The sequence below is a fragment of the Herpailurus yagouaroundi genome, unplaced genomic scaffold (genome assembly GCF_014898765.1).
Source record: "Herpailurus yagouaroundi ecotype Mexico unplaced genomic scaffold, PumYag 192, whole genome shotgun sequence".
In the NCBI taxonomy this organism is placed as follows: Eukaryota; Metazoa; Chordata; class Mammalia; order Carnivora; family Felidae; genus Herpailurus; species Herpailurus yagouaroundi.
The window spans coordinates 19,318,229-19,390,317 of record NW_024412423.1 but is presented as its reverse complement, the minus strand read 5'-3'; the positions used below and the strand labels follow the sequence as shown (position 1 = coordinate 19,390,317).

Below are 72,089 nucleotides of genomic sequence, written 5' to 3'. Positions count from 1 at the left end.
TCTGGGAAGATGAAGGTGTTGCTAGAACCAGAGAAACAGAGCCCACAGTGGGGGCCACCAATGGTATTGGAAGCAGCAAGGAGCTCCGGGTCAGGGCAGATCACTGGGCACAAGTGCCTTAGGAATGGCCCAGGCTGGGAGGGGATACAAGGGTGGGAGGTGGGGGAGGTCAGTCAGGCATTTTCCGTGTACAGACTGGGATTGTTCCCATCTGAGGATGGCCAGGATGTGGGTCTCCTGCAGGGCTACAGCTCTCAAGAGCCCTTGGCATGGAGCTGTCCTGATGAACCACACAGGTTAAAGCAGGGTTTAGAGAGGGGTAGTGCATGGGGAGATCCTTTCTTGGGTGGCTGACTGGCTGTAGAGCAGAGCCTTCAAGCAGTGCCACTCCTGCTCAGAGAAGGGTAATCTGCATGCTTGTGTCCTTTGTGACTGAGTTGCTCAGACAGCTTTGGGTATAGAGGCCAAGCTCTATGCCTTCTGTTCTCAGATGAGTGATGTGGAAGCTGGCGGTGCCACTGTTTTTCCTGATCTGGGGGCTGCCATTTGGCCTAAGAAGGTGAGTTCTAGTCCTTGTGGGTCACAGGTTGAAGCACAGCTCAGACCTTATTCCTTTCTCCTCTGAGTTCCATTCCCTGGCCTGCTTGACTCTTACTCTGAGGGGTCTTAGCCCCTTCCTGCCTGAACTCTGACCTTGGGGCCCCAGCTTCCACCTGGGGATATGGATAGGGAGGGAAGTCCCTTTGGGGGAAGGTGGGTTATCAAGCATCCACCCCCTCGTGAAGGGTGGATGCTTTCTGGGGTGCTTGCCTGTTGCTGGAATCTCAGAGCCCTGTCCCTTTGTATGCAGGAAAGTGAGGGTGTTTTTGCTGAGAGAGGGTCTGTGGTATTTGGGGTCAAGTCACTGAGCCCAGTATCTGTGGGTGTTGTGTGACAGGCTGCCTCCTTTTCCTAGGGCACAGCTGTATTCTGGTACAACCTCCTGCGGAGTGGGGAAGGTGACTATCGTACGAGACATGCTGCCTGTCCCGTGCTTGTGGGCTGCAAGTGGGGTGAGTGGCTTGGTGGCCTCAGCCTGGGCTCTTATGGTCAGCCTTAGACTCTGAGTTGGGAGATACCTGCTGCCATATGTTTACAACGCCAAGGCTATCTTCCTTTTTGAGTTTTTTTTTTCCCCCTGCTAAGTGGTTGTCTCATCCAGCCATGTAACTAACCACAATGCTGGTTATGTGTCAGGACAGGTGGTTGGGAATACTCTCAGAGATGCCCAGAGAACTGAAGAAGCCACAAGGAAGAATAGCTGCACAAGCATAGTAGGTCTAGGATGGCTCCCCAGAGGAATGGACTCTGGCAAGGGGTGAGGGAGCAGTGGGGGAGAACTGGAATCACAGAGGGGAAGGAGTGTCCTAAGCAAGCAAGGCTAAAACCACCATCATAGGTGTGGGGACCAGCCACCTTTGTCATTTGCATAAGGGGAGGCCTCTGGCACAGGGGCCAGGAGATGAGGCTCAAGGCTGGGACCACAGGCTAAAGCTTGAGCTTTGAGCTTTGTTCTGGAAATAGTTGTGGTGAGCCAGGGAGAGACTTGAGTGAGGATGACAGGAAGTGATTGCAAAGACGTGAGTTTATATTGTCCTGGAGAAGTTGGGGATATTAGTGGTAGGTTCGCAGAAAATTAAGCAATTAGAAAATAAATGGGGCAATTGCTGACTAAAAGGGCAAAGAAAATGTGCAACAAATGTCAGCATATACTGCTAGGTGGCTCAGGTGTAAGTGACACTTATATGACATAATGTAGGCACTGAATATTAATTTAGTTAAAATTTGTGACTTTATTGGGAAGATAAAAGACACTAAATATATGTGTTTTAGGGATAGAATGAAAGAATTCGAAAATTGAAAGACAAGAGATAGCACTATAAGCATGCTACTTAGAAATAAGTGGTAGAATATCAGAAGAAACAACTAAAGGAATTGAATGTCCTCTAGAAGTGGAGTTTGGCAGAGAGGGGATGGGTAGGAGATTGCTGTTTATCACTCTAAGCTTTATAGGCAATTTGCTTTTTTTCAACTAAGTATATCTTGTACTTAAATTCAAAAGCTCTCTGACTTCAGTAGTATGTGTTAAGGACACAGCTTTAGGTGCAGTTGGGACACAGCTCTAGGTGACAGGCAGTGTTAGCACCAGCTCTGCTACTCTGCTACCCACAGCACACAGATTGGATCTGCTGGCCCCCAGGTCCTGAGGTTGATGTCCAGGCACCCATAGTCCTGATGGTCTTCCTCATCCTTAGCTTCTGTATCTCAGTTCCATCCCAGTAATACCAAGCTGCTTGGGGTCCTTGACACCAAGGTGGTTCGTGCCTTGATGTTTTTCTTGTCCTGTTCCCCCTTCTTGGACCCTTTGATATAGGAGTCATCTGCTTGTCCATCATCTGCCCTGGATAACTCCTGTTCAGCTTCATGTCCCAGCCCTGGGTCTCCTCTTCCCTCACATGGTTAGATGGATAGCCTTTGGCTCAGTTTCCATGGCAGCATACACATACCCATCTTTTATCACTGGCAGACATTTGTACAATTAATCTTTTCCTATAGGTCTTCCTTACCAGCTCATGAACAACTCGAGTATGACAGCATGTCTTACTCATGTTTGATTATCAGGCCCCAGTCCTGGAGTCATCATGAAGGAGTCATTAATTTTGGATGTTAAACTAATCAACAGGATTGTTAACATAACTTTATTTCTGTTCACAGTCTCCAATAAGTGGTTCCATGAACGAGGACAGGAATTCTTGAGGCCGTGTGGATCAACAGAAGTTGACTGACTTCGTTTTCTGCCCTTCTCCTTCCTGGCCCCACAGCCTCTGTCATCCTCAAGTTCAACATGACAGACACCTTTGTATGTTCCAGGCCTTGTCACTTGGATCTTAGTTGGAGTGAATGTTTGTCTGGACCAAAGGGAGAGCCGACTGAGGAGGGTTCTGGGTGACCTGGGTCCCAACCTTTCTGGTTGGCCTGTGCCACCTCTGGCCACAGAGTTTGAGTCAGAGTGGCTACTGCAGAGTCAGGCTGTCTAGCACCTAGCAAGGTGCCTTTGTACCTCAGATGTTTTAGGTGTGAGGTGTTTTAGTGAACCAAAGTTTTGATACCTTGTTTACATACTTGTTTTTATGGCATTTCTATCAATGTGGCTTTAACCAAAAAATAAAATGTCCCTGCCAGAAGCCTTAAAGAGCCTTATTCTGAGTATTTTTTAAGGTGGGTGAGCTTATACCAAGTTCACTATTTCCTGTGCATCTCCTCTGTGTAGGTGGACTCTGGGTAGTGTATACTTGAATGGCAAAACCTTGACCACGGGTTCTAGATATGGTTTCAACACTTAGATTTCCAAGCTTCAGTATCCTTTTTGGAAAGTGAGGGAACATAATCTCTCCTTGACTCCCAGAGAACAGAGAAATCATGTGTGTTCATGACTGGCTGTTATAAATTGAAATTTCTTATTTAAAAATTTTGAGATAACATACACAGAATTGTTCACAAAACACAGATGTACAGTTTAAAAAATATGAAGGTGAGTGTGAGCACCCAGCTGACCACCACCTGGGTTAGAGAAGAGATCATTTTCAAATCTGCACCTCAGGAGCCCCTTGTGAGCCTGTTCTGGATCAAATCTCCTGTCCTGCTTTCAGTACCTTTGTGGTAACCATTGTCTTGTGGTTTATGGTACTTATTCCTTTGCTTGTCTTTGTAATTTTACTACCTATGTCTACATCCCTAAATAAGTAGTTATTTTTTTCCCCTGATTTTGTACTTTTTATAAATGGAATCCATGTATTTTTGGGGCTTTTGCCTTCTTTTGACAGTTGTTTTTAGTATTCATGCTGTTGTGTAGCTGTAGTTTGTTTTAATATGTAGAGTTGACTCAGTTTTTTAATGTATATTGTAGAACAGACAGTACATAATATAGCCAATATACTGTTGATAGATATTTGAGAAGGTTTCACTTTGTATACTACGAATAATACTGCCATTTGCATATTTATACATGATTCCTGGTACACATAAACACATTTGTGCATGCAGAATATGTATCTAGCAGTTGAAGTATGGAATCTTACTAGTTAGTCTTCAACTTTACCATATAATGTATTCCAGAGTGATTATGCACATTCTCATTAGGAGTGAATGAGAGTTCTTGTTATCTCAGCCTTCTCCGATACCTGGTAATGTCCTACTTGTGCATTTTAGGTAACTTGTTACATGCATAGTATTGTCTATTTTAGCATCATTAATGATATTGAACACTTTCTTGTTAGTCCTCATGTTTATGTTTTTTCAAGTCTTTTTCTTACTGATTCACTGGAATTTTTAGTATATTATAGACATAAGTTCTTTGATGCTTATACATTTTGCAAAATATCTTCCTTTTTCTAGTTTGTTGTTTCACTCTTAGTTTTGTCTTCTGATGAAGAGAAGTTCTCCATTTTTACACCACATTTATCAAGCTTTTACTTTTTGATTTATGCTTTTTATATCTTGTTTGAGAAGTTCTTTTGTTCCCCAAAATGATGAAGGTACTTCCTGTATTCTTTTCCAAAATCTTTTATAGCCTTGTCTTTTACATTTATGCCTCTCACATACTTACATTTTATTTTTGTTGGTGCAAGGGTCTTCTTAAAAAGATTCTTTTTTATATTTTGTTAGGATAGAATAGGCTTATGCTACCTACAGTAATAATATAACCTCTCAGTCTCAGTGGCTTAATATATAAAACTGTCTCTCATGCAAAAAAAAAATTGCTGGGTTTGGGCAATTGCTACTTATCTAGTGCCATTTAATCTTCTAGTACCTTCCATTGGCAGATCCTAACAGGATGCCAGCTGGTAAGGGAATATGGGAAATGGAATTTACGGAGTTGCAACTCCAATATAACAGCAGAGTATAGAAAGATTCACTTAGAGGGGCACCTGGGTGGCTCATTTGGTTGAACGTCTAGCTCTTGATCTCAGCTCAGGTCTTGATCTGTCGTCAGGTCATGAGTTCAAGCTTCACGTTGGGCTCCATGCTGGACATGGAGCCTACTTAAAAAAAAAAAAAGATTCCCTCAGTGCTGAGAACAGAAAAATTATTGTCATGCTAGGTGTGTTTTTTCCACTGCTTGACATTCTTTGAGCTTCTTGAATACTTGAATGTGTACAATATTATCTTCAATCAGTTTCAGAAAGTTATTAAACCATTTTCTCTTTCAATATTTTTTACGTTCCTTTCTGGAACTTGGATTAAAAGTAAATTAGATTATACCATACGTTTTTTTAGTTCTTAACCTGCTTTCATATATTTTTAAAACTATGCTGTATTTGGGGGTAAATTTTACAACTGTTTTCCAGTTTATTCTGTTTTCTGTTAAATTCATTTACGTGTTTTTCTTTAAACAGCTTAAAGATGTGATTCCATTATAGGCATGCTTACACCATTTCTGTTGAAAATTCAGCTGTCTTGTCCTTTTGATGCTCCTTTGAAGGTAATTTCTTCCTCATCCCCTCCCACCTGCTTTTAAAGAGTTTTCTTTGTTATGGTTTTCAGTAGTTTTACTATGACTTGCCTCGTGTGATTTCTTTTTGTTATTTTCTGGCTTAGAGTTTACAGAGTTTCTTGAATTTGTGGGTCATCTTTAGTTTTGGAAATTTCTCAGTTATTATTCAAGAATTATTTGTCTCATTTGTGTGTGTGTGTGTGTGTGTGTGTGTGTGTGTGTGTGTGTGTTTCCTCTGGGATTCCAATAATCTGAATGATAGAACTTTTCAGTTTAAGCTTTCATACCTCCCATCCTTTTCCCACTTGTGTTTCAGAGTAAATATTTTCTGTTGACCTGTCTTCCAATTCATTTATCTCTTCGGCTAACCTCATCTATTTAGTTAATTTTAGTTCTTAACATTTTTTCGTTCTAGGATGTGTATCCATTCAATTACTTTTAATAGATACTAATTCTCTGGGGAATTTGTCTTTTGTTTTACTCATTTTTTTTGGACTAATGAATCACTTACTTTAAAGTTCTTCTCTGTTAATTCCATGATATAAATTTTCTGTGGATCCTTTTCCTCCTCTTGGTTTCTTATCATTTAGTCCATTCTGTTGGTATGACTGATAATTTTGACTGGATGCTAGACAAATTATAGAGGCTCTGGATGGTGACAACCTGCTACATAATGGATTCATTGTTTTCCTTTTTCTAGGCAGAGTGGGGATTGATCATCTTAATCTAATCAGAGTCTGAGCCAACTTGATTAAGGCTAATTTGCATTTTTGTTTACCTCTGATATACCTTCATTTTCCCCTCTTATATATTAGTCTTCCAGGGGTTTTCCAATTGAGAGCCCAGAGTGTTCACTGGATCTGTCCCTCTGGCAGTTTTGAAGCTCAATCCTTGTATCTTTAGTATCTAGATATTGCTGCAAATTTTTTTCTTTTTAGAGGCTTTTTTGCTTCTTAACTTTCCATTCTGCACACCTTCAGAATTCAGAAAATGTCTTACTGAGTTAACAGGCTGAGTGGTTGACTAAACTCTTCATCTCTCCCTTCCATTCACTATTCCAACAAATTACAGTCTAGGTTTGCCTTTCAATACCCCTTAACACTGACAAGACCTCTGATGGTTTCTCTGCCTGTTAGCACCTGCCCATTACTTGGGTCGTCTATCTGTGTTCTCAGTCTTTGCCCCATGCCTACAATCAGAACATGATCTAAGGATAAAAGAGGCTATGGACTTTTGGCTCACCGACTTGAGATTCATTCTTCCCTGGGATCTTCATGCTCAAGTCTTTTTTGTTTCAGCAGTCCTTTGATGCCTTAAAACAGATTTTTAGGAGATTTTATCCAGTTTTCATTGTTACATTTGACATGAAAGTTGATCTACCAGATGCTACTCCATCTTAACTGGGAGTGGAAGTCTCTTGTTCTCTTGAGTTTTTAAAATTTGTTTCATGTGAAATAAAACATAGATACAGAAAAACTTGTCTTTGGTATCTTTCTTTGCTATATAGCATAACAAGATGTTCCACATTGCTTTTGAGCATTTCCTGCAGTGAGCATGAAATCAACCGTTAAGGAATCTGTTATGTGTTGGTGCCTACTATCAATCCCACTGTGGTCTTGGAAACAAATAAAGGATAACATTAGAGACAGGGAACTGTTTTCAGTAATTTTTATTAACCTACTTAGTTTAGCATTAACATGTTCACCATGGCACCAAAGAGTTGGGCGTTTTAGTATGCCCAACTGTTGGGATGTTATAGTCTGGTATTTCAAACTCACAACTTAAAAAAAATTTTTTTTTGTTTTAATGTTTTGTTTTTTTTTTTAGGCGGGGGGAGGGGCAGAGAGGAAGAGGGAGACACAGAATCCAAAGCAGGCTCCAGGCTTCGAACTGTCAGCACAGAGCCCAATGCGGGGCTCAGACTCATGAATCATGAGATCATGACCTAGGTGAAGTCGGATGCTTAACCAACTGAGCCACCCAGGTGCCACTAAACTCACAACTTTTAACTAACAAGCTGGAGGTCATAAAGGTTAGGTAAGACACCTGAGGTCCCATGAGATTTCACTGATGCTAAGTGAAAAGCCTGGGAATCAAATCCTGATCTGGTAGCTTCCCAAAGCCTTTACTCAAAGTAATTCATATTTTTCATCGATTCAACAGTTATTAAAGATCTGATATGGAAATAAAGATAAATACTGCTTTTAACTTTAAATAATTTGGAGTAATGGAAGGCATTCTTAAATAGATGTGTGAAATAGGAGAGGTATGATAACAGAACCAAGTGCTTGCGTAACAGAAGAGTGACTGTCTAATTTAACCAGGAAGCTGGCACTACAGTAGGCAACGTTAGATCTGGATCTTGAAGCACACTCAAAGTTTGCTTTCTCTGCCATCCCAGTTAAAAATACATGCATATGGCTTTAAAATTAAGGAACATGAGCTTACCATGAATAATTCTTCCCCACCCTACTGCTTTCTTCTTGTATCCTTCCTAGAGGAACCTCTATCCATAGTCTATTTTTAATTTTTCTGACTGTAAACCATATACTTACAAAGTACATGTCTCTTGATTTTAACACTTTGGAAATTTGAAAGATGATCATCTAGCTATATTCACTATCCTTCATTACATCTCACACTCCCTTTGCTACTTTTTGATAGTTCTATTATTTATAGCCCTCTCATTGCCTAGTAACATAAACCTCTTTTTTGTTGCGTAAGCCTAAGCTGTATGTCTGACAGTCTAATATGTGAGATAAAGATCTAGACTAGTGTTTGACCAAACAGCTGGTCACAATAACATGTCCTTTTACTTCCAGACTTCTGTCAGTTATACTTTAGACATTGTTTTAGTTTCCAGGTTAAACAGATACTAAATGTTGAAAAACCAATTACTATGTTTCTTAATTTAACTGAACTTATTATATGTGATGTAGCTATCCTAAAAGGGAATCTGTGCCTTATTTGTCTAATAAAATTCAATATAAATTTACAACTTGTATGTTTCCTAGGGCTGTCATAATAAAACATCACAGATTAAGTGGCTTAAAAAGTAGACATTTTCTCACATTTCTGGAAGCTAAAAGTCCAAGATCAAGGCGTGGGAAAGTTTGGTTACTTCTGAAGTTTCGCTATTTCACTTGCAAGTGGACACTTGCTTACTATGTCCTTATTCTGGACATCCCTTGGTCTGTGTGTTGTCTATGGCCTAAACTCTTAAAAGGACACTAGTCATGTTTAGGGCCCGCTGATAATGATCTCATATTACCTCTATTACCTCTTTAAGGCCCTAAGTCCAAATACAGTTGCACTGCATTCCAGAGTACTGGAGATTAGGACTTCAACATAGGAATTTTAGGGGAACATACAGTGTTACTAGGAAATCATGTTAGATTTGAAACACTATTGGGAATAAAGTGAGTGAAATACTTTAACTTATTCTTTGTATGCCAGATGTAGCCATCATGAACAAGTGTGCCAGATTTTTTTTTTAAGCTTATTTATTTATTTTAGGAGAGTGAGACAGAGTGTGTGTGTGCACGGGAGGGGGAGAGAGAGACAGAACATCCCAAGAAGGCCCCACACTGTCAACGCAAAGCCCAATGAGGGGCTCGATCTCAGCAACTGTGAGATCATGACCTGAGCCGAAATCAAGAGTCATTAAGTGTCTGACTCCACTCAGGTCATGATCTCATGGCTCATGGGTTTGAACCCCAGGTCAGGGTCTGCCCAGGGTCAGCTAGGAGCCTGGAGCCTGCTTCAGATTCTGTGTCTCCCCCACTCTCTCTGCCTCTCCCCCTGCTTGTGCTCTCTGTCTCTCTCTAAAAAATATATAAACATTAAAAAAAAAAAGTTGGATGCTTAACGTACTGAGCCTCCCAGGCACCCCAAGTATGTTATATTATTAAATACGTTTGCATTAAGAATGTCTTAACAATAGACGAAAGTTTTATTTTATTTTATTGAAGAGATAAAAGTATATAGGCTAGCTAATAAAATTCTTAAACTGGAAAAAGTATTGACAAAAAAAAAACCTTGGAAGCCAGGATCATGATAGTGGAACAAATATAGCGGGTGTCTATACAAGAGTATACAAGCCATTATTTGCCCAAATAATTATGCCAAATTTGTTCCTTGTTCACCTCATGAAATAATTTAATGTGAAAAAATGCTGTTTTCAAGGAATTCCAATATAACCAGTTTTAGTATTGGACAAAGGATATACATGTATTTTGTGACTTCAATGAGCAGGTAGAATATTATGCCTGTTCTAAAAACTACATTAAAACACTCACATGAATCCTAAGGGGCATCAAGGTCAAATGCAATCAAAGTACTTCACACAAATAACAGATACCTGTTAAAAGAACATTAAATGACAAAATATGCTGAAATAGAAAGCATCTTGATGTAAGAGATTACAAATTTTTATGCATTTTATCTGTATGTGATGATATTTAGAAAAAGTTAAAGGTTTACAATAAAAAAATCCATGACGATATACAACGCTGCATTGCTAGCTTAAGAGAAGGTCTATCCTTTTGTTTGTAACAAATAAGAGTAAGTAACTCTGAAAGTATGTTTGATTAATGTAAAATATTAGCAAGAGATAAGAATATATGTCCTGAACTTGAAAATGAAGAGACTGGAAATGTACAAACCACCTGATGAGTGTATCAACTACTATAGGAAATGTGTTTATCAAATAGAAATTAAAGAGATCATGGATGTTCTAAAAATGGAGACGTCTTCAAATATTTTAAATTGGGGAACTGTTATTTCTATGGAGAACAGTTATTTTCTATGAATACATCTGATTTACAAAACACAACCTCTTAAATAGTAGTCTGATTATTTAAATCCTGTGGAAATTTCCATCTGAAGTAGTTTTAGGCAGCAATTTTGTAATAAAAAATCAGGAGTGTATTTGGATCCTGTAAAACAGATTCACAAATCATTCTTGGTGGAATCCTATCCAAATATAGATGTGGTCTAGAGAAATTTTTTTAAAACACTACCATTCACAGTGGTGGCATCCTACAAAGTAAGTCTCAATAAACTAATGTTAATTAAAAATTATTTAGATTTGGACTTGGTCAAGAGAAGTAAATGTTAAAAAATTTATTTATGAGCTTCCATATATATATTTTTAAATGTTTATTTATTTTTGAGACAGAGAGAGACAGAGCATGAATGGGGGAGGGTCGAGAGAGAGGGAGACACAGGATTTGAAGCAGGCTCCAGGCTCTGAGCGGTCAGCACAGAGCCCGACGCGGGGCTCGAACTCATGGACTGTGAGATCATGACCTGGGTGAAGTCAGACGCTCAACCGACTGAGCCACCCAGGCGCCCCAAGCTTCCATATATTTTTAAACTTTGGGTATAAATAAAAATATTTAAAATAACATGAATTTTAATATACCAACTTCACAGTTCTTCAGTATTTAAAACTAATCTTTAAGAACAATAAACATTAACACACACGTATGTAAGAGGCAGATGTTTCTTTTGCCTCAGGCTCCAATGATTGGCGCGGTACTGTTCCTAAGTTTCCAAACCTCGCGTGTGAATTGTAGCGTTTCTGCTGCCAGCCTTAGCAAATAAAAATACAGGACACCCAGTTAAACTTTAATTTCAGGTAAACAACGAGTAATTTTGCCTGAGCTATACGCCACAAAATTATTCGTTGCCTGTTAGAACTTCAAATTTAACTGGGCATCCCATATATGATCTGGCACCCCTAAACATAATTACGTTATGTGGTTGACAGAGCTGCCTGTTTCTTGGTCCAATGTTACTGTTCCTCCAGCGCCCGACTTGTCACTCCGGCCGCTGGTTTTGCAGTGGTGACTCGGGATCACACACCGGCAGTCCAGTGTCATGATGAGCGCCGGTGGACACCTCCGATCCTTATCAGGTCCGGGAGAACCTGCCTTGGCATCCATCACCCTTCCTGATGCCTCTGCCCCAGCCACACTACCTTCTTCAGCGCTATTTTGTTTGCTAGTCCCTCCTCCTGGGATGTTCTCCTAGGTAGTTACTGCCCTCATTCCCTTCAGGCCGAACAAATACCACTTTATAGGAAAGGCCTTATCATTCAGGGGACTAATGACTACTAGGAAGGAATTTTTCACTCATCTCCCTTCTCTTTTCCCTGCTTTGTTTTTCTTTACAGCAGTTACCGGCGCCCGTTAAATAATATATTTACCTGCTTATAAGCTTAAGGCCAGTAACCCCCACCTGGAACAGAAGTTCCTGGAGGGCGCTTCCAGGAGCTCAGTACCCGGAAGGAAACTTGTGGGAGGTGCCAGGAGGGGGCGGGGCTTGTTGTGGCAGCTTCCGGAAGGGGCAGTGCCAGAGGATTCTGGAAAGGCTCTGGTATTCCCAGAGGTGAGGCAGAGCGGTGGTGTGGGGGAGTGGGCCGTGGATGAGACTGTCGTTGTAGCTGCTGTGGCTTAGGGCATGTGTCCGCCCCTCCCTTCAGGCCTGTCCAGTCTGAGCAGCCGCTCAGGACCCGCAAGGCTCGGCCGGGTGGGCCCCGTGGGGGCTGTATCCCGTCGAGGGGCTTTCTCATTGACAGGTGGAATAGAGGGTGCACCCTGAGGAGGGGTGTGGGGGTCCCCAGTGATGTCTTAGCCAGCATTTGCAAGGCTGAGGATGCTTTGTGGAGTTTTATTTAAATTTTGTACAGATTCTTTATGCTTTTGAAACCGGGAAAATAATTTTGTTGGAAAGCATTTGAGGGTTCAGAGAAGTGGTAGGAAAAGACCACGGGTATTGAGCAAAGCCAAAATTTTGTGTTTTGAGGGAACTTTTCAGTACCTTTCTGAAAATGCTTTTGTAATGTGGAAGATCCGCAAACCCCCAGGAGGTCTACCTTCTCTGATATTCCTCTCTGAAAAGTCCTTCTTTCCTTACCTCATGAATTAATGCCATCAAAACTTAACTAAAGTAATAACCAAACCCTCCCTTGTACGTTATGGGCTCAGAGCTGTCAATTTCTTTATCTTCTTGGTTTCACTGGCAAGCACGTCCCTTCATTTTTTGACACAGTGAGTCTACGCCACCTAACTCCCTGAAATTGTGTGGTCAAGTGGTCGGGGTCCTCCTAGTGGCCAAATCTAGGTATTTTTACCTTTTTTTTTTTTTTTTTTTTTTTTCTCCTGTTAACAGAAGCACAGTTAATGATTCTTGGTTCTTCCTTTTTTACCAACTTCGCTTTCTGGTTCTTCACCATTGGCCTACCTTTCTCCTGTATGTGTTTCCTGATGTAATTCCATTTTCCTTTTTAGAATACTATCCTGTAGGAGGATGCATCCTATCCGCTCCTGATACTTTTAACAACTGTTTATAGGCTTATGGTTTGTTAAACTATTTTGTTGGTTTGTTTTCAAATCTTTCTCTTAAGTTTATTCCTATAGCCTTATATCCATGTTCCTAGTGGATATATCTACCTGAACTTCCCACATGAATGTAAAGGATAGATGGGAATTATTAAATGAATGATTGGGGTGCCTGGGTGGCTCAGTTGGTTAACCGACCAACTCTTCATTTCTGCTCAAGTCATGATCTCATGGTTTGTGGGGTTGAGCCCCACATTGGGCTCTGTGCTGACGGTGTGGAGCCACCTTGGGAGTCAGTCTCTCTCTCTCTCTCTCTCTGCCCCTCCCTCACTCCAAATAAATTAACATAAAAAAATAAACGAATGATCATAAATAGCACTCTAGGGAGGAAAAAATGCACTTAAAATGACTGTTAACCCTTGGGTGACAGACCTTGAGAATGTTATGAAAATCAAGGACTTTCTCCTTAAAAAGCTGCACACTAATTTTTACCTATAGTTTCAGAACTTCCCAGACTTAGTGTAGTTCATGAACTCAGATCTGGATTAGGGCTTTCTGAAATAATGACAAAATGCAAAAGTGTGTTTTCACAGATAAAAATTAGATTTAGAAGCTTACAATAAAAATACATTGTAGTCTGAGCTTTATGGACCATTTACCTAATTTAGTACTTCAGACTCACTTATGGAAACTTAATCTTTGGAAGCAGCATCAAGAATGAAGAGTCTGGAGCCCAAGCATGAGAGTTTCTGATTAACTGTGGTTTGTGTGTTTCGTAGTCCAAAAGGGATCTACCTTACTTTGGTCAGAGGCCAGAGTGCTACAGACCTTTCAGAAAATGTTTGCTAGGGAGACTGTTGTCTGCTCCTCTCCTGAGGACCAAAGGACAGCTGAGGTTCTGAGGCCTACTGCTCTCTGAGTAGGCAAGAATGACAGAGGTACAAGAGACTTCTGCGGTTTTATTCTAGCACAGCCTTTGAAAGGAACAATCCAAATGACAGCCCTGCCTTAGTTTAAAGCTAGGTTCTCTTTTCTGCTTATTATGGATCTTTGATAAGAAATACAATTGCTGAGAAGTCTGTTTTGCTTGCTGTTTGCTACGAGCATTGTGAGGCCTTTCCTGAATGTAACCCGCTGTGTAGTAGAATGGGTTGTAAACCTTCCTAAATGTAGTCTGATATGTAATGGAATGAGTGATTGTACATAAACTAATCGGCATTTCTCGCTTCTGTAAACCTGCTTGCTTAGCACATTCCCCACCTACCCTACCCTCTTCCCCCTTCCCCCTTTTTCCTCCCGCCACAAGTAACGGACAAAGCCTTCCCGCCAAAGGACAGACAAAGGACGCCCAATCAGAGAACAACAAATGTCCTTACTTTAAAATCAACTAATCAAGCCCCTCATAATTTGAAACCTCCCCTGTGCTATTTGTCTCTGTCTATAAAAAACGCTGTACCAACCCTGATCGAGGCCTCTTGCGTCACCGGCAGAGGACCAGGTTCGAACCTGCAATAAACGACCCTTGCCGCTTGGCTTTGACTTACGACTCTGGTGGACTTTTGTGGGAGGTTTCGGAACTTCGGGCATTACACCTTCCTTTGATGACTGGTAGGACTAGTGATTTCTCAGTTCACAGTTATTCCTTTAATGGTGAGTGCTGCTTTGAGATTGACCTCACTCTTTACTAAATTAAATCTCTTTCATCTCTTCTTGTGCCAATAGGCTACTTAATATTTCTTTATTATATTTTGTAAAGATGAGATCTAAGGAGACTTTAGCCACTCTTTTTTTTTTTTTCAATTTTTATTTATTTTTGGGACAGAGAGAGACAGAGCATGAACGGGGGAGGGGCAGAGAGAGAGGGAGACACAGAATCGGAAACAGGCTCCAGGCTCCGAGCCATCAGCCCAGAGCCTGACGCGGGGCTTGAACCCACGGACCGCGAGATCGTGACCTGGCTGAAGTCGAACGCCTAACTGACTGCGCCACCCAGGCGCCCCATAGCCACTCTTTTTTTAAAGCCTTCTCTTGGCTTTCATGATCCCACTGTCTTCTGTTTTTTTGTTGTTGTTGTTTTGTTTTGTTTTTCTGTCTCTCTGGGTACAACTTCTCCGCTTTCCTGTGGTCCTCTTTCTCACTTCTCAGTTAGGGTCAGAGTTTCTTTGTAGCCATTTTGCTTTCCCTGAAGGCTCATCATTGCAAATACTACCTATGTATTGAGAACTCTTTAATTTTTAATTCTAATTTTTACCGTTTTCTGGCTAGAAGCTGCAGCTCAACTTAAATGGCCCACAAGTTCTTCCATCTTACAGTATCCCAAACCAGGCTCATTTTATGTCCCTTAAATGGTTCTTGCTTCTGTTTTACCTATTTTTGTGAATGGCAAAAATAACTTTCTCCTAGTTATAGATTTTTGTTCTAGATTCCATCTTATCCCTCCACTGCTCTTAGTAACTATTCATGTGAAATAACTTTCATTCTTTAACTTTAGCAAGAAATTGATTTGTTTCTATTTCGTTTTTAATATTCACAGTTTAAGAGTTTAGATGTATACTTCCCATTTTATCCATGAGGAAGTAGGCTTCCTTTTTAAATTATTAATTACAAAAAAAATTATTAATTACATAAAGAACATCTATGTACTTGATCCTTTTAAACAATTTAGACAAAACAGAAACAGAGAAAGATGTTACAATGACCTCTTCCTTCATTTTCTTCCTATCTCTACAGCAAGTGGTTTTCAATTGGGAATGATTTGCCCTCCAGGGAATATGTAGCAAGGTCTAAAGATAATTTTGACTGAAGGTAATTTGGTCATGACTGAGAGGGTATTATTAGCATCTGGAGGGTGGAGGGTAGGGGTGCTGCTAAATGTCTACAGTGTACAGAACAGCCCTGTGACAAAGTACCATCGGTCCCAAATGTGACTAGGGCCAAGGTGGGAAACCCTGTTCTAGAGGAAATCACTATATATCCATAATGTACTGTCTAATGCTGTAAACGCTAGCCACATGAGGCTGTTTAAATTGAAATTAATTCAAATTAAATAAAATATGCAATTCCTCAGTTAGATTCACTATGTTTTAAGTGTCCAGCAGTCATATGTGGCTACTGAATTGAATAGATTATAGAACCTTTCCATTATTAACAGTAGGTTTTATTAAATATTTTAGGCATATATTATACAAAGTATATTTTACATAAATAGAATCACATCATACATGTTATTCTACAGTTTACTTTTGTTAATAATATGTCTTGAAAATTTTTCTCTTTTCTGTTTTTAGTACATATAATTAAATTTAGTGGTCTTTTACCTCTCTGACCTCAGCCGCAGCAATATCTTACTTGACACATCCCCAAAGGCAAGGGAATTAAAAGCAAAAATGAACTATTGGGACCTCATGAAGATAAAAAGCTTCTGCACAGCAAAGGAAACAATCAACAAAACTAAAAGGCAACCAACAGAATGGGAAAAGATATTTGCAAATGACATATCGGACAAAGGGCTAGTATCCAAAATCTGTAAAGAGCTCACCAAATTCCACACCTGGAAAACAAATAATCCAGTGAAGAAATGGGCAGAAAACATGAATAGACACTTCTTTAAAGAAGACATCCAGATGGCCAACAGGCACGTGAAAAGATGCTCAACATCGCTCCTCATCAGGGAAATACAAATCAAAACCACACTCAGATATCACCTCACACCAGTCACAGTGGCCAAAATGAACAAATCAGGAGACTATAGATGCTGGAGAGGATGTGGAGAAACGGGAACCCTCTTGCACTGTTGGTGGGAATGCAAACTGGTGCAGCCGCTCTGGGAAACTGTGGAGGTTCCTCAAAAAATTAAAAATAGACCTACCCTATGACCCAGGAATGGCACTGCTAGGAATTTACCCAAGGGATAAGGGAGTGCTGATGCCTAGGGGCACTTGTACCCCGATGTTTATAGCAGCACTCTCAACAATAGCCAAATTATGGAAAGAGCCATTCATCAACTGATGAATGGATAAAGAAATTGTGGTTTATATACACAATGGAGTACTACGTGGCAATGAGAAAGAATGAACTATGGCCCTTTGTAGCAACGTGGATGGAACTGGAGAGTGTGATGCTAAGTGAAATAAGCCATACAGAGAAAGACAGATACCATACGTTTTCACTCTTACGTGGATCCTGAGAAACTTAACAGGAACCCATGGGGGAGGGGAAGGAAAAAAAAGATGTTAAAGTGGGAGAGAGAGCCAAAGCATAAGAGACTTTTAAAAACTGAGAACAAACTGAGGGTTGATGGGGGGTGGGAGGGAGGGGAGGGTAGGTGACGGGCATTGAAGAGGGCATCTTTTGGGATGAGCACTGGGTGTTGTATGGAAACTAATTTGACAATAAATTTCATATATAAAAAAACAACAAAAAAAATAAATTTAGTGGTCTTTTGAGATAATTCAGTTTTATAATTTAACAGTATGTAATTTTACTTTTTAAAAAGTTTTTGTGCTTGAATATGATATGCATTCTTTTTTGTCTAGTTTATTTTACTCAGTGTTATGTTTTTAAGATATACCCATGTTGTTTTTGTGTATCTGTAGTTCATTCCTTTTAAGTACTTTATAGTATTCCATTGGATGACTGTATCATAGTTTATTTATCCATTCTCTTGAGGGACCTAAGAATTTCTTCCACTTTGGGGATATAATGTACTCCGGTCTGAATATTCTTGTACTTGTTAACTGTACACACATCTCTATTCATTTCTTGCATAGGAATGGAGTGATAGTGTCATTGGAATTTACTAATTATGACACTTTCTCAAAACAGTTGTATCTTCCCTCTGACCAACTATGTGTGAGAGTTCCCATTGCACTGTCACCTTACCAGTATTTTGTGTTTGTCAAACTCTTATGTTTCAGACTTTCTGTTGGCGTGTGATTGTATCCTGTAGTTTTGTTTTACATTTCTCTGATTATGAATGATATTGAACATATTTCATATATGTATTGGCCACCTGGATATTCTTTTATGAGTTATTTTTGAGTCTCTGATGCATTTTTCTATTGATTTATTTTTTTACTAATTTGTAGGAATATTTGACATATTCTGGATACAAACTTTATACTGTTTATATATGTTGCAAAGATATTCTCTTGTTTTAATGGCTTGCCTTTTCTTTCTTGGTGGCATTTTTTTTTTGAAGAGAAAAAAAAGAAAAGCTTTCTTCCTAAGATCATTCCCCGATAGCAAAATAACACTACAAAAATGCTCTGTTTAAGTGGGCTTGGTTCTTCATTTCCAACATTTACAATCACTTCAATATAATCTGAAAAGAAAAAAAATTGTGTGAATCATTGTGTAAAATTAATTTTTTTTTCAATATATGAAATTTATTGTCAAATTGGTTTCCATACAACACCCAGTGCTCATCCCAAAAGGTGCCCTCCTCAATACCCATCACCCACCCTCCCCTCTCTCCCACCCCCCATCAACCCTCAGTTTGTTCTCAGTTTTTAAGAGTCTCTTATGCTTTGGCTCTCTCCCACTCTAACCTCTTTTTAAATTTTCTCTTTTTTCACATTGTATTCCAGTTTTGTTTTTTGTGTTTTTAAAAAATAATTTTTTTTACATTTATTTATTTTTGAGAAACAGAGTGAGACAAAGCATGAATGGGGGAGGGGCAGAGAGAGAAGGAGACACAGAATCCGAAGCAGGCCAGGCTATCAGCACAGAGCCTGATGTGGGGCACAAACCCACAAACTGTGAGATCTTGACCTGAGCCGAAGTTGGACACTCAACCTACTGAGCCACCCAGGATGTAGCCACCAGTAAATCATCATCAAATGACTATACTTGCATATATCCCTTAAAATTTTAGAGCATTGATTTCTTCCCAACAGTAGGGAAATACTTGTTTTATCCTCTATAGTGTTTAATTGAATGCTGTATCAGAACTAGTTGATACTGACTTAGAACTTGATTATTCACTTTTTAAGCTCTTCTTATCCTTAGTACACAATAAGTTACTGTTTACTGGGTGATGTAGGGCAAGTTAACTTAATGACACTGTGGACTAATTTCCATAGCTATAGAAATTGGACACTATGTCAATTCCATAATTTTGTTATTATAACAAAAAGCCTATTGCTTAGATAGAACAGTTGAAAGAATTTGTAAACAAAAGGACTAAGCAGATGATTGAGTTTTTGCTAATTGGTCCGGTCAAGGGAGAGAATTATAACGACTATAGATTTCTGGTTGATTTATAGCATCACCTCAGAGAGATGGCACCTTACTCCTTGGTCACATGTTATTACTGAAGTATTTCTTGGTGCTGGGGGAGTAAGGATGGTGTCATCAGCCTGACTTCAAGTTACTAATAGGGAAATGAGTGTCCTGCCCATTTCTTTCAGTGGACTAAGCATAGATATCCTTTAGTGAAGACTTTCCTGGTATTTCACATAATATAAGTCCTTCATCTTTGTTCTTTTTAAAGCTTGTTTGGCTATCCTGGGTCCTTGATTTCCATATGAGTTTTAGAATCACCTGGTCACTTTCTGCAAAAATGCCATCTGAGATTTTGGTGGAGATTGTATTGAATTTCTAAATCAATTTGCCAACTTAATATTAACTCTTCTAGCCCACAAAAACAAAATGTTTTCTTTTCACTTAGAGTTTTAAAAATTTCTGTCAGCATTATTTTGTAGTTTTCAATGTAGAAGTCTTATGCTTTTGTTAAATGTTTCTATGTATTGTATTCTTTTAAATGTGTATATATTTATTCAAATTTCCAGTGGAATTAACAGGCAGCATTATATTAGTTTCAGGTGTACAATATAGTGATTCAGCAGTTCTATAAAATATTCTGTGCTTATCATGATAAGTGTATTCTTCATCCTATTCAGCCTGTTTCACCCATTCCCCCCATCCACTTGCCCTCTAGTAACCACCAGTTTATTCTCTATAGTTAAGAGTCTGTTTTTTGGTTTGTTTCTTTTTTTCTTTGATCATTTGTTTTGTTTCTTAAATTGCACATCTGAGATAGATGATTTGTCTTCCTCTGACTTATTTCACTTAGCATTATACCCTCTAGATCCATCTATGTTTTTGCACATAGCATAATATTCATCACGCATGTGTGTGTGTACGTACACTGCATTTTCTTTATCCATTCATCCATGAATGGACACTTGGGTTGCCTCCATATTTTGGCTATGGTAAATAACGCTTCAGTAAACATAGGGGTGCACATATCTTTTCAAATTAGTGTTTTTGTATTCTTTGCAAGTACCCAGTATATTTTTTTAACCTCTTTTAAAATGTTTTGAGGAGGGGCGCCTGGGTGGCGCAGTCGGTTAAGCGTCCGACTTCAGCCAGGTCACGATCTCGCGGTCCGTGAGTTCGAGCCCCGCGTCAGGCTCTGGGCTGATGGCTCGGAGCCTGGAGCCTGTTTCCGATTCTGTGTCTCCCTCTCTCTCTGCCCCTCCCCCGTTCATGCTCTGTCTCTCTCTGTCCCAAAAATAAATAAAAACGTTGAAAAAAAATTTAAAATGTTTTGAGGAGCTTCCATACTAGTTTTTACAGTGGCTGCACAAGTTTGCATTTCCACCAAGTGGCAAGAAGGTTTCTTTTCCTCTTCATTGTCACCAACACTTGTTGTTTCTTGTGTTTTTGAGTTTAGCCATTCTGACAGGTGTGAGGTGATACCTCATTGTGGCTTTGATTCACCTTTCTTTGATGTTGAGTGATGGTGAGCATCTGTTCATACGTCTGTATGTCTCCTTTGGATAAATTGTCTGTTCATGTCTCCTGCCCACTTTTTAATTGGATTATTTGTTTTTTTGTGTGTTGAGTTGTGTAAGTTCTTTATGGATTTTGGATACTAAACATTTATCAGATATGTCATTTGTAAATACTTTCTGTCACTGAGTAGCTTATCTTTTTGTTTTGTTGATTGTTTCCTTCACTGTGCAGAAGGCTTTTATTTGATGTAGTCCCAATAGTTTATTTTTCTGTTGTTTCTCTTGACACAGAAGACATAGCTAGAAAAGTGTTGCTATATTCTTCTTGATGCTGTTGTTAATTGAGTTGTTTTCTTGGTTTCATTTTTGAAATGTTTGTTGTTAGTTTATATAAATACAGTTGATTTTTGTGTATTGATCTCCTCTCCTGTGAATTTGCTGAACTTTTTGACCAGTTCTAATAGTTTTCTTGTGAATTCCTTGGATTTCCTATTTGTAGTCTGTAAATCACAGTTTTATGTTTTCCTTTATAAGTTTTAAAAATTATCTTACTGTTTTGGCTAGAATTTCCAGTATAGTGTTAAACAGAAGTGGTAAGAGTAGACATCCTTCTACTGTTCCTGGTCTTAGCAGGGAAGCATTCTGTCCTTCATCATTAAATATGATGCTAAGTTGTGAGATATTCATACATATTGTTAAAGAGAAAATCATAGGCCCATGATGGAGTTACTTAGGCTAAGGCCCCATGTCAACAAAACAAGACTTAATATCTAACTGACCTAGTTATAGGCTTTTGAGAATTTAACCTTGAATCACTCAATGGAATATCCTGGGCAGTATTAGGAAATGTACTGAAAACCCCATTCCATTCCCCTTAGAGAGGTGACCTTGCTTAAACAGTGCATTCCTGGATAATAAATTCCTTTTTATATGCCTGGTCTTTGCTTTTAGAAACCTTCCTTTTATTTAACTTGGGTGGAATTCCCCTCTGCTTGCTAGATGGAATGCAGCCTGATTCATGAATCATTTAAAAAAGCCAATTAGATCTTCAAATTTCTTGATAAAATTTTGTTTCTTAACAGATTTGGTGACAACATCAGGATACCAAGTGAACTTCTGACGGCATTTGGAGACAAGGAGAAACACAGGCATGGCACTCCGAGAACTCTTTTTAGTTCATAGTCTATCTCGTCATTTCTGAGGGCTGTTGGTAAGTCCCTCTTGGTTTTAGCTGCATTCTGTTTTGTGTTTAAGTTATTGTTCTAATTGTTTTTCCAGTCCAGGGTTAATGAGTCATTGTAGCCTGACAGAGGAGGCTCTGATGGAGCACTAGTCTGTAGCCCTTGGTTTAGTCTGCAATTCCACATTAGAATCCTTTCCCATTTCCCATTTGCAGTCCTCATTTATTGGGGTTTGCTAGCTTAGTCCATGCATTGAATTGCTTGTGGTGCACATGGGGACTTCTTTTGGCCAGTCCACAGTGACATATTTTGGTTAGTCCTGATGTGCTCCAGTGCATGTTTATTTGTCTTGTTTTTTGTAAATAAAGACTATTGCTAGCCGGGATCTTGGAGGCCAAAAAGCTGTAAAAGTTGCTGGGCAAGGGTCAAGCATTTAAGAGCTGTTGGGAAGCAAGGAAGCAAGCATTCCTAACAAAAGACTACCATGTTAGGATAAGCTGGCTACAGAACTGGTTAGGTTGCTGGTAAGTCACTTGCCTCAAGAAAATGTCTGTGCAGTGAGGCATGCTGTAAAACATGCACAATCCCGAACTCAGCACCATATCCCTTTTAGGTATTAGTTCAGCTCCCAGAGACCCAAAGGCTTAGCTAATGGGATCTTTAAATTCTAGAGTCAGGTGCATCACCTTCCAGCACACATGATTATTTTATGTCTAAAATCTGTGGTACCAGGAGCTGTGAATATTTACAAGAATGGCAACATTTTACCAAAAACAGCCTAGAATTACAGTGGCCATTATGGGGAACATTCCAGTTGTGACGAGATGGTTCACTTCAGAAGTGCATTTGAAAGTAAGGATTCCTGAATTAAATGAATGGAATGGAATATGTCTTTTAATTAGAATGCAGAAACTTCCAAAAGGCTCTAAGGTTCTAAAATAGCTTTATGCAGAGATTCATTACAGAAGGCTAATGAATAATTAAAAACACAAGAGGAACCTAAAATAAAGTATGATATGATTGATGTGACTACCGCTGCTCTTCTCTATTTTTCTTTACCTGAGTACTCACATTTTACTAATTTTCTCTCTGAATTTCTACCCTTGAGAAACTGTTAAACAGTTACCTTTTATTTATTTTTATATTTTTATTTAAAAAAATTTTTTAATGTTTATTTATTTTTGAGAGAGGGAGCATGAGGAGGGGAGGGCAGGCTCTCTGCTGCCAGCACAGAGCCCATTGCAGGGCTCAAACCCACAAACCATGAGATGACCTGAGCTGAAACCAAGAATCAGATGCTTAATGGATTGAGCCACCCAGGTGCCCCTGAACAGTTGCCTTTTAAAATTAAGTTACCTCTGGGGCACCTGGGTGGCTCAGTTGGTTAAGTGTCCAACTCTTGGTTTCAGCTCAGGTCATGATCTTGCAGTTTCCCTAGTTTGAGGCCTACTTAGGGCTCTGTGCTGGCAGTTCGGACCCTCCTTGGGATTCTCTCTCTCCCTTTCTCTCTCTGCCCCTCCCCCACTCACACTGTATCTGTCTCTCAAAACAAATAAATAAACTTAATAAAAAAATAAAATTAAATTAAATTATCTCAAGGTACATATCAACCCCCTCAGTTACCTTTCATCTCTTGGAGAAAGACAGAACTAAGAGCCATAGTTAAAGAATTTTTAAACTTATGGAGGAAGCACAAAAATTTTTTGAAGAATTTATAGTTTTCATTGAGGCTTCTAGAAGTGCTGACAATACTGACTCATTCTTTGGCCCTCCATTTTGTTTGGTTCACTTGATGACCTCTCTTAGGGCTATGGGCTCTTGGTCCCTTGGAAGTTAATATACATATGTTAGAAATGCCCACCAAGGCTAGGATATGGGGAGGCTTGTTTTGGCCTCCCATGAATCTGTTAGAGATAATACAGTCTTTCCCCTTCTTGATGAGGAGGTGGTGCCATAAGATGTAATTAAGGGTTAATCTGAGGTGCCTGGGTGGCTCAGTTGGTTGAGCATCCGACTTTGGCTCAGGTCATGTTCTCACTGTTAGTGAGTTCAAGCCCCACATCAGGCTCACTGTTGCCAGTGCAGAGGCAGCTTTGGATGCTCTGTGCCCTTTTCTCTGCCCCTCCCCTGCTTGCGTTCTCTCACTCTGTCTCTTTCTCGAAAATAAACATTTATTTAAAAAAGGTTAGCTGTAGGGGCGCCTGGGTGGCGCAGTCGGTTGAGCGTCCGACTTCAGCCAGGTCACGATCTCGCGGTCCGTGAGTTCGAGCCCCGCGTCAGGCTCTGGGCTGATGGCTCAGAGCCTGGAGCCTGTTTCCGATTCTGTGTCTCCCTCTCTCTCTTCCCCTCCCCCGTTCATGCTCTGTCTCTCTCTGTCCCAAAAATAAATAAACGTTGAAAAAAAAATTAAAAAAAAAAAAAAAGGTTAGCTGTCTGGTGCGTGCAAACTCTCTGAGGTGTTTTGATCTCACTACGTTGTTATTCTGTGCATCCTCTTCCTCTATAAAATCTGTGGACTAAGGTTAAGACCCTGCAGAGAATAACTGCACAGCTGGATTGTCATCTGCTCAGTTCCCCCTGTCAGTAAGTTACCCTGATAAGGAAAAATTATGTTATAAGATGGCTGACAGGACTGATAGGGGAATTCCAGTTGCCACCCCAAGACTCCACTTCTGGGTTCTTCTCCCTACGCCACTTGCCACGTGCACCAAATTACTTCTGATGTGGAAGTAACAGACTATAAATTGTCTCCCATGCTTGTACTCGGGGTTCAGACCTCTGGAGAGCAATCTCCTCTGAGCCCGCCAGTGTGAAATAAACCTCCTGCCTTCCAAGATCTCCAAGTGCCACTTGGTTCTTCTGCCAGATGATCCAGACCAGGTTCCATAACAACCCCGAATAAAACTGTGTAAACTCTATGGAGTGGCTTGCTTTTTTTCCAGTCTCAAAGTGCCTTCTCACTTTGGGGGATGCTTTACTGTCCTTCTCTCACCTTCTAACAAGGCCTGTGATCCCGAGCTGCCAGATCTTTATCAGCTTGTGCACATGTTGGTCGAACCTGGGGAAGCCCAAAAATGGATGCAGGAAGCAAGATGGCAAACCCTCAAAGATGATATTCAGGATCCTCAACCAAAAAGGGCTCACAAAATAGCAACTGAACTTTTACAAGCCATTCCCAGAGTTTTCCCTGCTTGCACTTATTGGTCTATTATTCAAGAATGCAAATAAAAGAAAGATCTGTTGCAGACTTCAAGGTCCATTTGAAAGCATTCTTCCAATGGCGTTCTGTTCAATACAATTAATAAGTGTACCCAATCTCTCTAGCTGCCTTATTTGTAAATGGATTATCCCCTGACATTTGTGGATTAATAAAAAGACAAAATAGGATAGGAGGCCTATTTTGAACTCATGACCATACTGAAAACTTTGAAAGTCTTTGGACCAAGGTCATAAACTAATGGCCTTACAACTACAACTGCTCCTAGGCCAGAGACCTCAGCTAACACTGAGCCACCCATGTTGCATCCCCCTGGGAGTCCCTTATCAATAAGCTGGCCCAGGAGCTGATGTCTCACTTGTAATTAATTAGGGCACTGGCGAGAAAAATTGTCCTATAAGGTCCTATACAAGTTTATTAATAATCAGATACCTATATGGGTTCCTCCCAAAACTGACAGGGACCTTCCAGTAAACTACTACCAGTAATATCCTTAAATAGCCAAGGAGAATGGTGAATATGAGAGCTATGTTTTCTACTTTAAACCCCATTCTCCTAGGACAACAATTCCCTTGGAGTGAAAGAGAAGTTTCCATACTGGGGGGTATCTAATAAAGTTCAGAGAGAATTTATATCTCAACAAGTACAGATGACTCTGGCCCCTTTCATTGAAAAACATTTCTTTCTCCCCTGTGATACAGGATAGCCTTGGTCAGTCTATTAGCTAGAGATCTCCTTTCTAAATTCAAATGTGAATACAGTTTGCCTCCAATGGTGACTTCACCTTAGAGTTCCCTTACTAACCTGAATCTTATTTTTAATGTTCTTCTTTTTTTTAATATTTACTTTTTGCATGGGAAGGAGGGGCAGAGAGAGAGGGAGACAGAGAATCCCAAGTAGGCTCTGCACTGTCAGTACAGAGCCCAGCATGGGGCTTGAACCCATGAACCATGAGATCATGACCTGAGCCAAAATCAAGAGCCTAATGCCCCCACGTGCCCCAGATCTTTAATGTTCTTTACAATCTGTCCTTGATACAGAAGATGGATTCCAGCAGAAGTTTCCTAATTTAATTGAGGTGCCTGGCATTCATTGGGCTACTTTGATTACTGACAATGGGAGAATAAAAAGTGTAGAGCATATAAACATTCAAATAGACAAAACCTAACCTCTTCCTAAATTGCCCCAATAGGTGTTAAAGCTTGAGGCCATACAAGGTATCACACCACTAATAGAAGACCTAATTATCCAGGGGTTAATCATTCCCTGTACTAGCTCCTATAATACTTTTTTTTTTTTTTTGTTTTTGTTTTTTTTGGTCTTCCACAAACATAGTGGGAGGGAATGGCAATTTGTCCAGGACTTAAGAGCTATAAACAAGGTAGTTATTTCCTGTTTCCTCGTTGTTCCAAACCTGAATATTCTTTTGTCACAAATTCCACCAGAGTCAAAATTGTTTATTCTTGGAGACCATTTTAAGCATTCCTGTAGATTCCAATAGTCAGTATCTATTTGGTTTTACTTGGAACAGTCAACAGTATACTTGGACAGTTATGCCTTGAGGGTTCGTGGAGGCCCTTTCTTATTTCTCCTAAGTGCTCCACCAAAATTTAAGTACACTCCAATTCACTGGGAATTGACCCTTTTACAACATGTGGATGACTTCTTGTGGTCAGTTACGAAAAGGGCTTCCATAAAAGATTCCATTTAATTGCTGTAACAGCTAAAAAACAGTTACCTAGGTCATAATCTAAGTGCTAAAGGATTCTAGCTATCTTCAAAAAGAATTAAGCCAAGCTAGGAGTTTCCTAGATCCCAAACTTTGTGGATTTTTAGGTCTACCTGGTTATTACAGACAATGGGTTTCTAACTTTTCCTTATTTGTTTCCTACTTTGTGAGCTTACTAAAATTTCATTCTTCACATCCTTTCCTGGGACGATAAATATGAATAGGCCTTTATAAAATTAAAACAAGCCCCACAAGAGCCACCTGCATTAGGGCTATCTATTCAAAACCTTTTACCTTATTTGTACAGGAGAGATAACCAAGACCCCTGGCTCACACAAAAACATGGCAGTAAACATAGAGCTACTGCCTATTGTAGCAATCAACTTGATTGAGTTGCTTGAGCCTGTCCATACTGCCTTAAGGCTATACCTGCAGCTGCAAAATTGGTAGAAGCCTCCACAGATCTAACCTTAGGAAATGACATTTGTTTTAAAACTCTACCAGCTGTCAGAAGCCTTTTAACTCTGAATTAACTCAGTATTTCTATGCACTGCCCACTAATCTTTTATGAGATCTTTTTGTTTTCACCACCTAATCTACATGTAAAATGTTGTAACATTCTCAATCCTGCTACATTACCACCCCTGCATAATGAAGCTGAGCCCCATGATTGTGAGGTAATTAACATACCATTTCTTAACACCTCATCCTTATTTATAAGACACACCTTTAATCCTGATCTAATTTTGTGTGTTAATGGATCATGTCATAAAAATGAGAAAGGGAATTTCAGGCTACTGTGCTGTTACCACCCAATATGAACAACTGGAAAAGAGAAATCTCCCACAAGCTAACTCATCCCAAAAAACAGAACTCCATACCCTTACCAGAACATTCTAGATATCAAAATGCCAAATTGTTTATATTGATAGCCAGTGTGCCTTTGGGGTCGTTCATGATTTTGGAATGTTATGGAAACAAAAAGGTTTTCTCACATTCACTGGGACTCCAGTAAAAAATATTCAAGTAAAACAGTTTTCTAATGCTATTCTTCTACTTTCTGAAATTACTGTCATCAAAATTGAGGCTCACACCAAAAGGACTGAAGCAGAATATCAGGGAATGTTCTAGGTGAGTTTCATGCAAAGCAGAAGCAACAGAATCTGTAAACGTTCATCTGTAGATATTCATTCTGCTCCTGCAAAAAATGACCTCTTTTGCCTCATGTTCTTATGACACGGCAGTTGTGTGTTCCTGAATTAGAAAGATTAAATGGGCTGTAAATTGAATAAACAGTGAAGGCTATGAGAAACCCAAGTTGGTTCTTCTAGTTACTGAGCAAATCCCATTGTTTGGTTGTTGCATTTCTTTTCCCCCCATGGTGGGAAACCATGATGACTCAAATTACAAACATTGGTGAGGAGACTTCCATAAAATTTCAAAAACAGTCTATCAGCAATGTCTGACCTGTCAGGTCTGTAATCTTAGAAAAACTATTTATGTTCCCAGAGCCCTCAAACTTTCTCCCTCTGGACCTTTGGAACACATGAGCCTGGACTTCATTCATTTCCTCCAGGTATGGGTTATCAGTATGCTCTTGTTACTGTATATATGTCTCCTGTGATGAGGCTTTTTGGGGGTGACAGTGGGGTTCATGGGGTCTGGAGCTGATGACCAAGAAAGAATTCTTGAAGACATCTTTGGTGCAAAAAGGTGATTTTATTAAAGTATGGGGACAGGACCCGTGGGCAGAAAAACTGCCCCTGGACCATGAGGAGAGACTGGTTACATACTATGGGGTTGGGGCAGGTAAATTCCAGGGGAAGTTTCCAGTGAGATTTTCATAGGCTAAAGAAGACTTACAGGATAGTGGAGACCTAGCTGTTGTCAAGCCTGGTTGTTTTCCCTCTAGCAAAGCATTAGCATTAAGACTGTAAGGAGTTCCCGGAGAGGCTTTTTACTCTGCCTGCCTCATGTATTTGTCAATGGGTTGCAGGTTATAAGGAAAGTTAGTTCTATCTGCCATTTCCTTCTGCCTTTGTTTTCCACATCACTATGGACAGGTGGTGGAGACTTAGGTCCTGCAGGACTATGATCTCTATCAGTTAACCATTTGTTTTTACCCTTTTCCTTTGTTCATGGGCAGCCAGGAGTGCCCAAGGAATATCACACATATCCCATCTGGTTGGGTGGGAGAGGGGTGTTTGTGGCCTGTCAGCTTGCCTTATACTCCCTCATCATCCTGGATGGGTTGAAGCTTTCCCTAGCTGTCAGGTTGATGCCCTTACGTAGTAAAGAAACTATTATGCCCTTACGTAGTAAAGAAACTATTAGAAAACATGTTTCCATTTGCAGTATACCTTACATAATTTCCAGTGATTTAGGCACCCACTTCACAGGGCAAATCCTACAAGTCTTAATAATGGCCTTGCAAACATTTTAGGATTATCAGTGTCCCTAGCACCCTAAGACATCAGATGAGGTTGAGAGAACTAATAGGATCCTCAAAGTTAAAATCTCTAAGCTTGCTGAAAGAAACTGTTATGGAAACTGGTCTGGATCACCCAGCAGAAGAACCAAGCAGCACTCGGAGATCTTGGAAGGCAGGAGGTTTATTTTACACTGGTGCACACCAAGAGGAGATCATTTTCCAGAGGTCTGAGTCCAGAGCATCAACAGAGGGGACAATTTATAGTATGTTACTTCTGCATTCCTCATTAGTAGTGACAGTGGCAAGCGGGTAGGAAGGAAATCCTGGAAGGGGAGTCTTCAGGCAGGGACTGGAATTCCCTTAGCAGTCCTGTTGGCCATCTTGTAACAGATTTTTCTCTATCAAAACTATACTATACTGCCTTGAGTATTATCTCTAGCTCTGCTGAATATTCACAGTACCCTCTTTGGGAAACAAAATTCACGCCATATGAGATAGTCACCCTTAGACCATTGTGTGTTGGCATACAACCTTCTGTTGGTCTTCTGTTATCCCCTGCTAATATAGCCAGCTACTGTAGATCTTTAATGTCTTATGCTAAAGCCTATCATTAACAGGTTAAAGCTTTACCTGACCTCAGTTCAAAAGATCCTATTGGTCATAGGCTAGGGCCTGGATACTAGGTATTTTTTTTCATCTTTGTTTTTTTTTTAATGAAATTTATTGTCAAATTGGTTTCCATACAACACCCAGTGCTCATCCCAACAGGTGCCCTCCTCGATGCTCATCACCCACTTTCCCCTCCCCCCAACCACCCATCAACTCTCAGTTTGTTCTCAGTATTTTTCCCTCTCTGTAAGTTTTTTTTCCCCCTTACCCTCTCCCATGGCCTTCTGTTAAGTTTCTCAGGATCCACATAAGAGTGAAAACATATGGTATCTGTCTTTCTCTGTATGGCTTATTTCACTTAGCATCACACTCTCCAGTTCCATCCACGTTGCTACAAAAGGCCATAGTTCATTCTTTCTCATTGCCAAGTAGTATTCCATTGTGTATATAAACCACAATTTCTTTATCCATTCATCAGTTGATGGACACTTAGGCTCTTTCCATAATTTGGCTATTGTTGAAAGTGCTGCTATAAACATTGGGGCACAAGTGCTCCTATGCATCAGAACTCCTGTATCCCTTGGGTAAATTCCTAGCAGTGCTATTCGTAGGTCATAGGGTAGATCTATTTTTAATTTTTTGAGGAACCTCCACACTGTTTCCCAGAGCAGCTGCACCAGTTTGCATTCCCACCAACAGTGCAAGAGGGTTCCTATTTCTCCACATCCTCGCCAGCATCTATAGTCTACTGATTTGTTCATTTTAGCCACTTTGGCGTGAGATGGTATGGTTTTGATTTGTATTTCCCAGTGTATCAGTGTATCACTGTGGTTTTGTATCAGTGTGGTTTTGATTTGTATTTCCCAGTGACATTGAGCGTCTTTTCATGTGCCTGTTAGCCATTTGGATGTCTTCTTTAGAGAAGTGTCTATTCATGTTTTCTGCCCATTTCTTCATGGGATTATTTGTTTTTCGGGTGTGGAGTTTGGTGAGTTCTTTATAGATTTTGGACACTAGCCCTTTGTCTGATATGTCAAGGACAAATGTCTTTAAAGCCTACTAAGTACTGAGCACTTTGTACCAGGTATCACAATATATTATAAATATTATTTTTTATTCAATTCCCAGTGCACACTATTCAACCTGTTCAACCAAAAAGCCATTGATTCATCTTCGACTTTTCTTCTCCTTTTGTGATACACATGCAATCCCTTAACTATCACCTCTATCTTTAATATGTATACCAAATGCAATCATTTCTTATTACTTTAACCATAATCACTCTCATCCAAGCTACTATAACCTCTCTCCTGAATAAATGCAATAGTTCCTTAGCAGTGCTTTCCTCTACCTTTCTGCCTCTATAGTCTATTCTTCACGAAGGAACCAGAAGTGTTCCCCCATGGTCTCCCTCACAGCAAAATCCTGAAGTCCTTGCCTGAGACTGCAAGGCCCTCCATGCTCTGGCATATGGCTTCTTCATCTACTAAACCCCTCCATCCTTCCTTGTCCATTCCAATGACCTGTCCTTTACTATTCCTCAAAAACATCAACTATTCTTCATCCCTAGGTAGTTTATATTTATTATTCCTTGTGCTTGAAATGCTTTTCTTTATTGCATTCAGGACTCTACTCAAAAGTCACTTACCAAAAAAGGGCATTCATGTTCTTTCTCTATAAAATACTATATTCCAGCATTTTCTATACCCTTAGGCTGGTTTATTTCTCTTCACAGAAGCTAATCAGAAATAACTGTTCTTCCTGTCTTTTGTAAAAATCTAAGTGAGACTATGCTCAGGGCTTATGATGACAATACGAGTAACTTCTGAAAACAAAACAAAACAAAACAAAACATTGGTAAAGGGAAGAAAAAGACAAAAGTTTAGTTAAGAGAACTGAGTACTACCCTTACAAACAGTAACTCTAAGAAAGAATTAGAACTCAGAATTGATGGTTCTGTGGTGTACCAAAAGGACCAGGATTCCTGAACCCCCGGGTGGCACAAAAGCAGAAAATTGTCATCTTTTTAACAAAGCACTGTGCATGTGGACAAACATCTACATACTATTAGCAATGATCATGACAAAGTCAAAGTTAGAGGCCTTCCTTCTGTTTTTCTGGGGTCTTTGATGACTCAGTCCCCATGATGACTGAGAGCAAATTTCTCACCACAGCAGGAAAGAGGGCTAAGTCAGATTTAATTTGAATAAAAATTTTCAGAAATGTTATTTCTTGCTTACCAGGCTTTAGATTCAACTTAATACCCATAAATTGGATCATCTTTCTTCTCTTCTTCAAATATTTAAATGATTCCATACTAAAGTTTGTAGTTTTTTTCTCTGTTCTCTGCTCTCTTTTCTCACAACTTGCTGGCTTTCGTTAGTGATATACTTGGATTCCTTTCTCTTCATTTTTTTTTTTTTTTTGTCTATTACTGGTTTTTGATTTGTGGTTACCATTAGGTTTATATATAACAGCTTATGCATATAGCATTCTATATTAAGTTAATGGTCACTTAAGTTTGGAACCATTCTACAAGCAATAGAGTTTTACTCCTCTCCCCCACATTTAAGGTATATGATGCATAACTTACATCCTTTTATTTTTTGAAACCCTTCACTGATTTTATAGATAGACTTAATTTTACTGCTTTTGTGATTCCTACCTTTCTTTCTCCAGTTTATAGTCATTCTTTCCCACTCAGAGTCCCCTTTAACTTTGTTGTAAGACTGGCTAAATGGTGATAAATGCCTTTAACTTTGGTTTGTCTGGAAAATTCTTAAAAAAAAATTTTTTTTTAATGTTTATTTATTTTTGAGAGACAGAGAATGAGAAGGGGAGGGGCAGAGAGAGACAGAGACACAAAATCTAAAGCAGATTCCAGGCTCTGAGCTGTCGCACAGAACCTTACATGGGGCTCAAACTCACGAGCCATGAGATCATGACCTGAGCCGAAGTCGGACACTTAACTGACTGAGCCACCCAGGTGCCCCTGTCTGGAAAACTCTTTATCTCTCCCTCTATTCAGAATGATAGCCTTGCTGGAGTATTCTTGGTTGCAGGTTTTTCACTTCTAGCACTTCAAATATATCATTTCACTTCCTTCTGGCCTGCAAAGCTTCTGCTGAAATTTCAGCTGATAGCCTTATGGGGTTTCCCTTCTGTATAACTGTCTTCTTTTCTCTTGCTGATTAAAAAAAAAACTCCTTGCCATTGCTTTTTGCCATTTTAATTACTGTGTGTCTTGCTATGGAACTCTCTGGGTTCATTTTGTCAAGGGCTCTCTGTGCCTCTTGGATCTGGATGTCTGTTTCCTTCCCTAGATTTGGGAAGCTTTTAGTTTTTATTTCTTCAGATAAATTTTCTGTCCCCCTTTCTCTCTCTTCTCCTTATGGAATCCCTTTAATGCAAATGTTATTATACTTGATGGTGTCACTGAATTCACTTAATTTATTTTTATTATTATTACTTTTCTCTCTTTTATTCAGCTTGATTTGCTCCATTACTCTGTTCTCCAGCTGCTGACACATTTTCTGTTTCCTGTAGTCTACTGTTTATTCCACCTAGTGTATTTTTCATTTTAGTTATTGAGTTCTTCATCTCTGATTGGTTCTTTTTATGTTTCCTACCTCTTTTGTTAAGGGTCTGAGTCCTCCACTCTTTTCTCAATCCAATGAGTATCTTTATGACCACTACATTAAATTCCATATCAGGCATATTACATATCTTCATTTCATTTAGGTCTGTTGTTGTAATTTTGTCTTGTTCATTTGGGATATATTTTTCTGTCTCCTTAATTTGTCTAAATCTCTGCATCTGGTTTTACAAGTTAAGAAAGTGCCTCCTGATCTTGAAAGTATGAGAAAGAGACCCTGTAGCATCCTGCAGGGCAGTGTCCCCTCTTCACCAGAACCTGGCATTTTAGGGGTGTCTCCTGTGTGTGTTGCCTGAGACCTGATGTTGTGGCTGAGTCATATTTGCCTTCAGTCATCTGCCATCGCTCTTTTGCCTGCCAAGAGGATTTGGTCCCTATGTCGTTAGCGAGCTAGTCTAAAGCTAAACTGGACTTGATTTGGGTCAGACTAGGCATTTGCCAGAGCTGCAGTAGAACCAAAGTGCAAGGTGTTTTCACTGTGTTGTCCCCTGAAAAGTTTTCATTGGTGGGTGGGACCTGCAGTCGTATCAGATGTCTGGCCCCAGCCCACTGTTGGGGCTACAGGTGAGTTGGTGTGTGTGGTTTTCTTCCATTCTTTTCTGGGCAAGATAATTTGGGGTGGTGCTGAACTCTATTGGGACTGCTTGCATACTGCCTTGCCTGTGTGGCACTGCTTTGGAAAGACTACTGCAGAGGCCAGGTTGGAGTGGGTGCATCTGCAAAAGAGCATGGCGGTGGGGCCTGCAGTTAGCAAGCTAGGTGGAGAGTGTTTGTGCTATGCTGGTTCCTGCCGATATACAGGCTGGCGGACAGGGGAAGGAAATGACACCCACCAGCTCTTTGTTCCTAGGTAAGTCACCTAAAGATCCTTGCCCCTCCAGCACATTCTCTGAGATTAATAAACAAATATCCCTCCCATACACCCCAGGCATTTTCAAACTGCTGCTTCAGCGAGGCTGTTTCTTATGCTGTCTTTTTAAGGCCGGGCACCCTCATCTTTCAGCTTTCCCAGAGCCAAGCCCACTGATATTTAAAGTTCCAGTTGTTAAGCCCCACTAGTTTTAAGAACTCAGAAGTTAAGGGGCATCTGGGTGGCTTAGTTGGTTAAATGCCCAAGTCTTGGTTTTGGCTCAGGTCATAAAGTCATGGTTTGTGGGTTCAAGCCCCATGTTGGGCTCCCTGCTGATGTTGCAGAGCCTGCTTGGGATTCTCTCTCTCTGTCCCACTCCTGCCCTGCTCATTCTCTCTCTCTCTCTCAAAATAAATAAATAAACTTAAATAAAAACCTCGGAAGTTAAGCCCCTCTGGTTTTCAAAGCCAAATCTTAAATGGATTTGTCTTCCCAGTGAGAGTCCTCCATGTCTGGGGTGCCTGGCGTGGGGGTCTGCTCTTCTCTATGTCTGTAGTGTCCCTGTCTCTCCAGGGAGAGTCTCAGAGATCAGTTTGGCTCAGGACTGCATCTCTACCCTTGCTATTCTTTTTGATGTAGTCTCTTCTCTACATTTAGCTATGGAGAGTCTGTTCTGTCAGTTTTGGGTCATTTTCTGGCTACTTACACTGATGTAGGTATTATCTAGCTGTATCTATGGGATGACATGAGCCTAGGACCCTCCCACTTAGTCATCTTTGCTGGAATTCCCATAGTATATTTTGAATAAAATATAAACTCCTGATTATAGTCTTCAAGACTCTGCATGACCTTGCCATCTTTTAACATTCTAACTTCATCTGTCCCCATGTTCCCCTCTCTCCCTGTGTACCATACTTCTCTTTCAGTTATTCAAAAACGTCAAGCTGTCTTATAACTCATTTTGTTCCCTTTACCTACAATGCTATTTCCCCTCCTCTCTTCACACTCGGATTCATTCTAATCCTTAGGTTTCAACTTATATGTCACTGTCACAAGGAGGCCTTCCTTGAACATCCTATCTCAAAATCCTGTCCCAAGATTCTCCATCACTCTACTTCTTTGATTTCTATTAGCAAAATGCAGAGTTTTTCAGTTTGAATAAATAAAGCAAGATCTAAATACATACTGCACACAAAAAACACACTAAAATTAAAATAATCTTAAGACAATTTTGAGAGTAAAAGAAAAGTAAAAAATATACCAGGCAAACAGCAATCATAAGAGAGCTGAAATGGTTATATTAATACCTGACAAGATATATTTTAAAACAGGAACTACTACTACAAACAAAAAGGAGTATTTCATAATGTAAACAGGGTCAATATATCAGAAATATATCACAGTTATAAATGTATACAGACTTATATACAGCCCCCAAATACATGAAGCAACAACTGACATAGATAATTCAACAGTAGCTGGATATGTGAATATCTCATTCTTAATAACTGATAGAACACTACACAGAAAATCAGCAAGAATATAGAAGATTTGAACAATGTTACTGGAGAGTAGCAGAATATGGCACCCCAAAATATGCCATTTTGGCATAAGAATTATTTTGAGCTAAAGACACTTGAAAAACAAGAGATGCAAGAAAGGCATTCTGACCTTTCCTTTTTTTCCTGAAAGCAGCAGATAAAACTCCCAATGGGAAAGACACCCTTCCTATACCAGGAAGAAAAAAAAAATTCTCATCACCAAAGACTGAATAGAGGCCTAGACAAATCTATACAAACAGACCTTGTTAAAGTAACTCTTACCTTCTTTTAGTCTTCCACTTACTTTAGTTTCCCACAACTGCTACGTTGTTCAATCTGGTTTATAAGCACTTGAGCCTATCCACCTTTTGGGTCTTTATTTCCACATGGGGGCTCCCATGTAAATGTTAAGCTCTATGCTTTTCTCCCCATTACTCTGTTCTATATCAATACGATTCTCAGGCCCAGCCAGAGACCCTGAGAGGGTAGAAGTTTTAATTCCCCTACAATATCAACCAATTCAATCTGACATCTATAAAATATTCCACCAAACAGTGCTTGAATACACATTCCTTTCAAACAAGCATTCTCCAGAATATTTCATAAGCTGAATCATAAAATAAGTCTCAAAAAATTTAAAGAATGTTTATATCAAAAAAGAATGCTTTTCAATGACATGAAATTAAATTAGAAACTAAAAGGTAGCAAAAAAGGATATCCTTTTTTTGAGGATATCCTGGATATCCTCAGATATTTGGAAATTGAAAAACATACTTCTAAAATCCATAGATCACAGAAGAATTTGCAATGGACACTAGAAAATATTTTTAATTTAATAAAAACAAAAATAAAATTTTTGAATTTGATAAAAACAAAAATAAAATCTCAAAATTTATGAGATGTAGCTTAAAGCAATACTTAAAAGTAAATTTATAGCTTTAAGAGTCTTTATCAGAAAAGTGTCAAATCAATAACCTAAGCTTCTACCTTAAGAAACTAGAAAAAGAAGGGCAAATTATACTAATGAAAGCAAGCAGAAGAAATGAAATAACAAGCATAAAAGCAGAAAACAATGAAATAGAAAACAAAAAAAAACAGAGAAAATAAAGGAACCCAAATGTTAAAAATAGAATAGATGGACGGATAAAGACAAATACACACAAACGTACAGGAATGAAAGAAAGAACATCACTATTGGCCATGCAGAAATTTAAGGGATTATAAGGCAATATTATAAACATCTTCATGCCAATAGAACAGACAACTTGGATAAAATGGAAAAATCCTAGGAAGGTACAATTACCAAACCAAACTCAAGAAGGTATAAAAAATCAGAGAGAAGTCTGGGAAGATGGTGGAGTATGAGGATCTTAGGCTCACCTCCTCACACAGATACACCCAGACAACAGCCACATCACTGTAACTAACCCATAAAGCGAATCAAGGACTGGCAGAACAGACTCTCCACAGTTAATTGTAGAGAAGAGGCCACACTGGAAAAAAATGGTAGGAAGGGTGGAGTCCCAGGTGGGAACCAGACTAACCTATGAGACTAACTACAAACTCAAGGGATACCACAAACATGGAGAACAGAGAGGAACAGAATCACATCAGGCACCCCAGAAATAGGAGACCTGCACTGGGAAGACAGTCCCTGTAACATTTGACTTTGAAAACCAGAGGGGCTTATCTTCTTGAGCTTTTACAATCAGTGGGGCTTGACACCAGCAACTTTAAAACTCAGTAGGCTCAGGGGCTCCCAGGTGGCTCAGTCAATTAAGCGTCTCACTTTGGCTCAGGTCATGATCTCACAGCTTTAGGTTCAAGCCCCGCGTCAAGCTCTGTGCGGACAGCTCAGAGCCTGGAGCCTGTTTCAGATTCTGTGTCTCCCTCTCTTTATGCCCCTCCCACGTTCATGTTCTGTCTGTCTCATTCTCTCAAAAATAAATAAACTTTAAAAAAATAATTAAAAAAAAAACAAAACTCAGTGGGCTCAGCTCTGGGAGAGCCAGAGGGCAACAGGAAATAGTTCCCACCCTTTAAGAGACAGCATAACAAACAACTCCATTGAGAAATAGCAAAGCAGCAGCCATTTTAAAAGTACCTGCATTATATGGGAAGGGGATTTATTTACTAATCTCAGAACTTTGCTGGAGAGGCAGGGATCTTTAAGAGACTTCTCTGGGAACAGAATAGCTGGTTAACATCATTTCTCTCCCCAACCGTCACCCTCCAGCCTAGATATTCAGGCACCTTTGGGAACCAGTGTGAACCTATCTTGCTAATACCCTGTGCCCTGCTCCCACTTCTCCTGCCGATCAGCCCCATCTAGCCTGCTCCAATCAGCAGGAGTCCCTCCAAAGCATCTCATTCTGCAAGCAGACCTGCTAGTGACTAGCAGCACTCCAAACCGACTCTTCCCTTAGAGAGAGAAAGATAACTACACACACCAGTTTAAATGGATCCCCAGCAGTGGGCTCGATGCAAACATCTGATCTGACTGCTAGCCTGTCACCAACAAAAATCTCACAGGAGGCAGCACAAAGAGCCCTGTAGTTCAGGGTCACTGCAACCCCAACAGGCAGACTGGAACAGACATCTGGTGTCTCCACAGGCTTCACTCACCAATGAAAGCCTTTCTTGGGACAATGAAGGGAGACTGCCCTGAAGTGCCAGGTGACCACAGTTCCAAAAAATAGGCTGAGGGGAAGCATCTGGTCTGACCCAACTACAAGACCAAGACAGCCCCAGAATTTCCCTTTAACCACACACAGACCAAACCCTGCCCACAACAGGCAAAGAGGGCAATTGCAGCCAAGTTGACTGAAGGCAAATGCAGCTCAATCACAACAGCAGGGCACACACAAAACACATAGGGGACACCCCTGAAGCATCAGGTTCTGGTAAGAAGGGAACATCATGCAGGAAAGGACTACAGGACCTCTTCTTTATAAGGTCACTATTTTCAAGATGAGGAGACATAAGTGACCTTCCTAACACATGGAAACAGATGCAGGGAGTTAGACAAAATGAGGAGACAGAGGAATATGTCCCAAATAAAACAGGACAAAATAAGGCAAAACAACTAACTGAGATGGAGACAAGCAATATGCATGGTAGAGAATTCAGAGTAATGGTCATAAAGATACTTGCTGGACTTGAGAAAAAAGTGGATGATCATAGTGACACCTTCAACAAAAAGATAGAAAATAGGAAAAAGAAGCAGAGATAAGAAGTCAATAAATGAAATTTAAAATACACTCAAGAGAATAAATAGTAGACTAGAGGAAGCACAATAATGGATCAGAGAACTGGAAGACAGAGTAATAGAAAGCAACCAAACTGAACAGCAAAAATAAAAAAAGAATAAAAACTTGAATATGTTAAGGGAACTCAGGATATCATCAGATGTAATAACACTGGTGTTATAGGAATCCCCAAAGGAAAAGAGAATAAGGGAGCAGAAAATTTATTTCAAGAAATAATTTATTTGAAGAAAACTTCCTGAATCTGGGGAATGAAACAGAAATCCAGATCCAGGAAGCACAGAGATCCCCCAAAGAGGTCCACAGCAAGATACACAATAAGTAAAATGACCAAAAGTAGGGGTGCCTGGCTGGCTCAGAGGAGCACGTGACTATTCATCTCAGGATTGTGAGTTTGAGCCTCACATTAGATGTAAAGATTACATAAATAAATAGACTAACTAAAAAAAAAAAAAAAAAGACCAAAAATAGTGATAAAGAGAGAATTTTAAAAGCAGCAAGTGAAGAGAAGACAGTTACATAGAAGGCAAACCCCATAAGGCTATCAACTGAATTTTCAGCAGAAACTTTGCAGGCCAGAAGGGAGTGGCATGATATATTCACAGCACTTAAAGGGAAAAACTTGCAGTCAAGAATATTCTGTCAAGCCTATCATTCAGAATAGAAGGAGAGATAAACAATTTGCCAGGAAAACAAAAGTTGAAGGAATTCACTAAACCAGTCTTTCAAGAAACTTAAATAAAAGGTAATTCTTTGAGTGGAAAGAAAAGACCATAAACAGGAGTCAGAAAATTAGGAAAGGAAAAAATTTCAGAGGTATATATAAACATAACAAAAATAATAATCATTTACTTTGAATGTAAATGGACTAAGTGCTCCAATAAAAATATAGGCACCAGGAAGGTTATTATCATTACTAAAAGCAGGGTAATTCCCAATGTTTGGAGTGTACTTTGGAGCTATAGTCCCCCAACCCCCCCCCCCAAAAAATATCAAAATCAAATAAGTCAAAGAAAGACTCCATTGAAGGAGTCACCTTTTTAATTCAAGCAACTTATTCTGTGATCTTAGGTAAGTGACTTTCAACTTCCCCAGCAGAGTGAATCCAGACACAGCAGGTAGTGTTAGCCACACCACAGACACATCCTTGCTCAGCTAAAAGATAATCAAGAGTTGTTCTATTATTAATAACAACTTTGTCCAGAGAGTCTAGAGAATCTTTATTGGGAAGCTATTGTCCTAGCACGAGATGCTGCGGTATCTTCAACAATAAAGGAGAGGGTTTGTTTTGTTTTTAATGTTTATTTATGTTGAGAGAGAGTGAGTGCACAAGCAGGGCAGGGACGGGGCAGGGGGAATGAGAGAAAGAAAGAAAGAGAGAGAGAGAATATCCCAAGCAGGCTCCACGCTCAGTGCACAGCCCAACTTGAGGCTTGATCTCATGATTACAAGATCCTGACCTGAGCCAATATCAAGAGTTGCATGCTTAACCGACTGAGCCACCCAGGTACCCAAGGAGAGAGTTTTGATCATATTTTCATTTTCACTTACTCCTAACCAGGGAACACGGCCCTGTCAAAGGAAACAAATCCTTAATCATGAATGCCTCCTGGTAGTTCCTTTCTAATTTGACAATGTAAATCCAGGAAAGTTGGTCATTGAGATGTCTAGTTTCCTTGTGAAAAGTTTCTTTGTGAAAAGTTAGTTAGATAACCTAAGAAGCATTGCTCAGCTATGTTCCCACAACCGAGGCATTCATAGACCCAAGAATAATAACCACCATAGACATAGACAAACCCTGTCAGGGCACAAATCATTCCCATTAGGGTGGTAGGATTTCTGTGTTTATCTATTCAAGCAAGAGATCAGGTTTTCAGTGCATATGTGGAGAAAATCTAGCCTGAAAGAATGAGTCATTCTCAATACCTTGCAAAGATAGGTGGTGCTGGTGACAGCTCTTAGAGAGTTGTGGCAAATCTGATATAGATAATCCTGAGAAAATGGGGTGCAAGTGTACTAAGATTTATATAAGGAGTTGTCTCTAATTGGGTGCATACAGTTATAACTGAAGAAAGGTAAAATAAAGCACAGGTTGTTCTGACCATCAAAGGTGAACTTGGTAAGAGACTACTAATGGGGTTCGACTATAGTTTATGGTGACATTAGGAAAAGAAATTCATCACAGGGTGGACCAGGGGGGTCTTTAGCACCATGGACAGATAAAAATTTTTGATGACAAATCCAATAGGCTGGAAGGTTACCCCCTTAGCAATGGTCTGGGAGACACAAATTTCCAGGCCAATTACAGAGTAAAGGAAAGGAAGACAAGAAAAGATTCTGTTTAATTGAAGTATGAAATGTTGTTCTGGCATCTATGGCAGAAGCAGTCTACCTTGATGTCAGCTTCTCCTCTCCCTTGTCTATGTGATTTGGAGGTCTCCAGCATCTCTACACACTAGATGTCAGGTGGAGACTCCTCAGCTGTGAGATGATTATCGAAGGCTCAATGCTCCCACAGTCATAGGGCTCAATGCTCTAATGCATCAGTGTCAATGGTCAGGAGAATTTGGTAAGGTCATTTTCAGTGGGGCTCAAGAGCTATTTTACTTCGATGATGTTCTCAAAATACCTAGTCTCTGGACAACCTGGGAGAAATGGACAAATTCCTAAACACCCACACACTTCCAAAACTCAAGCAGGAAGAAATAGAAAACTCAAATAGACCATAACCAGTGAAGAAATTGAATCAGTTATCAAAAATCTCCCAACAAATAAGAGTCCAGGACCAGATGGCTTCCCTGGGGAAGTCTACCAGGCATTTTAAGCAGAGATAATACCTATCCTTCTCAAGCTGTTCCAAAAAATAGAAAGGGAAGGAAAACTTCCAGACTCATTCTATAAAGCCAGCATTACTTTGATTCCTAAACCAGACAGAGACCCAGTAAAAAAAGAGAACTACAGGCCAATATCCCTGATGAATATGGATGCAAAAATTCTCAACAAGATACTAGCAAATCGAATTCAACAGCATATAAAAAGAATTATTCACCATGATCAAGTGGGATTCATTCCTGGGCTACAGGGCTGGTTCAACATTCGCAAATCAATCAATGTGATACATCACATTAATAAAAGAAAAAATAACCATATGATCCTGTCAACTGATGCAGAAAAAGCATTTGACAAAATTCAGCACCATTTCTTAATAAAAACCGTCGAGAAAGTCGGGACAGAAGGAACATACTTAAACATCATAAAAGCCGTTTATGAAAAGCCCACAGCTAATATCATCCTCAATGGGGAAAAACTGAGAGCTTTCCCCCTGAGATCAGGAACACGACAGGGATGTCCACTCTCACCGCTGTTGTTTAACATAGTGTTGGAAGTTCTAGCATCAGCAGTCAAACAAAAGGAAATCAAAGGCATCAAAATTGGTAAAGATGAAGTCAAGCTTTCACTTTTTGCAGATGACATGAAAATGTATGTACATGACATGACATGTATCACTTTTTGCAGATACATGGAAAATCTGATAGACTCCACCAAAAGTCTGCTAGAACTGACACATGAATTCAGCAAAGTCGCAGGATACAAAATCAACGTACAGAAATCAGTTGCATTCCTATACACTAATAATGAAGCAACAGAAAGACAAATAAAGAAACTGATCCCAATCACAATGGAACCAAGAAGCATAAAATACCTAGGAATAAACCTAACCAAAGATGTAAAAGATCTGTATGCTGAAAACTATAGAAAGCTGATGAAGGAAATTGAAGAAGATACAAAGAAATGGAACATTCCATGCTCATGGATTGGAAGAATAAATATTGTTAAAATGTCAATACTACCCAAAGCTATCTACACATTCAATGCAATCCCAATCAGAATTGCACCAGCATTCTTCTTGAAGCTAGAACAAGCAATCCTAAAATTTGTATGGAACCACAAAAGACCCTGGATAGCCAAAGTAATATTGAAGAAGAAGACCAAAGTGGGAGGCATCACAATCCCAGACTTTAGCCTCTACTACAAAGCTGTAACCATTAAGATAGCATGTATTGGCACAAAAACAGACACATAGACCAATGGAATTGAATAGAGACTCCAGAATTGGACCCACAAAAGTATGGCCAACTAATCTTTGACAAAGCAGGAAAGAATATCCAGTGGACAAAAGACATTTGTCTCTTTAACAAATGGTGCTGGGAGAACTGGACAGCAACATGCAGAAGGATGAAACTAGACCACTTTCTTACATCACTCACAAAAACTCAAAATGGATAAAGGACCTGAATGTGAGACAGGATACCATCAAAACCCTAGAGGAGAAAGCGGGAAAAAACCTCTCTGACCTCAGCCGCAGCAATTTCTTACTTGACACATCCCCAAAGGCAAGGGAATTAAAAGCAAAAATGAACTACTGGGACCTCACGAAGATAAAAAACTTCTGCACTGCAAAGGAAACAACAAAACTAAAAGACAACCAACAGAATGGGAAAAGATATTTACAAATGACATATCGGACAAAGGGCTAGTATCGAAAATCTATAAAGAGCTCACCAAACTCCACACCCGAAAAACAAATAATCCAGTGAAGAAATAGGCAGAAGACATGAATAGACACTTTTCTAAAGAAGACACCCAGATGGCTAACAGGCACATGAAAAGATGCTTAACGTTGCTCCTCATCAGGGAAATACAAATCAAAACCACACTGAGATACCACATTCATGCCAGTCAGAGTGGCTAAAATGAACAAATCAGGAGACTATAGATGCTGGCGAGGATGTGGAGAAATAGGAACCCTCTTGCACTATTGGTGGGAATGCAAACTGGTGCAGCCGCTCTGGGAAACTGTGGAGGTTCCTCAAAAAATTAAAAATAGACCTACCCTATGACCCAGGAATGGCACTGCTAGGAATTTACCCAAGGGATAAGGGAGTGCTGATGCCTAGGGGCACTTGTACCCCATGTTTATAGCAGAGCTTTCAACAATAGCCAAAATATGTAAAGAGCCTAAATGTCCACCAACTGATGAATGGATAAAGAAATTGTGGTTTATATACACAATGGAATACTACTTGGCAATGAGAAAGAATGAACTATGGCCTTTTGTTTTTTTTTTTTGTTTGTTTGTTTTTTGTTTTTTTTTTTATGGTCCAAGGAAAATACAAATTTGCTTTATTTCAATACAGTAACTTCCTTCAGTTGGAGCACTGGCCAAAATTCAATACTGATACAAATATAAATTGCTTAGAAGGTCAAAATATATAATTTAGGCAAATTTTCTCAATTTCTTTTAAAGGCAGAATTTTTAAATCATATGAAACAATTAGAAACAATGTAATGTAAATCAACAAACGTGTAAAATAAGCCACAGTTCAAATTTAAGCTGAATAACATTTCCTAATATTGAGAACATTGCACATATTTTCAATAACTTAAAGGTCTACTCTTCCCATCTCCACTTTTTACTAGATTTAAATAAATCCAAGTATTTACTCATGGTAGAAGATTCTGCGTTAACTACAGCTGAGTTTAGCAGAAATATAGAAAACCATAAAGTTTTATTGAGCATTCCCAAATGAGCATGTACAGCATTCCTCGGAAGCCCTCCACAAGAACGGCTTTTCTCCTATGAGCACCTAAGGGTTGCTGCATGGTGTAATTCAACAGAATAGCAGACCAATGATAACTTACAGGAAATTCTTTCACCTATTAAGTGTTTCATTATAAAGCTACTACATTCGACCAATATTTTAAAAAATTTCAACTCCATTATGCTGCCATTTATATTACATATTAACTTAGTAACAAGCCATCTTTATGATGCCTTTATTAAACTGGAATAGAAAGATGGTACATTCTGGTTTTCACCTGTTATAGATTTGATTCAATAATTTGATTTCTATCTAAAAACTACATTTTCTTTCTCAGCACTGGAGTGAAAGCACTTTTGTGGTCTTTGACTTTCCTTTAAATGAAAGCATTATGGAACTTTCAGCAGTAAACATTATCTGGTTCCTACTTGAACCCCCATCTCTAAAGAAATGTGAGAGGGGATCTAGGGTAAAAGTCCTAAAGTCCTATTCAAGGCAAAAAGGTTCCAATCCCAAATTTTTCACTCGAGCAACTGTGTGTTATACCAGCTGTTCCATCACTGAGTAATAAATCACTGACAGCTTCACTGACGTCATTATTACATTTTACGTACTATTTTATACCCAAATATATGCATATAGAACATTTGCACAGATAAACTAGTGTCAAAAATTAAAAACTCTACATCTACAATGTCCTTTCCTCTGAAATCTATATAATTGTTAAGACTAGAAACCTTAACATCCTGGCTACACATTAAAAACCTGTTATGGAAAACTTCAGAACCTTCTCATAAAAACAAACACAGACTTAGAGTGCTTTTTTATTAGACCTAAAGGAGACTACTGAATACTAAATTCAGGTATTTACTAACTAGTGTTGATTTCTACTAGCCAAATAGCCCTAACAAACCAACAGCTGGAACAAGGATAGTTTTTCTTCAGCTATTATTAAGTTGAAACATTTTCAATCAAAGCCTTCATTTTTCCTGTAGACTTCAACATGTGCGGCCCAAACAACACTGTTTCTGAGGTGGCCTCTGATTCAGACTTTGGAATTCCTTTTTCAACTTCACCTTGACTATCACTTCGGTATCGAAAGGCAAATTTCTTTTTCAGAGCCTCTGCTATGAGGGCAGCAGGGTCGGTAGCATCCACAGGTTTGGGCTTTAGATCCTGTTCTGACCTTTTTACTGACCGAAGTTTTACACTGTTCATATCTTTAAGGATCTCTAGCATATTTGGCATATCCGGTTTCTTTGGCCTGCTCTTAACCTGAGTCTTTCCAGCACAGGCTTTTTTCTCTCTTCGTTCTTTTATCAGGTCAATAGCAGATACACTTTGGTGGAGCCCTGGTGTGGGGAGGGGCGGAGGAGGTGGGGGCGGGGGAGGTGGTGGGACAGAGGGTGGGGCCGCAGTAACGGATGTGGTCGAATCTGAATCACCTGCAATGAGATTTTGCTGTTCTTGCAGGGTCACAATTTTGGCAATCTGAGCTCGGAGAGCAGCAAGTTCATTTTCAAGGGCACAGATCTTCTGTAGTGCTTCCTCATTTGCCAGTGCTGTCTTCAGTTGAGGCTCTTCTGGAGACAGGTTTGGTAAGGAAAGCTCCCTGCTTGGCGGCTTCTCAAAGAAAGGCAGGCCATCCTGAAGGGGCTGCCTTGATCTGACCTCTGTCCTTCGTCTTGTTGAACACTCTTCTTCTTCGTTGGCTACCCATCCAACATCAGCAAAAGACACCACTGCATCCTCTCCTGGATGGCTAGGGCTCCATTCTGTTGCAGGGCTGGTAAGCTGAAACTGAACTCTTGGACACTGGATCAGAGATAAATTAGTACCAATTTTCCTTACGATACTTCGAGATGAACCATATGGCTTCCCAGACCAAAGTACCGATTGCATGCTTACTCCAACCTGTTGAAAAACCATCCTAATTAGGCGCTTAATCCAGCCAAGCATTTAGATGGCAAAGTCTCTCCAAATTTGCATTTCAAGTACTCCAGGCATACATAGCAGCACATGGTCCAATAAGCACACTCGGCCGCGAGGCAGCCAGGAGCCTTCTTGAGCTTCCCCTGCTTCCAGCTTCGAACTATGGCCTTTTGTAGCAACATGGATGGAACTGGAGAGTGTTATGCTAAGTGAAATAAGTCATACAGAGAAGGCCAGATACCATATGTTTTGACTCTTATGTGGATTCTGAGAAACTTAACAGAAGACCATGGGGGAGGTTAAAGGGGAAAAAAACTTACAGAGAGGGAAGGAGGCAAACCATTAGAGACTCTTAAAAACTGAGAATAAACTGAGGGTTGATGGGACATGGAAGGGAGGGGAAAATGGGTGATGGGCACTGAGGAGGGCACCTGTTGGGATGAGCACTGGGTGTTGTATGGAAACCAATTTGCCAATAAATTTCATATTTAAAAAATGATAAAATGCAAACAAAAATAAAAAATAAAAATTTAAATATTCAAATAAGTAGCTAATTATACAGTAATAATATCATCATAGAAATTAGGAAATATTTATCATAGAAATTAGGAATATAGTGGAATGAATATAACAAAAATATTATATATCAAAACCTGAGGTTGCATCTAGATTATCATTAAAAGATTTATATTGTATGATTCCACTTATGTGAGGTATCTAGAATAGTGAGATTCATAAATACAGAAAGTTGAATGGTGGTTGCCAGGGGCCAGCAGGAGAGAGGAAAATGGGGAGTTCTTGTTCAATGGATGTAGTTTCAGTTTTATAAGATGTAAAATTCTGGAGATTGGTTGCACATCAGTGTGAACATAGGTAACTTTAATGAACTGCACACTTCAAAATGGTTAAGATGGTAAATTTTATATGTATTTTATCACAACTCTAATTTTTTTAATTAATAGAGGATTTTATGAACAACTGTATCTAATAATTTTAAAAAGTTAAATGAAATATCTTAGAAAAATATAAATTACCAAATCTGAAAACATGAGTAGACGTATAATTCTTAAAGATGTAATGCAAAAACTTACTTCTGCCAAAAAAATATAGTAATCACTGTTACTTTAGTTCCTACATTCGCCCCTGATTGGCTTCTACCCGTCTCATCTTTCATCTCATCAGCCTAACGAAGAGTTGATAGGGCAGGTTGAATGCTGTTATCTCTTCATGTGGTCTCTAGTCACTTGGAGCTTTAAATCCCCTTGCTTCCCTACACCCACCCTTTGTTTCAGCCAGTCTGATCTCATCAGTTTTTCCCTAGTAGTCTCTGCTTTGAAACTGTCTTCATACAGCTTCTACCTAGAAACCTATGTTTTCACTTATTTTTCCAGTTGTCTATTTTTAGGGTCCATTTAAAATCTAGGCTGCTCACAAGCCTTGATAAGATTTAGAATGCTGTCCCACTTCCTAGTTCATGCTCAAAAAATGTGGACTTGAAAGTTCACATGCTTACTTTGAAATTAGTCATTTTACTGTGTCTTGTATTGGACTTTCCTAATTGTCAGCTGTTCCATGTATTCTCCTTGGGGTCTTGAGTGGTACCTGGACAGTTAGGGCATGAATCCAGGGTTCTTGAGGTTGGAGTAGAAAGGGACTGTTACTTTATTAAGAATGCTCACCTCTTCAGCTGGCTGAAGAAGACCAGACTCCAGTGCAGGCTCTGTGTCTGCTTGTTGCTTCCCTAGGGTTCTGCTTACAACTTGAATGCCCAGTTACTGGTACTCTTCCCACAATGTATAGTCAGCTGCCTGACCTATTGAGACCCGTTGGTAGTATCCTGGCTTGCTTTCTTTTCTTTCCTCTTTTCTTTTCCTTTTCTTTTCTTTTTTCTTTTCTTTTTAGAGACGGTGAGAGCTCAGGGAGGGGGCACGTAGAACAGGAGGAAGAGAATTCCAAGAAGGTTCCAGCAGAGCCTGACGCAGGTCCCGACCCCATGACCCTGAAATTCTAACCTGAGTCAAAATCAAGAGTTGAACGCTCAACCAACCGAGCCACCCAGACACCTCTCCTGGCTGTATTAACAATTATATATTTTTTCAAGTTTATTTATTTATTTTGAAAGACAGAATGCTAATGGTTTGGGGGGCAGAGAGAGAGAGAGAGAGAGAGAGAGAGAGAGAGAGAATCCCAAGCAGGCTCCACATTGTCAATGCAGAGACCAATGCAGGGCTTAAACTCACAAACTGTGAGATAATGACCTGAGCCGAAGTCGGATGCTTAACTGACTGAGCCACCAAAGCATCCCATATTTCTAAGTATAGATGAAAAAACCATACGTTCACATTACAAACAAAATGAGGACTATTCAGAAATATTTTAAATTAGAGATGCTTTTGGTAGAAGGTAATAACTTAAACAAAAAGATGCAATGTCACATGTAAAAAGAAATCCCAAGTTCAGGCAATTTTAGGGCTAGTTTATTGAGGCTCAACAATGTTATGAACTCAGGATGTTTTTCTTTTCTCTCTGCTTCCTTTAACATATCTGCTTCTCTTCAGATTAACTATCTTCAACCAAGATGTCTTTAATAGTTTTAGGTGTCACATTTAGACATAGCACAATATACAGCTAAAGAGTTATTGTTTACTTTTATTTATAACATTGAACAAACCTTTTCTGATGTCTCTCAGTAAGCATATGTCTTGACCTAAATTGCATTACTTGCCCATTACGAAACAAATGACTGGCCAGCGGAACAGCACCACTATGATTAGCTTAGAGCCTTGGACTGCTCAGTACATGATCAATTGATGGCCCTAGAATTCTTTGAAGCAAATTGCTCTGTGGAAGAGGGTGGATGCCTGAACTGAGTTATTTTTTTAGGAAGCTGGAAGGGGATTACAAGCATGACAGCAGAGTTGGCAACAACATGACAGTTGTAGGAATAAAGACAGTAGAAAGCATTCATAATCTACTCATTGGAGACAATCATGATGTCTTTGTACAGACTTTTTAAAAAAATTTTGTGTACAAAAATATCTACTTCTTTTAACCAAATTTAGTTAAATTAAGTTTTGACCAAAATTGGATTGTAATATTTTTTTAGAATATGACTTGGTAGCTGTTGCCTTTCTGTTAGTGAATATGGGTTTCATCATTATTTTAATGTTGCCATATTTTATTAAGTATGTATGTCATAATTTAATAAATTTTCTTTTCTTGAACATTTTAAATATTTAGAAAATGCTTCAGTGAACAATTTGTTAAAACATCTTTGCACACTTTTTTTTTTCCTGGAGGGAAAGCCATAGGAATAAAATTGCTAGAATCTGGACTTGTGGTGTTCTTTCAGAAAGATTACATGTAGCTGACAGTGTGTGGATGTACTTACCTTCTTTCCAACCTGATCAACTAGATATTAGTGATGAGTTTACTGATCTGTGAGGCAATGATAGCTTAGTCATTAAAAGCATTGGTTTTGGGGGTTTACCTACCTGGGATTATATCATAACTCTATTATTTACCAGTTGTATGACTTTGGGAAGTCATATAACTTAACTTCTCTGAGCTGGTTTTATCTGTAAAGTTGGAGGCGGGGAGGGTGTTCATACTTGATTAGTATTGATAGTTGGGAAGATTAATGGACAATGTTTTTAATTCCTTATTCTAGGCCCTGGTACATAATAAAGTCAGAATATTTGAGATGTGCTTTTAAAATTTATTATAAAATAAAATATCTTAATTTTGAATTAATTATTTTTACTTTCTCATTTTTTTTTCCCCCAACAAATCCCATAGCTGGGCTGAGAAAAGAGATGCATTGAAACTTGTAACATCTGAAGATAAGGAAGACTTGGGAAAGTTAGTGGATGTGTACTGAAGCATCTAAATAAGTTTAGTGCTGAAGCATCTAAATAAAGATTGGTTATTACTGGAGAGCTTTGTCCTTCAGGACCCATCCATTGGTGAGCTGGGTTGTATGTGTCTGGGTGCATGTGCGCGTTTGCATTAGCACACTTGGGTGTATGTGTGTGCATGTGCACGCTTGGGTGTACACATGTTTATGTGAGCTTTCCCTCATATTTCTGAATCTTTTTCTGAGCTTGTGAAGGTATTTAAGAATGTTTTCCTTGAAACTTTATTATATCTCACAAATCAAACTATCAATACGTCGAGAATTTTTTAGAGACTGGTATTTGATGTATTTTTATTTCTTTAATGTTTATTGGTCTCTTTAAGCTTCCTATTTCTTCTTCTACCAGCTTTTCTAATTTTGTATTTTCCAGTGTCTAAAATTTATTAGCCTATATCTGTTCTTATATTTATTCCTTTATGATATTAAATATCCTTAGTATTATTGGTTATTTTCATTCTTAATTCATTGCTGATTTATCTTTTATTTTCTTGGCCATTTTGGCTATTTTAAAATATATTCTTAAAGAATCATCTCTTGCATATGCATAACATAAAATATATTTATGCATAATATATATGCATATATAATAAATATATTGCATAATAAATAATATGCATAACATAATATTTATCTTTTTAACCATTTGTGAATGTGTAACACAGTGGCATTAAATACACTCACAAGACAGTGGTATACCCATTACCACTGCCTATTCCAAAATTTTTAATTTATATCATCTTTAGCATAAACTATGTAACAATTAAAAACAATACCTCTCCATTCTTCTACTAGCCCCTGGCAACTGCTATTCTGGTTTCTGTCTCTGAATTTGACTATTATATGTAACTTAAGCGGAATCATGCAATATTTGACCTTTTGTGTCTGGCTTATTTCAGTGAGTATGTTTTCAAGTGTCATCCATGTTGACAAAATTTCCTTATTTTGTATGAATTGAACAGCATTCAATTGTGTATATGCCACATTTTGTTTATACATTCATCTGCTAATAGGCAGATGACTCTTTCTCCCTTTTGGCTACTGTGAATAACGCTGCTATGAACATTGGTCTTTCTCCCTTTTGGCTACTGTGAATAATGCTCCTATGAACATTGGTCTGCAGATACCTATTTGGATCTCTGCTTCCAGTTCCTTTGGACATGTACCTAGGAATTATAATTCCTGGGTCATATGGGTCAAATGGTAGTCTTACATTTAACTTCTTGAGAAACTGTTTTCTACCAGGGCTGCACCACTTTATTTTCCACCTGCAGTGCAGGAGGGTTCCAATTCCTCTACATCCTTGCCAACACTTTTTATCTTTCATTTTTTATTTTGGCCATCCTAGTAAGTGTGAAGTAGTACCTTGTTTTGGTTTTGATTTGCATTTCCCTAATGACTAATGATATTGGGTACCTTTTCATGTACTTGTTGGCCATTTGTATATCTTCTTTAGAGAAATGTTTGTTCAAGTCTTTTGCCCATCTTTAATTACATTGTTTGCTTTGTTGTTGTTGAGTGTCAGGAATTTTTATATTTTCTGAATATTAATCCCTTACCAGATATATAGTTTTTAAATATTTTCTCTCAATCATTATTTTGTCTCCTCACCTTCTTGATAGTATCCTTTGATGCAAGAAAATCTTAATTTTAATGAAACTGGGTTTTTTGTTGTTGTTGTTGTCAGTCCTTTGGTTATATCCATGAAATTGTTGTCAAATCCAGTGTCATGAATATTTTCTCCAGTGTTTTTTACTGAGTTTTTATAGTTTTAGCTCTTAAATTTAGATCTTTGACTAAACTTAAGGGATTAAACTTATTGGATTTGGAGTTAATTTTTATATATGATGTAGGGTAATCATCTAATTTCATTCTGTTGCATGGGATATCCAGTTTTCTTGGCATTCATTTTTTAAAAATTATTTTAAAGAAATCTCTATACCCAGTGTGGGGCTCAGATTCACAACCCCAAGATCAACAGTCTTATGTTTTACCAACTGAGCTGGCCAGGTATCCCAACAGCATTCATTCTTAAGACTATCCTTTCCTTGGGATGGTTGGGTGGCTCAGTCAGTTAAGCATCTGACTCTTGATCTCAGGATTGTGAGATCAAGCCCTGCATTGGGCTCTGTGTTGGGCTCTGTGCTGGACGTGGAGCCTACTTAGAAAAAAAAAAAAGACTATTCTTGTTGAAAATCAGTTGACCATATATGTAAGGTTTTATTTCTGGGCTTTCTATACTATTCCATTGGTTTATGTGTGTATCCTTACTCCAGTTACATGTGTTTTTTTAATTTTTAGTTGTGGTGAAATATATATAACATATATATATGTAAAACAAAATTTACCATCCTTACCATTTTTAATCATACAGTTCAGTAATATTAGGTCACATTTATGTAATCAGTCTCCAGAAAGCTTTTTATCTTGTATAAATGGAACACCATTTGATAGTACTGACATATGAAAAATGACTTAAGTCTTCGTTTCCATCAACATGGGATATCTGCTCCATTTATTTAGGTCCCTTTTATATTCTTTTAGTAATGCTTTCTAGTTTTTAGTATACAAGTCTTTCACCTCCTTGGTTAGATTAATTCCTATTTAATTGTTTTTGATGCTGTTATAAAGGGAATTGCTTTCTTAATATAGTTTTAAGATAGCTCCTTGGTGGTATACAGAATCACAATAGCTTTTTGTGAATTTATCTTGTACCCAACAACTTTGCTGATAGTTTATTAGCATGACTATTTTTCTTTGTGGATTTTTAAAGATTTTCTACATAGGGTCATGTCATCTGTGAATAAAGATTATTTTACTTCTTCCTTTCCAATTTAGATGCATTTAATTTCTTTTAGTTGTTTAATGGCTGTAGCTAGAACTTCCAGTACAATATTGACTAGTAGTGGTGAAAGTGGGCACACATCTCTTGTTTTGGATCTTAAGGCGAAAGCTTTCAGTCTTTCACCAATAAATATGATGTTAGCTGTGGGTTTTTCCTAAATATCTTTTATGGTGTTGAGGAATTTTTACTGTATTCCTAGTTTTATGAGAGGGTTTTTTTTTTTTTAATAATAAAAGGGTGCTGGATTATGTTGAATGATTTTTCTGCATCTTTTGAGGTGGTCATATGTTTTTTCCTCTTTGTTGTATTAATGTGATATATTGTAATGATTAGGTTTCTTGTTATAATCTACAATCGTGTTCATGGAATAAATGACACTTTAATGTGAATAATCTTTTTAACATGTTGTTGGATTTGATTTGCTAATATTTTGTTGAAGATTTTTACATCTATGTTCATTTTGTTTAAGTTTATTTGTTTATTTTGAGAGAGAGCCCAATGCAGGGCTTGTACTCACGAACTGTGAGATCATGACCTGAGCTGAAGTCAAGAGTCAGATGCTTAACTGACTGAGCCACCCAGGTGCCACTTTGCATCTGTATTCATAAGAGATATTGGTCTTGAATATTCTTCTTGTAATGTCTTTATCTGGCTTTGGTATTAGGGTAATGCTGGCTTCATAGAATGAGTTAGGAAGTGTTCCCTTCCCTTCAGTTTTTTTGAACAGTTTAAGAAGGATTGGTATTTATTCTTCCTTAAATGTTTGGTAAAATTCACCAGTGAAGCTATTCTCTCTAGGACTTTTCTTCATTGAAAGGTTTTTGATTACTGCTTTAATCTTTATACCTGTTATAGGTCTGTTGAAATTTTCCATTTCTTTGTGTCAGTTTAGGTAATTTTTGTGTTTCAAGAAATTTGCTCCTTTCTTATAAGTTATCTAATTTGTTGGTATACCATTGTCACAGAATTCTCTTATGCTCCTTTTTGTCTCTGAAAGTTGGTAGTAATGTTGCCACATTCATTTCTGATTTTGGTTATTTGCATCCTGTCTCTTTTCCTTTGTCACTTTTGTTAATGCTTTCAAGGAACCAACTTTTGGTTTTATTGATTTTCTCCATTGTTTTTCTGTTCTCTATTTTGTTTGTTTATGATCTAACCTTTACTTCCTTCCTTCTGCTATCATTTGGTTTAATTTGTTCTTCTTCTAGTTCCTTAAGTTGTAAATCAGGTTGTCAATTTGAGATCTTTCTTTTCTCATGTAAGCATTGATAGATGTAAAATTTTCTTTTACCACTGTTTTCATTGCATTTACAAGTTTTGTTATATTGCATGTTCATTTCTCTCTATTTTCTACTTTCTCTTCTGATATCTTCTTTCACCAATTGATTTTTTAAAAGTGTGTTGTTAATTTCTCCATATTTGTGAATTATCCATTTTGCCTTCTATTACTGATTTCTAACTTTATCCTTTTCTAGTCAGAGGAGATTTTTTTTTTTTATGATCTCTGTCCTTTAAAATCTAGTGTGATTTATTTTGTGGCCTAACATATGATCTTTGCTTGAGAAGAATGTCCACTTAAGTATTCTGTTGTTGGAAGGATTGTTCTGTACATGTCTCTTAGGTCTAGTTGGTTAATTTTGTTGTTCAAGTTCTCTATTTCCTTACTCATCTTCTTTGTTTGATCTATCCATTATTGAAAATGGGATATTGAAGTCTCCAGCTATTTTTTTTAGAACTGTCCATTTTGCCCTTCTGTTTTGTCATTTGTTGCTTCATATATTTTGAAGATCTCTTATGAGCTGTGTAAATGTTTATAACTGTTATATATTCTTGATGTATTAAACCTTTAATTGATGTATATTGTCTTTCTTAGTCTACTCTAACTTATTTGGATTTAAAGGTTAGTTTTTTCTGCTTGCTCAAATCCTTTAAACCTCTCTAGTATTTTTTTTTTTAATGTTTATTTACTTTTGAGAGATAGAGAGAGAGAGAGAGAGAGAGAGCGAGCTGGGGAGGGCAGACAGAGAGGGAAACACAGAATCCAAAGCAGGCTCCAGGCTTTGAGCTGTCAGCACCGAGCCCATCACAGAGCTCAAACTCATGGACCGCAAGATCATTACCTGAGCCAAAGTTGGACGTTCAACCGACTGGGCCACCCAGGGGCCCCAACCCCTCTCGTATTCAGTTATTGTACTTTCAACTCCATAATTTCTTTGGGGCTCATTTTTGTAACATCTTCCTATTTATTGCCATTCTCACTTTGTTCATACATCATTTCCTGTCTTTTTTCATGTCTTCATTTAGCCTTTTGAGCATCTTAAAGAGAATTTTAAGTCTTTTTCTTATCTGGATTTCTTTAGATACAGTATGTGTTGATTTATTTTGTTCTTTTGAATGGGATACACTTTAGTATTTCTTTGTATGCCTTTGTTTTCTTTGTTTAAAATGGATTTATTTGGCACAAAAACAGACACATAGACCAATGGAATAGAATAGAAACCCCAGAACTAGACCCACAAACGTATGGCCAACTCATCTTTGACAAAGCAGGAAAGAACATCCAATGGAAAAAAGACAGTCTCTTTAACAAATGGTGCTGGGAGAACTGGACAGCAACATGCAGAAGGTTGAAACTAGACCACTTTCTCACACCATTCACAAAAATAAACTCAAAATGGATCAAGGACCTGAATGTGAGACAGGAAACCATCAAAACCCTAGAGGAGAAAGCAGGAAAGACCTCTCTGACCTCAGCCGTAGCAATCTCTTACTCGACACATCCCCAAAGGCAAGGGAATTAAAAGCAAAAGTGAATTACTGGGACCTTATGAAGATAAAAAGCTTCTGCACAGCAAAGGAAACAACCAACAAAACTAAAAGGCAACCAACGGAATGGGAAAAGATATTTGCAAATGACATATTGGACAAAGGGCTAGTATCCAAAATCTATAAAGAGCTCACCAAACTCCACACCCGAAAAGCAAATAACCCAGTGAAGAAATGGGCAGAAAACATGAATACACACTTCTCTAAAGAAGACATCCGGATGGCCAACAGGCACATGAAAAGATGTTCAGCGTCGCTCCTTATCAGGGAAATACAAATCAAAACCACACTCAGATATCACCTCACGCCAGTCAGAGTGGCCAAAATGAACAAATCAGGAGACTATAGATGCTGGAGAGGATGTGGAGAAACGGGAACCCTCTTGCACTGTTGGTGGGAATGCAAATTGGTGCAGCCTCTCTGGAAAGCAGTGTGGAGGTTCCTCAGAAAATTAAAAATAGACCTACCCTATGACCCAGCAATAGCTCTGCTAGGAATTTATCCAAGGGTCACAGGAGTACTGATGCATAGGGGCACTTGTACCCCAATGTTCATAGCAGCACTCTCAACAATAGCCAAATTATGGAAAGAGCCTAAATGTCCATCAACTGATGAATGGATAAAGAAATTGTGGTTTATATACACGATGGAATACTACGTGGCAATGAGAAAAAATGAAATATGGCCTTTTGTAGCAACGTGGATGGAACTGGAGAGTGTGATGCTAAGTGAAATAAGCCATACAGAGAAAGACAGATACCATATGGTTTCACTCTTATGTGGATCCTGAGAAACTCAACAGGAACCCATGGGGGAGGGGAAGGAAAAAAAAAAAAAAGAGGTTAGAGTGGGAGAGAGCCAAAGCATAAGAGACTGTTGAGAACTGAGAGCAAACTGAGGGTTGATGGGGGGTGGGAGGGAGGAGAGGGTGGGTGATGGGTATTGAGGAGGGCACCTTTTGGGATGAGCACTGGGTGTTGTATGGAAACCAATTTGACAATAAATTTCATATATAAAAAAAAAAAGTTAAAAAAAAAAAGAACTGGTTCACAGAGAAAACTTTAAAAAAAAAAATAAAATGGATTTATGAATTTTATAATGTAATTCTGGAAACAAGATTCTCTCTTTACCCCAGGATTTGAATATTTTGTTGTTGTTATTGTAAGGTATCTCTGTTCTGGGGAGCAGCCCAAGATGAAAGCTTAAGTTCTTCTTATAGTCTTTTCTGAGTCTGTGTCTTTTTCTGGCATGCATAATGGCTTTCTAAATTCCATCAAATATATAGCTTTTTTTAAATTTCAAGTTTTTATTTAAATTCTACTTAGTAACCATATATGGTAAAATTGGCTTCAATTGTAGAATTTAGTGATTCATCACTTACAAATGACATCTGGTGCTCGTCATACAAGTGCCCTCCTTAATACCCATCACCCATTTAGCCTATCTCCCATCCCCCTCCCTCCATCAACCCTCGGTTTGTTCTATATCATTAAGAGTCTTTTATGGTTTGCTTCTCTCTTTCTTTTATTTTTCCCCCTTCCCCTATGTTCATCTGTTTTGTTTCTTAAATTCCACATATGAATGAAATCATACAGTATTTGTCTTTCTCTGAGTTATTTTGCTTAGCATAATATACTCTAGTTCCATCCACGTTGTTGCATATGGCATGATTTCATTCTTTTTGATGGCTGAGTAATATTCTATAATATAGCTATAGATATACATATACATATACGTATATATACATATATATAGATAGATCTATCTATCTATCTATCTATTTATCTTTATCCATTCCCTTTCATCAGTCAGTGGACGTTTGGGCTCTTTCCATAGTTTGGCTATTGTTGATAATGCTGCTATAAACATTGGGGTGTTTGTGCTCTATGAATCAGTTTTGTCTTTGGGTAAATACCTAGTGGTGCAATTGCTGGGCCATAGGGTAGTTGTATTTTAACTTTTTGAGGCCCTTCCCTACTGTTTTCCAGAGTGGCTGCACCATTTTGCATTTCTACCAAGAGCGTAAGAGTGTTCCCCTTTCTCTGCTTCCTCACCAACATCTGTTTCCGATGTTGTTAATTTTAGCCATTCTGACAGCTCTGAGGTGGTATCATAGTTTTGATTTGTATTTCCCTGGTGATGAGTGATGTTGAACATCTTTTCATGTGCCTGTTAGCCATCTGGACATCTTTGGAAAAAATGTCTATTCATGTCTTCTATTCCTTTCTTAATTGGATTATTTATTTTTTGGATGTTGAGTTTGATAACTTCTTTATAGATTTTGGATACTAACTCTTTATCATATATGTCATTTGCAGATATCTTCTCCCATTCCATAGGTTGTCTTTTAGTTCTGTGGATTGTTGTCTTCGCTGTGCAGAAGGTTTTTATCTTGATGAGGTCACAGTAGTTCATATTTGCTTTTATTTCTCTTGAATCTGGCAATATGTCTAGTAAGAAGTTGCTCTGGCTGAGGTCAGAGAGGTTGTTGCCTGTGTTCTCCTCTAGGATTTTGATGGCTTCCTGTCTCACACAAAAGTCTTTCATCCATCTGGAATTTTTTTGTGTGTATGGTGTAAGAAAGTGGTCTAGTTTCATTCTTCTTCATGTTGCAATCCAGTTTTCCCAACACCATTTGCTGAAGAGACTGTCTTTTCTTCCATTGCATATTCTTGCCTCCTTTGTCAAATATTAGCTGGCCATACCTTTGTGGGTCCATTTCTGGGTTTTCTATTCTGTTCCATTGATCTATGACAGTCCCATACTGTCTTAATGATTACAGCTTTGTGATACATCTAGAAGTGTGGAATTTTGATGCCTCCAGCTTTGGTTTTCTTTTTTGGGAATTGCTTTGGCTATTTACTGTCTTTTATGGTTCCATACAAATTTTAGGATTGTTTGTTCTAGCTCTGTGAAATAATCTGGTGGTATTTTAATTGGGATTGCATTAAATGTGTAGATAGCTTTGGGTAGTATAGACATTTTAACAATATTTGTTCTTCTAATCCATGAGCATGTAATGTTTTTCCATTTCTTCATGTCCTCTTCAATTTCTTTCATAAGTGTTCTGTATTTTTCAGAGTATAGATATTTTACCTTTTTGGCTAGTTTAATTCCTAGTATCTCATCGTTTTTGGTGCAGTTGTAAATGGGATTGATTCCTCGATTTCTCTTTTTTCCCCCCAAGTATTTATTTTTGAGAGAGAAAGAAGGAGAGAGATTGTGAGAAGGGGAGAGGCAGAAAGAGAGGGAGAGCACAGAGCCCGACCTGGGTTTGAATCCAAAAACAGTGAGATCATGACATGAGCTGAAATGAGGAGTCGGATGCTTAACTGACTGAGCCACCCAGGCACACCTTTGATTTCTCTTTCTGCTGCTTCATTATTGGTGTATAGAAATGCAACAGACTTCTGTGCATTGATTTTATATCCTGTGACTTTGCTGAATTGGTGTATCAATTCTAGTAGTTTTTTGGTAGAGTCTTTTGGGTTTTCTGTATAGAGTATCATGTCATCTGCAAATAGTGAATTTTTTGTTGCCAATCTGGATGCTTTTTATTTCTTTTTGCTTCATTGCTGAGGGTAGGACTTTCAGGACTATGTTAAATAACACTGATGAGAGTGGACATACATGTCTTGTTTCTGACCATAGAGGAAAACCCTCAGTTTTTCCCCTTTGAAGATTATATCAACTGTGGGTCTTTCATATATGGCCTTTATCATGTTGAGATATGTTCCCCCTGTCTCTACTTTGTTGCGGGTTGTTTTTTTTTTTTTTTAATCAAGAATGGATGCTGCATTTTGTCAAATGCTTTTTGTGCGTCTATTGACAGGATCATATGGCTCTTGTCCTTTACTTTATTAGTGTGAGGTATCAAATTGATTGATTTATGAATTTTGAACCAGTCCTGCAGCCCAGGAATAAATCCCACTTGATCATGTTGAATAATTCTTATAATATACTGTTGAATTCAACTTGCTAATATCTTGTTTAGAATTCTCTTTTTTAGTGGGGTCGTTGTCTGGTTTTGGAATCAAGGTTAACACTGGCTTTGTAGAAGGAGTTTGGAAGTTTTCCTTCTATTTCTATTTTTTGGAAAATTTTGAGAAGGATGGGTATTAACTCTTTAAATGTCTGGTAGAATTCTCTTGGGAAGTCATCTGGCCCTGGAGTTTTGTTTGTTGGGAAATATTTGATTACTGATTCAGTTTCTTTTCTGGTTATGGGTCTGTTCAAATTTTCTATTTCTTCCTGTTTCAGTTTTGGTAGTATGTGAATTTCTAGGAGTTTGTCCATTTCTTCCAGATTTCCCAGTTTGTTGAAATATAATTTTTCATAGTATTCTCTTATAATTGTTTGTATTTCTGTGGTGTTGGTTGTGACCTCCCCTCTTTCATTCATGATTTTGTCTATTTGGGTCCTTTCTCTTTTCTTTTTGAGAAGTGTGGCTAGGGGTTTATCAATTTTGTTTATTCCTTCAAAGAACCAACTTTTAGTTTCATTTTTGTTTGTTTGCTCTAATTTATTACTTATTTATTTCTGCTCTAATCTTTATTATTTCCCTTCTTATTCTGGTTTTAGGCTTTGTTTGCTGTTCCTTTTCTAGCTCCTTTAGTTGTAAGATTAGGTTTTGTATTTGAGGCCTTTCTTACTTCTTGAGGTAGGCTTCACACCAGGCTATATACTTTCTTTTTATGACCACCTTTGCTGCATCTCGAAGGTTTTGGACTGTTGTGTTTTCATTTTCATTTGCTTCCATGTATTCTTTTTTATTCTTTAATTTCCTGGCTAACCCATTCATTCTTTAGTAGAATTTTCTTTAAGCCCCATATATCTGTGGTATTTCCAATTTTTTTCTTGTGCCTGACTTCAAGTTTCATAGAGTTGTGGTCTGAAAATATGCATGGTATGATCTCAGTCTTTTTTGAATTGTTCAGGTCTGATTTGTGATCCAGTATGTGATCTATTCTGGAGAATGTTCCAGAATGCATTTAAAAAGAATGTGTATTCTGCTGCTTTAAGAAGAAATGTTCTGAATATATCCATTAAGTCCATCTGGCTCAGTGTGTCATTCAAAGCCGCTGTTTCCTTGTTGACTTTCTGCTTAGATGATCCTCAATTGTTGTAAGTGGGGTGTTAAAGTCCCCTACTATTATTATAGTATTATCAATGAGTTTCTTTATGTTTGTTGTTAATTGATTTATATATTTGGGTACCTTCAAGTTGGGGGCATAAGTATTTACAGTTATTAGATCTTGTTGGATAGTCCCCTTAATTATGAAATAATGCCCTTCATCATCTTTAGTTATAATCTTTGTTTTAAAATGTAATTTTGTCTGATATAAGTATGGCTACTCTAGCTCTATTTTGACAGCCATTAGCATGATGGATGGGTCTCCACTCCCTTTCAATCTGGAGGTGTCTTTAGGTCTAAAATGAATCTCTTATAGGAAGTGTATAGATGAATCCTTTTTTTAAAATCCGTTCTGACACCCTATGTCTTTTGATTGAAGTACTTAGTCCATTTACATTCAGACTAATTATAGCTAGATAAGCATTGAGTGGCATTATATTAATTGTAAAGTCACTCTTTCTGAAGATTTTCTCTGTTCCTTTCTAGTCCTTCTTTTTTTTTTTTTTTTTAATTTCCCACTGAACAGGTCCACTTTAACATTTCTTGCAGGGCTGGTTTAGTGGTCATGAACTCCTTTAGTTTTTGTTTGTCTGGGAAACTCTCTCTCCTTCTATTCTGAATGACAGTCTTGCTAGATAAAGTGTACTTAGCTGTACGTTTTTTCCATTCAACATGTTGAATATATCATGTCACTCACTTCTGCCCTGCACAGATTCTGTTGATAGGTCTGCTGCTAACCTGATTTGTCTTCCCTTGTAAGATAGGGATTTCCTTTCCCTTGCTACTTTCAGTATTCTTTCCTTATCCCTGTATTTTTTGTATTTTACTTTTATATGTCTTGGTGTTGGCTGGCTTTTGTTGAATTTTATGGGAGTTGTCTGTGCTTCCTGGATTTAGATGACTGTTTCCTTTTCCAGATCAGGGAAGTTTTCAGCTATAATATGCTCAAATAAACATTCTGCTCTTTTATCCCTCTCTTCCTCTGAAACTCCTTTGATATGAATCTATCGTATCAGATATAAGATATTCATATAAGATATGAATTTATGCTTTATGGAATTGCTGAGTTCCTTAAATCTACATTTGTGATCTAATACTTTTCTCTCCTTCTTCTTTTCAGCTTCATTATTTTACATAATTTTATCTTCTATATCATTGATTCATTCCTCTTGTTCGTCCATCCTTGTTGTCATTGCATGTAGTTGGTTTTGTTTCTCGGTTATATATCATTTTTTTAATTTCAGCCTGACTAGTTTTGAGTTTCTTTAATCTCTGCAGTAAGAGATGCTCTATGTCTTCTATGCTTTTCTCAAACCTAGCTAGTATCCTTATGACTTTTGTTTTAAAATTCTGATTCAGGCATATTACTTCTCTCTGTTTTGATTAGATTCCTGGCTGTGACCTCTTCCTGTTCTTTTTTGGGGAGTGAATTCCTTTGTCTTGTCATTTTCTGTAGGTCACTTTTTTCGTTGTTGCTCTTAGGAAAGCCTGTTATATTTCCTGTTCCTGAAAGTAATGGCTATATTAAGAAGAAGTCCAATACTGTCCACAGGCTGGCGCTTCAGAAAGTATTTCACAATGTGCACTCTGTTCTGCTTTGCCTGCTCTTTCCCTCAGGTCAGTGCTCTGAAGTTTCTCCTTGCCTGCAATGCGGAGTGTTTGGACCTTGTCCGCTGTGTGGCAAGTTCTAACTAGTTGTGTTTTGGTCTGCTGGTTAAAGAGGCTAGATCCTATTTCCTCTAGAGCTGAAGCTTTGCAGAACACTATGATCAGTAGACTTGGTGTGTGCAAAGGATGTGTGCTAGTCTTTTGGGGGAGGGGACTGCTGTGCTGGGTCTCCAGCTGACTTGCCCTAGTAAAGATGCACCTGTGGACAGAGCCCATGTGGACAGAGCTTGATGTAAGTGGCTTCTCCCCCTGACTAAGGGAGCTGTGTTGCTCAGAGAAGTCTGTCTATGCTGATTGATGGGGGGAAATGGCATCACCCTGGTCTCTCCTCCCCAGAGAGGGGAGTTTGTGCCTGCTGCTGTTCAGGAAGCCCTCACAGAAGCCCTCTTCCCTCACAGAAGAGCAAACAATCTTCCCTCTTGCTTTCCAGGCTTCCATCAGAACACTGCCTTCATCCTGTCTGTGTCCCAGACATCTCTACCTGGCAGCACAGTGATCCTATGCTTTATTTCAGGCGCACAGTTGGGTTTCAAAATTCCAAATTCTAGGGACTCAGCATGGCATGGGCCCACACTGATCCTCTGTGGATCCTCTGTGGGAGGATCTTGCCATTTTGTGGCTGGTGCCAGTTTGCCCCAGAAAAGCAGTTGTACGACTATGTAGGGGTTTGGAATTTGTGGTAAAGCACAGCCAAAAGCTGGCTTCAGGTTACATGCCTTCAGCAGGTGCCTCTACTGCTTTGCTAGTTATTGGGCTAGTAAATGGTGCCCACTGTCTCTTGTCCCCTGAGGGGCAATGCCAGCTTTTCTAAATGCACTCCAAGAAGGGAAACTGTCTCCCTCAGTGTGATCCAGAGGATCTTTAAACCATGCTGCCTTCCCAGGCCTCAGCCCTCCTTCTCCACAGGAGCATTGCTAAGCCCACCTGGCCCAACCCCAGCAATGGTGGGAACTTTTAAAACTTTAGACGTTGAGCTCCACTGCTTTTAAAAATTTGTGATAATCAGCCCCTTTCTTTTTCCCAGTCATTGGTTTTGGGGAAGTATTTTTCTTGTGTCATACCCTGAACACTGTTTTCTCTTTCTCCTCTCTCTGTGCACAGGGCTCCCTCCATTCTACAGCACCTGCAGATCTTTTCTCCACCAAATCAACTCTTTGCACCTCCTACTTTCCATGATGTGGCTATTTTTCTCCCTCTTCATATACAGTTTGTTTTCTCAGTCCTCAGATAAATTTCTTGGGTGTTGGAAATGGTTTGGTATTTACCTAGCTGTGTTTGAGAGACGAATCAAGCATAGGGTTCCCCTACTCTTAATTCTGTGCAGTTTTTTAATGTTGTAAAAATAGATACACTTCTTTAAATCTTCAGGACACTGCTCTAGCTCATGTGGATTGGAACAATGCCAGCGAGCCTCTGGCAGCAATCAGAAATAGTAGTCTTCATTCAGAACTGAGAATCTTGATATTTGGAGGATAAAGTCTTTATTACCCACTCTGGCTTCAGCCATGCAGAAATATGGGTTGCCACAGGGATGGGTAGCTGAAACTCTACTGAGATCTGATATCAAATGATAATAACTGCAGTTTACCAAACAAGCATTCCCCAGGAATCTGCACACTTTCAGCGGTCACTTCAGACAACTTCTGGCAGTGCAATTATTGTTTCGGTAGAGAGAGATTCCTGGCTTTTCTTACTTCAGTATCCTACTCCCTGTTACCTCAGACTCTCTTGTTTTTATTCATTGTTTTCCTCTCTCTTCTGTATACTGGGTAATCTTATTTGACCTGTCTTCAAGTTCAGTGATTTTTTTAAATTTATCTATTTATTCTTGAGAGAGAAAGAGAGCACATTATCAGGGGGCAGAGAGAGAGAGAGGGAAAGAATCCCAAGCAGGCTGCACACGGTCAGTGCAGAGTGCAGTGCAGGGTTCAAACCCAGAAACTGAGAGATCATGACCTGAACTGAAATCAAGAGTTGGATGCTTAACTGACTGAGCCACCCAGGCGCCCCTTAATGATTCTTTTTTATGCCAGTTCAAATCTGCTAGTGAATTTTATATTGAAGTTCTTTTATTTTTCAACTCCAGAGTTGCTATTGGTTCTTTTTTTATACTTTTACTCTTTTTATTGATATTCTTTCTTTGGTAAGGTATCATTATTGTGTGTGTGTGTGTGTGTGTGTGTGTGTGTGTGTGTGTGTGTTCCTTTTAGCATTTTAGACATGGTTGCCTGTAATTCTTTGAAAATATTTACTATAATAGCTGGCTTAAAGTCTTGTTAATTGGGATACCTGGGTGGCTCAGTCGGTTGAGCATCCAACTTTGGCCCATGTCATGATGTTGTGGTTCGTGGATTTGAGCCCTGTGTTGGGCTCTGTGCTGAAAGCTAAGAGCCTGGAGTCGCTTTGGATTTGGTCCCTCTGTCTCTGCCACTCCCCCACTCATTCTCTCTCTCTGTCTCTCTCTCTCTCTCTCTGTGTGTGCCTCTCTGTCTCTGTCTCTCTTTCTCTCTCTCAAAAATAAATAAATAAATATTTCTTAAAAATTCTTATTAACTAAGTCCAGTTATGGGCTTGCAGACTGCTTCTGTGTAAGAACCATATGTTCATGTTTCTTTGCATTTTTTTTTTGTATTTTTAGGGTGTGAAATTGGAAATTTAAAATCTTGTAGTATGGGAACTCTGGAAATTAGATTCCCCCTCATCCCATTCCCAGTGTTTGTTGTTGTTTGTGCTGTTTGTGTAGTGACTTTCACAGTGTCATTCTATATTGTATGTATTTATTTTCTTGTGTGGCCTCTTACATCTCTGCTTGGTTAGTTTGCAGGTCAGCTAATTGTTAGACCAGTATTTCCTTAGATATCTGGAACCAAAAGTCTCTCAGCCTTTTCTGAGGGACTTGTGTGGGTATCAGGGCACACCTTCAATATTCTGGCAGGCAGTTTACAATTCTGCCTTAACTTTCACATCTGGCCTGTTCAGAGACTCAAGGACCGTGGGACATGAGAAATTAGGGCCTACTTAGGTCTTTCTTGGTATTATACACAGTACTGTACATGTGTGTGGCATTCTAGAGTTCTGAGTCTATGTTTGGATCATTAATGCTGTCTGTGAACATCTTGAATTCCCCCGGTTTTCCTTTATGCTAAGGGTTTTGATGGAAAAAGTAGACAATATGCAAGAACAGATGGATAATATAAGCAGAGAGTTGGAACTTCTAAGAAAGTTTCAAACAGAAATGCTAGAACTAAAGGTATTGTAACAGGAATGAAAAAAGGTTTCAATGGGCTTATCAGCATATTGGAAGGGCTGAGCAAAGAAGCAATGAGATTTGAAGATGTGTTAACAGAAATTTTCCAAACTGAAGAGAAAATTTATGTAAAAAACATAATATGTAAGAATTGTGGGGAAATTACAAAAGGAGTAACATATGCACAGTGAGAACAGCAGAAAGATAAGAATGAACAAAATGAGGAGAAAAAATATTTCAGGTAATAATGGCTTAGAATTTTCTGAAAGTAAGGTCAGATACCAAACCACAGATCCAATGATCTCAGGGAATTTCAAGCAGGAAAAATACCAAAAGTTCTACACTTAGGCATTTCACATTCACACTGCACAGAATAAAAGACAAAAAATCTTATGTGGTGCCATAAAGAAAAAAACCACCTTTACTATAGAGCTTTAAGGGTAAAAATTACATCAGATTTCTGTTCAGAATTATGTAAGCAAGAAGAGAAAGGAGTAAAATATTTAAAGTGTTGAAAGAAAAAAACAACCAAACTAGAATTCTGTATCCAGTGAAATTATCCTTAAATAGTAAGGTGAAATAAAGACTTTATCAGACAAAAATTGAGTGAGTTGTTTCTGGCAGACCTACCTTGCCAGATATGTTAAAAGAAGTTCTTTAGAAAGAAGGAAAATGATATGTTAGAAATTTGAGTCTATATAAAGAAAGGGTCTTTGAGAAATTAATGAAGGTGAAATAAAATCTTTTTCCCCCCAAAATAAAATCTTCTACTTGTCTATCTTAGACCTGGTCTAACAGATAAGTTTGTTCAAAGTAATAATAGCAGCAGTATATATTAGGTGATTATAGTTTATGCATAAGTGAAATGAATGACAGAAGTGTTATAAGGGATGAAAGGGGAAAATTGGGAATACTCCATTATGAGGTATGTGCACCAACCATGAAGCAGTAGATCATTACTTATAAATGGACTTGAATTGGTTGCAAACTCTTAAGCAACCACTGAAAGTTCTTTTTAGAAGATGTGGCATGTTAACAGGAGATAAAAAATGGAATCATATAAAATGCTCAATTAAAACCAGAGAAGGCAGAAAAAGATTAGAAGACTAAGAAACGAAGAATAAGGACAATGAATAGAATAACAAATATGGTATGTATTAATCCAACTATATTAAAAAACACTTTAAATAAGAATGATCAAAATTCACCAATTAAAAGACAGATACTATCAGAGTGGATTAAAAAAAAACAGACCCAACCACATATTGTCTGTAAGAAACCTGTTGTAAACACAGAGACACATATATAATAGAAGTAACATGTTGGAAAAAGATATACCAAGCTAACACTGATCAAAAAGAAGCTGAAGGGGATACCTGGCTAGCTCAGTCAGGAGAGCATGTGACTCTTGATGTTGATGTGGGTTCGAGCCCCACATGAGGTGTAGAGACTACTTAAATAAATAAAAAAACTTTTAAAAAAATAACAAAAGGAAGCTGAAGTCATTATATTGAATTCAGACAAAGCAGATTTCAGAGCAAAGATAATTCCAGTAATAAATAAGGGCATTATATAATAAGCTTATTCTTCAAGAAGACAGAACAAATCTGAATGTATGTGCTCCTGACAGTATAGTATCAAAACTCATGAAGCAAAAACTCATAAAACTTAAAGGAGAAATAGAAATATCTATTATTGTTAGACACTTCAATATGTTTCACTATCAGTAATTCACAGAGGGAGCCAGCAGAGAATCAGTAATGACATAGTTGAACTGAAAAGCACCATCAGTAAGTTGAATCTAATTGGCATTTATAGAATACTTCATCCAACAAAGGCTACATATATATATTCTTCTCAAACTCACATGGAACATTCACCAAGATAGATCATATCTTCAGACTTAAAACACATCTTAACAAATTTAAAAGAATATAAGTCATACAAAGTATGTTCTCCGACCACAACAGAATTAAGCTAGAAATCAACAACAGAAAGAAACTGGAAAATTCCAAATTATTTGGAGATTAAGCAATGCACTTTTGAATAACATATGGGTCAAAGTAGAAGTCTTGAGAAAGTTAGAAATTTTAATCTAATGAAAATACAATTTATCAGATTTGATGCAGCAAAAGCAGTGATTGGAGGGATGTTTATAGCACTGAATATATATATATATATATATATATATATATATATATATATATACACACACACACACACACACACATATATATGTATATTTATATTAGAAGAGAAGAAAAATCTAAAATCAAGAATCTCAGCTTCTATCCTAGGAAACTGGAAAGAAATAAGAGCAAATTAAGTCAGAAGTTAAGAAAAATAATAATAAAAATTAGAGCAGACATCAATGAAATTGAACAGGAAAACAATAGAGAAAATCAACAAAGCCACAAGCTGATTATTTGGAAAGATGAATAAAATTGATAAGCCTCTAGACAGGCAATCAATAAAAAAGAAAATACAAATTACTAATATCAGAAATCAAAAAAGGGCCATCACTAGTGATCCTATGGGCATTAAAAGGGTAATGAAGGATAGGTTACGTTTCTATACACCAGTAATGAAGCAGCAGAAAGAGAAATCAAGGAATTGATCGCATTTACAATTGCACCAAAAATCTAAGATACCTAGAAATAAACCTAACAAAGAGATAAAAGAACTATACCCTGAAAACTATAGAAAGCTTATGAAAGAAATTGAAGAAGACACAAAAAATGGAAAAAGATTCCATGGTGATGGATTGGAAGAACAAATATTGTTAAAATGTCAATACTACTCAAAGCAATGTACATATTCAATGCAATTCCTATCAAAATGACACCAACATTCTTCACAAAGCTAGAACAAATAATCCTAAAATGTGTATGTATGGGACCAGAAGAGACCCTGAATAGCCAAAGCAATCCTGAAAAAAAAATAATAATAATAATAAAAAAAAAATAAACCTGGAGGCATCACAATTCCAGACTTCTAGCTGTATTACAAAGCTGTAATCATCCAGACAGTATGAGACTGGCATAAGAACAGACACATAGATCAACGGAACAGAATAGAAAACCCAGAAACTGACCCACAAAGTTATGGCCAACTAATCTTTGGCAAAGGAGGCAAGAATATGCAATGGAATAAAAACAGTCTCTTCAGCAAATGGTGTTGGGTAAAGTGGATTGCGACATGAAGAAGAATGAAACTGGACCACTTTCTTACACCATACACAAAACCAAATTCCAAATGGATGAAAGACTTAAATGTGAAACAGGAAGCCATCAAAATCCTAGAGGAGAATATAGGCAACAACCTCTTTGACCTCAGCCGCAGCAAGCTTCTTACTTGACATGTCTCCAGAGGCAAGGGAAACAAAAGCAAACATAACTATTGGGACCTCATCAAGATAAAGACTTCTGCACAGCAAAGGAAACAGTCAGCAAAACTAAAAGGCAATCTATGGAATGGGAGAAAATATTTGCAAATGATATATCAGATAAAGGGTTAGTACCCAAAATCTATAAAGAAGTTATCAAACTAGTACCCAAAAAACAATTCAGTGAAGAAATGGTCAAAAGACATGAATAGACACCTTTCTAAGGAAGACATCCTTGGGGCACTTGTGGCTCAGTTGGTTAAGCGTCTGACTTCAGCTCAGGTCATGAACTTGGGGTTTGTGAGTTCAAGCCCTGCATCAAGCTCTGTGCTGACAGCTCTGAGCCTGGAGCCCGTTCTGGATTCTGTGTCTCCCTCTCTCTCTGCCCTTCCTCCCCTCTCTATCTCTCAAAAATAAATAAACATTAAGAAAAAGAAGAAGAAGACATCTAGATGGCTAACAGACACATGAAAAGATGCTCAATGTCACTTATCATCAGGGAAATACAAATCAAAACCACAATAAGATGCCACTTCACACCTGTCAAAAAGGCTAAAATTAACAACTCAGGCAACAACAGATGTTGGGGAGGATGCAGGGAAAGGGGACCCTTTTGCACTGCTGGTGAGAATGCAAACTGGTACAGCCACTCTGGAAAACAGTATGGCGGTTCTTCAAAAAAGTAAAAACAGAACTCCCTATGACCCAGCATTTGCACTACCAGGTATTTTTCCAAAGGATACAGGATTGCTGATTCAAAGGGCACATGCACTCAGATGTCGATAGCAGATGTCAAAATAGCCAAAGTATGGAAAGAGCCCAAATGTCCATCAACTGATGAGTTATCCATTCATCCATCAGATGTGGTGTGTGTATATGTATGTATACACACACAATGGAATATTACTCAGCAATCAAAAAGAATGAAATTTTGCTTTTTGCAACAATACGGATGGAACTAGAGTGTATTATGCTAAGCAGAGTAAGTCAGAGAAAGACAAATATGTGATTTCACTCATACGTGGAAATTAAGAAACAAAATAGATGAACATAGGAGAAGGGAAGGAAAAATAAGATAAACACAGAGAGGGAGACAGCCCATAAGAGACTCTTAAATACAGAGAAAAAACTGAGGGTTGCTGGAGGAGTGTTGGGTGGGGGGATGGGCTAAATGGGTGATGGGCATTAAGGAGGGCGCTTGCAGGGATGAGCACTGGGTGTTATATGTAAGTGATGAATCACTAAATTCTGTTCCTGGAACCAATACTACAGTATATGTTAACTAACTTGGATTTAAATTTTTAAAAAAAGTTTGGGAGGTCTTATTAATTACCATCATAAAAGGTACAGGACTAAAAATTTGAAACCTTGAATTATAGTCCCAGCTCTGCCACTTACCGGCTTTATAAACTTGGGCAGTTTACTTTCACATTATCATCTCAGTATTGTCATCAGATGAGAGGTTGGAAAGGACCCTGTGAATGCTGACATTGTAAGGATTCTAAAGATTCTCATATGGCATTTCTCAGCCAAAAATGACAGTTGTGGCGTTTGTAGAAGGAATGACCTCTGAACCCCCATGTCTCCCCTCATTTTCTACCCCATCTGCTTCTTCTGACTCACATTGGTCCCCTTTTCTCTCTTCCTCAGGCCCTCCTCTTCTGCCTGATTTTCCCTGTTCATTTATTTCTGACAGAAGACAAAGGGCCTGTAATTGTCCAAGTAAATCAAAGGAGTTAGCTGATCACTGGGTTGTTAGAAGAAACAGCAGAATTTCTCCAGGTATGACTTGAGTCCATCTGAGTAGGTAATCTCTCTGCTAATCTCCTGTTCTTGCCATTTCCCATAAAATTATTTATTTATTTATTTTGAGAGAGATGTGGGGAGGGGCAGAGATAAAAGGGAGAGAAAGAATCCCAAGAACGTTTCATGTTCAGCACGTGGAGCCTGATGCTAGACTCAGTCTCACAACCATGAAATCATGAAGCCGAAATCAGGAGTCAGATACTCAACTGACTGAGCCACCCAGGCATCCCACCATTTTCCATCTTGCATTTGATTCATGGTTACCTCTAGTCTGAAGCTTCCCATACTCAATTTTGGGGACACTGTCCTTGAAATGTCCTGAGCCCCACTTCTATGCGCCTTCCCACAGAAACCTACCCAGTCTGATTGTTGGTTGCCTCATCCTTTTTCCTCTGGGTCCACAAATGGCTGAGGGTTTAAGAGCATGAGCTAAGGAACTAGAAAGCCTGGGTGTGAATCACAGCTTTGCTACCTTCTAGCTTTCTGACCTTGAATAAGTTCCATATCCTCTTTGATCCTTAATTTCCTCATCTAGATACAGGTGCCGGATAAACTGCTTATTGTATCTTCACTTAGGTGCAGGCTTGGGAATACAGAGTTCCTAGACTGCCTTGAGGGTTGTCCACCTAGTTA

General features: G+C 38.6%; 2 protein-coding genes and 1 long non-coding RNA gene across 7 annotated transcripts in view; 2 read left to right on the top strand and 1 right to left on the bottom strand.

The window, feature by feature from the left end:
- Window positions 1-3,232, top strand: part of P4HA2 (prolyl 4-hydroxylase subunit alpha 2) — a 25,264-nt gene extending 22,032 nt beyond the window's left edge. For 3 of the 5 annotated variants that reach the window (XM_040444415.1, XM_040444416.1, XM_040444420.1), the window contains 3 exons: window positions 491-559; window positions 956-1,052; window positions 2,755-3,232. In XM_040444415.1, coding sequence (XP_040300349.1) covers window positions 491-559; window positions 956-1,052; window positions 2,755-2,825 — 237 coding nt within the window. In that variant the 3' untranslated portion in view covers window positions 2,826-3,232. The remainder of the gene's footprint in view (window positions 1-490; window positions 560-955; window positions 1,053-2,754) is intronic. The other 2 variants (XM_040444417.1, XM_040444418.1) reach the window with 1 other exon arrangement.
- An 8,650-nt stretch (window positions 3,233-11,882) lies between these two features.
- On the top strand, window positions 11,883-50,570 carry LOC121010673 (uncharacterized). Its single transcript, XR_005781321.1, has 4 exons — window positions 11,883-11,926; window positions 21,701-21,828; window positions 28,255-28,321; window positions 50,431-50,570. It is a non-coding gene; the product is annotated as an uncharacterized LOC121010673 (long non-coding RNA).
- Window positions 45,507-46,785, bottom strand: LOC121010672 (mitochondrial fission regulator 1-like). The gene has a single exon (XM_040444414.1). It carries the CDS (start codon window positions 46,657-46,659, stop codon window positions 45,652-45,654), a length of 1,008 nt encoding a protein of 335 aa, XP_040300348.1. The 5' UTR covers window positions 46,660-46,785; the 3' UTR covers window positions 45,507-45,651.
- Window positions 50,571-72,089: the final 21,519 nt, after the last annotated feature.

What these genes read in the sequence shown, in the direction of transcription:
- LOC121010672 (XM_040444414.1), bottom strand. Translation starts at nt 46,659, where the DNA reads ATGCTTGGCTGGATTAAGCGCCTAATTAGGATGGTTTTTCAACAGGTT.